The sequence below is a fragment of the Helianthus annuus genome, chromosome 12 (assembly GCF_002127325.2).
Source record: "Helianthus annuus cultivar XRQ/B chromosome 12, HanXRQr2.0-SUNRISE, whole genome shotgun sequence".
Taxonomy (NCBI): Eukaryota; Viridiplantae; Streptophyta; class Magnoliopsida; order Asterales; family Asteraceae; genus Helianthus; species Helianthus annuus.
Genome location: NC_035444.2, coordinates 720,573 through 792,661, shown reverse-complemented (window position 1 = coordinate 792,661; position 72,089 = coordinate 720,573). Strand labels below are relative to the sequence as shown.

The following is a 72,089-nucleotide window of genomic DNA, read 5'->3' as shown; positions in this document are numbered from 1 at the left end:
AGAAGATAGAGTCCGATTTTGTGTCATTGGTGATGACAAATCTGGACTGCCAGGCCTACTTAACGAGCTTCAACACAATGTCTCGATTGCTTCCATATCTAGTCACCCCGGAACCAAGGAGGATTGCTCGTTTTATCGGGGGGTTAGAACCCGCGATAAAGGCTAGTGTGAAGGCCTCTCGGCCAACGACCTTCAGGTCTGTGACAGACCTCTCTTTGTCCCTCACGATGGACGCGGTCCGACTGAGGTCGCAGAGGAACAAAGAGGCCGAAAAGAGGAAGCGTGAGGATGATACCTCGCGAAGGTCGGGAAAGAAGCACCGTGGGAACGGTGATGGCAAGAGAGGAACAGAGTCGAGAAAAGATGGGCAACAAACCGGAGAGAAGCCCAAGTGCAAAAACTGCCAAAAATTCCACTTCGGGAAATGCAGGTTTGGGCCGAACTCACAGCCCCAGTCAAAGACGCATACTTGTGGACTGTGCAAGTCCAAAGACCACAAGACTGTGGACTGTAAGAAGATTAAAGACGCGACCTGCTACAACTGTAGTGAGAAGGGGCACATCAAGAGCAACTGCCCCAAGATCGCCAAGAAGACTGAGGAAACCAAAAAGAATAACGCCAGAGTCTTCAAAATGGATGTGAAGGAAGCGTTGCAGGACGACGACGTAATCACAGGTACTTTTCTCGTGAATAATATCTTTGCAAGAGTACTTTTCGATTCAGGCGCTGACAAATCCTTCGTAGACCAAAAATTTTGCAAACTGTTGAATAGGCCTGTCAAAACCCTAAATGTGAAATATGAAGTAGAGCTAGCAGACGGCACAGTAGAAACCGTCTCCACTATATTAGAGGGATGTATGATATCCATTAAGAACCATTCTTTTCCTCTATCTCTACTTCCCTTTAATCTAGCTGGTTTTGACATCGTTCTGGGCATGGACTGGTTATCACACAACCAGGCCCAGATCGTCTGCAATAGAAAACAAATTGTGCTAAAGACCCCGACTGGTGAATCGCTCACCATTCGAGGGGATACGCAGTATGGATTGCCCGAGAACGTAACTATGCTCAAAGCTTCAAGGTGTTTAAAAAGAGGCTGTGTCATCTACATGGCACAGGTGATCATAGACGAGCCCAAACCGAAGATAGAGGACATTCCTGTCATTTCGGAGTATCCAGAATTTTTCCCCGAAGTTCTACCTGGGTTGCCACCAGATAGGCAGGTGGAATTCAGAATAGATATCATCCCTGGAGCAGCTCCCATCGCTAGAGCACCCTACAGGCTAGCACCGACTGAAATGAAGGAATTGAGGACCCAGCTGGATGAACTGTTAGCAAAAGGTTTCATCAAGCCTAGTTCGTCTCCCTGGGAGCACCTGTCCTGTTTGTGAAGAAAAAAGACGGATCGATGCGTCTGTGCATCGATTATCGTGAACTTAATAAAGTCACGATAAAGAATAGATACCCATTGCCAAGGATCGACGATTTGTTTGATCAATTGCAAGGGGCTAGCTATTTCTCGAAGATCGACTTAAGGTCGGGCTACCATCAGCTGAAGGTCAGAGATGAAGACGTGCATAAAACAGCATTTAGGACTCGCTACGGTCACTACGAGTTCCTAGTAATGCCTTTTGGGCTCACAAATGCACCGGCTACGTTCATGGATCTCATGAATCGCGTCTGTAAGCCGTACTTGGACAAATTTGTTATCGTATTCATCGACGACATTCTTATCTATTCAAAGAATAAAGCCGACCATGAGAAACACCTACGATGTATTCTCGAATTGCTGCATCGCGAGAAACTCTATGCCAAATTCTCTAAATGCGAATTCTGGCTACGAGAAGTCCAATTTCTTGGACATGTCGTAAGCGAGCGTGGTATCCAGGTGGATCCCGCTAAGGTAGAGGCGGTCATGAATTGGCAAGAGCCAAAGACGCCCACAGAGATCCGTAGTTTCCTGGGATTGGCAGGATACTACAGAAGATTCATTGAGAATTTCTCAAGGATTGCTGCGCCCTTAACTTCTCTAACCAAGAAGAAGGAAAAGTTTGTTTGGGGCCCTAAGCAGCAAGAATCCTTTGATATTTTGAAACAAAGGCTGAGCAACGCTCCTGTGTTGACGCTACCGGAAGGTACCGAAGAGTTCGTAGTTTACTGCGACGCGTCACACACTGGCATGGGGTGTGTGCTCATGCAGAAAGGCAAGGTGATTGCCTATGCTTCAAGACAGTTAAAGGTGCACAAAAAGAATTACACCACCCATGACTTGGAGTTGGGTGCCGTTGTATTCGCACTAAAACTGTGGAGGCATTATCTATACGGAATCAAGTTTGTGATCTATTCAGATCACAAAAGCCTTCAACATTTGTTCAATCAGAAGGAGCTAAACATGAGGCAACGCCGTTGGATGGAGACCTTGAATGATTATGATTGTGAGATCAGGTACCATCCCGGCAAAGCGAATGTAGTCGCTGATGCCCTGAGCCGGAAAGAAAGGATGAAACCCATCCGCATCAATGCCAAGAGCATTGAAGTCAAGAATAACTTGATTGAAAGGATATTGGCTGCACAGCGAGAGGCTGTGTTAGAAGCTAATTATCCTAAGGAAAGGTTAGGAGTAACTGAGGAGCAGTTAACTCTTCACAAGGATGGACTTTTGAGATTGAATGGGCGAATATGGGTTCCTATTTATGGAGGACTACGAGATGTTATCCTCCAGGAAGCCCATAGTTCCAAATATTCTGTCCATCCCGGAGCAGATAAAATGTATCAGGATTTAAAGGCAAACTATTGGTGGATAGGCTTGAAAAAGTCTGTAGCCGCTTATGTAGCCAAATGCTTGACTTGTGCGCAAGTCAAGGCTGAGCATCAAAAGCCATCTGGCTTGCTACAACAGCCTGAACTTCCTGAATGGAAATGGGAGTGTGTAACGATGGATTTTATCACCAAGTTACCAAAAACGAGCAAGGGAAACGACACAATATGGGTTATAGTCGATCGACTGACTAAGTCAGCTCATTTCCTACCCATCAAGGAGACTTATAGATCCGATACATTGGCCCAGTTATATGTTGATAAGATTGTAGCCCTACATGGCATACCTGTGTCTATTATCTCTGATCGAGATACTAGATACACGTCTCATTTCTGGAAGAGTTTCCAACAATCTTTGGGCACACGTTTGAACTTTAGTACGGCTTACCATCCTCAGACAGACGGCCAGAGTGAGCGTACTATTCAAACCTTAGAAGACATGCTGCGAGCATGTGCTATCGATTTAGGTGGTAGTTGGGATAAGAACCTACCCCTAATCGAATTCTCCTACAACAATAGCTACCATACCAGCATAAAGGCTGCGCCTTTCGAGGCATTATACGGTAGGAAGTGTAGATCGCCTGTTTGTTGGGCGGAAGTGGGAGAGGTCCAATTATCAGGACCAGAGATAGTTTTCGAGACAACGGACAAGATTGTCCAGATCCGGGAACGTCTTAAAGCTGCCCGTGATAGGCAGAAAAGTTACGCTGATCCGAAGCGTAAAGATTTTCACTTCGAGGTAGGTGAAAAAGTGTTACTAAAAGTATCACCCTGGAAGGGGGTGATGCGTTTCGGTAAGAAGGGTAAACTGAGCCCGCGATACATAGGACCTTTACGGACCGCAAGGGTCCTGCCTTACGGACCGTAAAGGGGTGAATGATTAAGCTTGTCTCCGCCACAGGCTTACGGACCGCAAGGCCCAAGCCATACGGTCCGTAAGCGATGCCCAGCGACAGAAAGTTGGCTGTTGGCTGTTTAAAGCGGTAAAACATTTAAGAATGGGTTTCCCAGAGGTATGGGCGTCCCCTACTCGACCCATAGCACCTTAGGACACCTGCCATTGATCCATACTCATTTATAGGATGTGTTGTAATGATCTAAAGGCCCATCTTGCACTATAAAAGGCCATTCCTAGTTCACAACTAAAACACACCTCAAAACTCAACTTCTGATCATTCTTGGAGCTCTCAAGCTTTACTCTATCATTCTAAGTCGTGCACTAACCCTCTGTATGTTGTCTAATCTTTTGTGGTTTAGTTTTTGCTTAGTATATAGCTAAAAATCAAAGCGTCGTAATTACGGTTTGACTTCGAGATTAGTCTACAATGGCTCAGTCATATCTCGAATCAAAAGTAGTTATGTGTTGGTATTTATGTGGGTAATAAACCTCTAAAAGGGTTCCCCCTGATCACCACTCTAACTAGTTCAAATATCGAGTCAAACGTATGCTTAAAAAGTCAACAGAAAGCCGTTTTGCGATTTTGTACATAATCTGTAATGTATATGCTATGAAACCTGTTTTGATGGTCATAAAACATGATAATAAGTATATAAACTCGTTTAAGCAGGTTTGATTCGGCCATTTGCCATATTGAACCGGTTCGGAGCCGAATGTCGCAAAAGTTTGACTTTTGCTTTGACTTTAGTTCTGACCCGTTTTAGTGCAATGTAGATATGCCTTAGGACTCTCTTAGGACCAGGTCACGTGATGGTATCACCCTCGGTGACCGGTTCGTTGTTTGTCCGAGTCTTTTACGCATTTCCGTTAATTACTTAAAAGTTGACCGTAACGCCCCTTTTAAAATAAAACGAGTATTTCGGACACGTGAAGGGACCATAACCTTGCTTACTAAATTCTAAGCATGTCCCTAAAGTTTCACGCCAATCCGAGGTCTAGAATGGGAGTTATGCTAAATAGCGCATTTATAAGAAACTTTTGTAATAAACGGCGCAATTAGCATAACGCCTACCTAAACCAAGATTTCGTCACCAAAACTTTTACCCACTGTAGTAAAATAATATTTTGGGATTTTTAAAGATTTTTAATTAATTTTAACCTGCTCATAACCTGCGGTTATGGCTACGGTTCGGTAAATACCGAATATGCCCTTTTTGGCCAAAACTTGAGTTCTACAAGGTCTTTTGACCCGATTCCAGTTGCTACTGATTTTAAATAATAAATAAGATATTTTAGACTTATTAAACTGATCGGGAAACTCAGGTTTCCTATAGAACTCAGAAAGCCCTTTAAAAGTCTTTAAAATGACCGGAAAACCCCTACGGGGCGTATAATGAACTAAAACTCGTTACGGGCATTATGGAAGGTATCCTACTAATACCACAATCTCTTTAAAGTATATTGACTTAGGAAAACAGTGTAGGACTCCCACGGTTACCCGTTGCGCCTATTGCGCGCACGGTTCGGCTTATGTAACTAGTTTACATAAATTAGCCGATACGGGTCAAAACATATCATTTTGACCCCAAGATTCAGAGTGTGAATATTAAACCCGTATAAAACAAGTCTCCGAGCTTGTTGGGGTCAGAATCACATTCCATTCTCGGTTTTCGCCTTTCACGCGATTAAACCGTATCTATCCCTCGAAACTAACCGGTCTAGGCTACGGCTAATATAAAGACCCGTTAGGATTCTAATAGGTTATTTTAAAACCTTCGTTCCAGAATAGGAGCCCCAGTAAAAGATATCTGTGATTTAACTGATTAAGGACAATACTTGCAAAGGTAAATACTTTTAACTTATTTTCCCTTATACGGGCTTGGGTTACGGTATATAAAATACCGCTTGATTGAGCATCAAATCTTCCATCGCTTAGGTGGTTAGTTGAATAATTTGATCGGCTCATTTAAACAGTCTTGTTACTTAAAAGCCTTTGGGGGGTTAATGACCATGTCCCGGATATCCTAGGCATCATTTTACGAAATGGCCACGACCTCGACACCCGGGTGTAGGCGTACACCCGGTATTATGTCTATATTATAAAAGACGTAGCCGTTGGTTTACCCACCATGGTTTTACGTAAAGTGGTGTGTTTATTGATCTTTAACCCGGACTAGATCCGGGCTACTGAACGCATAGAAGGAACATGTAATTCGTTCACAAGATTATAATTTTAAATAATTCTCCGAAGTTATAAAAGAATTTGTGCCTCGTGCATTCAAATCAATTTTAATAAACATTTTTCAAAAGTGTCGGTTGAATGTATTTACCAGTGTAAACTGACGTATTTTCCCAAAAAGATTAAGTGCAGGTACTACACGTAATCGGCTGGCAATAACTCCTTAGCATCTTAAGAAGTCTCGCAAGCTTGATGTCTTATCTGTTGAACAATATTTTTATTTATTTTGATCCCTCCTGTGGATACCATTCAACTACTTGTGATACATTTGATATTACAGTAAATGGTTGAATTATATTTATCTTTATGCTTCCGCTGTGCATTTATATATTGTGGTTTGACTGTATTGTTGCCAACTACGTCACGTAATCCCCCACCGGGCCCACCGGTGATACACGTGGAAATCGGGGTGTGACAAACAGCAAGAGAGGCAGCAGCCTCAATAGAATCAGGGAAACGGTAAGGGTGTTTTCAGTGTGGAGACGAGGGTCATTTCAGGCGGGATTACCCTCAACTGAATCAAAATGCTGGCAATAACAATAACAACACTGGGAATAACAACAACGGGAACAATGGTGGGAATGGTGCGCGTGGAAGAGTGTTTACCATTGGTGCTGGAGAAGCTAGGAATGATGGCAACGTTGTGACTGGTACGTTTTCCGTGAACAATCTATTTGCTTCTGTTTTATTCGACTCTGGTGCCGATTGGAGTTATGTGTCTTTGGGGTTCAGTCGTCAATTAGGGTTGACTCCTACACCTCTTGTAAACAAACACGTAGTAGAATTAGCTGATGGCAAATCGATTGAAGCTTCACATGTTCTTTTTGGGTGTAAACTCGATCTTATGGGTCAAGTGTTTGACATTGTCCTACTCCCCGTTACTCTTGGAAGCTTCGATGTGGTTGTTGGTATGGACTGGTTGTCTAAGCACCAGGCGGAAATTCTTTGTAAGGAGAAAGTCGTAAGTATCCCTCTCCCCAGTGGAGAATCTTTGTCGGTCCAAGGTCATTGTAGTGGTGCAATGGTCGGCATCATCTCAGCCATGAAAGCCCAGAAGTGTCTGTGAAAGGGCTACCCTGCTATTCTAGCACTTGTTACTGATACTCAACCCGAAGAAAGGAAAATCGAAGACCTGCCAGTTGTTTGTGAGTTTTCCGATGTATTCCCTGAAGAACTTCCTGGTTTACCTCCACACCGTTAGGTGGAATTTCAGATTGACCTTACACCAGAAGCAGCCCCAATTGCTCGTGTTCCTTATCGTCTTGCACCAGGAGAGTTACAAGAGCTGTCTAACCAATTCCAGGAACTATTGGATAGAGGTTTCATCCGACCCAGTTCTTTGCCTTGGGGAGCCCCAGTTTTGTTTGTAAAGAAGAAAGACGGATCCTTTCATATGTGTATTGATTATCGTGAACTCAACAAGGTAACCGTTAAGAATCGTTATCCTTTACCCTGCATCGAAGACCTGTTTGACCAGTTGCAAGGGTCAAGTTTTTACTCGAAAATTGACTTAAGGTCGGGCTATCATCAGATGAGAGCCTGAGAGGAGGATGTCCCTAAAACAACTTTTCAAACGCGGTATGGCCATTATGAGTTTCTGGTTATGCCATTCAGGTTAACAAACGCACCAACGGTTTTCATGGACCTTATGAATCGTCTGTGTAAACCGTATCTCGACGATTTTGTCATTGTGTTTATTGATGACATCTTGATCTACTCTAAGAGCAAGGAGGACCACGAGCGACACTTGCGTCTTATCTTGGAGCTCCTGAGGAAGGAGCAACTGTATACGAAATTCTCTAAGTATGATTTCTGGATTCGAGAAGTACACTTCCTTGGCCACATTGTTAACGAAACGGGGATACACGTGGATCCCGCTAAGATTGATGCTATCAGAAATTGGGCGGCACCGAAGAATCCTTTGGAGGTGCGACAATTCCTTAGTCTTGCTGGGTACTATCGCAGATTTATTAAAGACTTCTCGAAGATCGCTCAACTTCTCACCGCATTAACACAGAAAGGCGTCGTATATTCTTGGGGAACAAAGCAGGAGGATGCTTTCCAACTCTTGAAACAAAAACTCTGCAGTGCACCAATCTTGTCTTTGCCCGAAGGTACCGAGGATTTTGTGGTGTACTGTGATGCTTCTATTCAGGCTATCGGTTGTGTGCTAATGCAACGCGAGAAGGTGATAGCGTACGCTTCTCGACAGTTGAAGGTTCATGAGAATAATTACACGACTCACGACTTAGAGTTGGGGGCCGTGGTCTTTGCGTTAAAAATCTGGAGGCATTACTTGTACGGTACTAAATGCACTATTTATACTGACCACAAGAGCCTTCAGCATATCTTTGATCAAAAGGAATTGAATATGCGACAGCGTCGCTAGGTAGAACTCTTAAACGACTATGATTGTGCAATCAAGTATCACCCAGGTAAAGTTAACGTGGTAGCTGATGACCTTAGTCGAAAGGAAACGAAACCCAAGCGTGTCCGCGCTCTACAGCTCACTATCCACTCTAATCTACCTGATCAGATCCGTTCTGCTCAGACTGAAGCGTTGAAGGAAGAAAATCTGGAAGTTGAATATTTGCGGGGCATGGAGAAACGACTCGTTGAGAAATCTGACGGCATTTATTATTTCATGGAACGGATATGGGTTCCTTTGTATGGTAATCTTAGGGAGCTCGTGATGGACGAAGCACACAAGTCTCGCTACTCTGTTCACCCGGGTTCGGATAAGATGTATCAGGACTTCAAAGTCTTATATTGGTGGCCGAAGATGAAAGCTCACATCGCAATGTTTGTGAGTAAATGTTTGACTTGTGCGAAAGTCAAGGTGGAGTATCAGAAACCCCTTGGCCTGCTTCAGCAACCAGAGATACCCATGTGGACTGAACTAAACACTTGGCAATTAACGTTTTCGTAAAGCTATGAACTCACCAGCGTTGTCTGTAGGGGTGCAAACGAGCCGAGCCGAGCCCGAGCTCGATCAGGCTCGAGCTCGAGCTCGTTTAACATATGAAAGCTCGAGCTCGAGCTCGGCTCGATTCGAGCTTTATTTCTGAAGCTCGAGCTCGGCTCGAAGTTAATTTTTCAAGCTCGAGCTCGGCTCGGGCTCGACTCGATTAGTATTTTTTAATTAATTTATATTAATTATAATTATTATTATACATATAATTTAGTTATTTTTTATATTTATATAAATGGTAATTATTATTATATAAATATATGTTTAATATATTAATAAAAAATATATAAATAGAAAGCTCGATTAGGCTCGCGAGCCGGCTCGAGCTCGATAAGCAAAGCTCGGGCTCGGGCTCGTTTACTAAACGAGCTTGTTTTTAGGCTCGGGCTCGAGCTCGAGCTCGTTTAAGCTCGGCTCGTTCGAGCTTTTTTTTGAGCCGAGCTCGAGTAGCTCGCGAGTAGCTCGGCTCGTTTGCACCCCTAGTTGTCTGATACACTTGTTGCATGCTCGCAGGTCGTTAGATGTAATGAACGAGGAACTTGCTATCTGGGATTGCTGGAGAGGTCATGGGTCGTACTGCTTGAATACGCATGATGGGCTTACTGTTTTTACATACATTTGGTTTTGAAACATTTGAACAATGATTTACTATTTGCTTCCGTTGAACATGTTAAACTTGGATTATGTTTATGAATGTTTTGTCAATATGAACGGAAACTTTGTTTTATAACTTGATATTAGTTCAATGTGATTGGTGGCTAGATCCTGTTACGTCACACGCCTAGCGGGGTTTCCGCATGTGGTATTTTTGGGGGTGTGACATATATATTTACTCTGCTTTTAATTCATGTCTCGTACACATTAATTAATTTTCAACAACTTACACTTTAATATCATCTGATACTTTTTTTTGGATGGACTACTAGGATAAGGTGTTTATATCAATTAAAAGTATTCATTAAATTTTATTTTTAATATATAGGTAAATGATGTTACTATTTATTAACTTATATTTTTAATGCGTTTGTACGTGGTATAAGCTCAAAGGTGATGTTAGGTATGAACTCGCTACCAACTGCTATCAGAAAATACCGGTACCAAAAATCCTCAAAAGTGGGTACCGGTACCAAATATACCCGCTACGATACGGTACCTATATTTGAGGGTAAAAACCGGTAAATACAGGTACCGAACCAGTACCGAAAATGTCAAAAGTCAGTACTGAATCGGTACTGAAAATGTACCCAGTTTGGTAAATTCAGTACTGGTATCCAGTACCATTTGCTCATCCCTAGGTGATGTTATTATTCATTAAGTTCTATTTTTAATATACATGCAATTCTATTTTTAATGCGTTGGTACGTGGCATAAGCTTAAAGGTGATGTTAGGGATGAGCTCGATATCAACTGCTACCAAAAATACCGGTACCGAAAATCCCAAAAAGTGGGTACCGGTACCGAATATACCCGGTATGATACGGTACCTATATTTGAGGGTAAAAACCGATGAATACAGGCACCGAAAATGTCAAAAGTCATTACCAAATCGCTACCGAAAATATATCCGGTTTGGTAAATTCAGTACTGGTATCCAGTACCATTTGCTCATCCCACTTGGTGATGTTACTATTCATTAAGTTCTATTTTTAATATTTAGGTAGGATAAGGTGTTTATTTCAATTAAAACTATTCGTTAAATTCTATTTTTAATATATAGGTAAGTGATGTTACTATTCACTAACTTATATTTTTAATGCGTTGGTACGTGGCATAAGCTTAAAGGTGATGCTAGGGATGAACTCGTTACCAACTGCTACTGAAAATACCGGTACCAAAAATCCTCAAAAGTGAGTACCGGTATCGAATATATCCAGTACGATACGGTACCTATATTTGAGGGTAAAAACCGGTAAATACAGGTACCGAAGCGGTACCAAAAACGTCAAAAGTCAGTACCGAATCGGTACTGAAAATGTACCCGGATTGGTAAATTCAGTACCGGTACCCAGTACCATTTGCTCATCCCTAGGTGATGTTGCTATTCATTAAGTTCTATTTTTAATATATAGGTAATAATATATAGGTAATTCTATTTTTAATGTGTTGGTACGTGGCATAAGCTCAAAGATGATGTTAGCGATGAGCTTGGTACCAACTGCTACCGAAAATATCGGTACCGAAAATCTCGAAAAGTGGGTACCGGTATCGAATATACCCGTTACGATACGGTACCTATATTTGAGGGTAAAAACCGGTAAATACAGGTACCGAACCGGTGCCTAAAATGTCAGAAGTCAGTACCAAATCGCTACCGAAAATGTACCCGGTTTAGTAAATTCAGTATTGGTACCCAGTATATTTGCTCATCTCTTGCTCACGTTACTATTCATTAAGTTCTATTTTTAATATATAGGTAAAGGTAATTAGTTTATTATAATATTTGTAATTACTAATTTTCTAAATTAATTAAAGTGAATAAGTATTAAGATCTCTTTATGACAACGTATAGTGTGGATTATCTCTTTATTTGACCATTTAACAAAGTAGTTAGTCATTATAAAATTCAAAAAAAAAGAAGCATTGGTGTGCCTGTATTTATCACCTTTTATTTATGAAAACTAAGTTTAAGTGGAGTTGGTCGATAATTTATCAAAGAAAGGTGGCATTTTGTACGCAATGTAAATGTAAATGTTGAGAGTTGAGAGGTGATGACGTCAGCCATCAATTCCGGATCAAAACATAACCCTCTAGCGATCACCATTTTGGTGGGTGGTAGAGCCTTTGGGCCTTTGAAAAGACATCAAGGTTCAACTGATATAAGATAAAATTGGTGTAATTTAGGGTAGTGATTATCTAATCTTTGCCGTTAAAAAAAAAAAAAAACATAACCCTCTAAACTTTGGATACAAGAAAAAAATACTAAACACAAATAAACAAATTTTATACTAATCGAAGAAGACCAGGGTTTTTGGCCGCGACCCGCGTTTTACGACGGTATGGTATCGCAGACATTTGATCGACATTTGTTTGGTTCATTACAATACCAGTATAATACATGATTACATGCACTCCATAACACAAAAATATTTTAATTATCTATATGTAATACTTTATACACAAAACAACAACATTTTATCTGGCAAAAGAACTTAGTTATAATTAACGAGGGTGTTTAATTATCTTAAGGAGGAGGGGGCGCCCCTGTTGTGTACCCTTACATCCATCAATCTTGTATTGTCACCTCATTTTTACTCACAACTACTCTAAACCCACAAAAAAGTGACAACGGTGTACCCTAACTACCCTTTACTCTACCCACCAATCACACACACCTCTAAAGAGTGGACTCCACCTCTTTCATCTTCCTTTCAGCGGGTTTCACTACCCTCAACCCCTTACCCCCATCGGGTGGCAACAATGTGCCCGCTTAGGTAAGTACCCACTCTACCCTTACACGCCCACGTACACCCATCAACATTGGCCTAAGGAAGAACAATCGCAAACATCTATGTAAGGTACGAGTGGAGCGTAACAATCCCAGTATGAACGCATACCACCATGCTACTTATTTTTATGTTTACGAGAAGGTCTAGAACTTAAAACCAGTGGGAAAAAAGTTAGCATAATAACATGAGATGTGAAAAAGATATGAGGTAGCAAATATAATCTTTTTAAGTTTTGATGGCCTAATGATATTACAGGACAAATGAATTTCGAAGAAGAATAAGGTTGAGAATAGGGAGGACATGTAGATATGAGATCGAGAAGGATATGTGAACATCTGTAAATAGTGAAATACTACGTAAGCTATAAACTTATAATATAACATACTTGAAGATAACAAATCAGACGAGCCAATCAGGGTAATGGAATGGACGAGGGAATGCAATGGATCATTACCATTCTATGTCTTGTTTGGTTACCATGTGTGAATGAAATGAATTATTATCGTGTATTGTTCGGTAGGCAAGAAAAACGGAGTAATAAAATATGTGGTGAGTGGTGGTGGTGGTCGGTGGTAGTAATTGTGGGTGGTTATAGGTGGCGGTGGTGGGTGTCGGCGGTGGCGGTGGTGGGTGTCGGCGGCGAGCGGCGATGACGACGAGTGGTGGTGGCGACAAGGTGGCCGTGGCGAGTGGCGGTGCGGCGGTGACGACGAGTGGTGGTGGCAGCAAGGTGGCCGTTGGTGGTGGGTGGCGGCGGCAACGACGGTTGGTGGTGGTGGCGTCGACGATGGTGGTGGGCGGCGAGTGGCGTTGGCGGTTGGTCGCGGTTGTGGATGATAACAGTGGCGAGTGGGTGGCGGCAGCGACGGTGGCTGTCGGGGTGAGGTGGTGGCGGGTGGCGGCGATGGCGTCGGTGGTGGGTTTTGGTGAAAGTGGTGGGTTGTGGTGTTGTTGATGAATGGTGCAAGAGGAGATGTAATAGAAAAAAACATGGGGGTGGAAGGAATGATTTTGAGGAAATGAAATGTCTTTTGGAATGACTGATTCCATTCCATTGACCAACCAAACACCTTTTACTTCATTCTCTCGTAATCATCCATTCCATTCCACCTCTCATTTCTCCACAACAAACACTACCTCAATGTATTAATTAAACCGGGTCATAATGGTTACCCCTACCCATAACAAATTAACAATTAATGCGTGAAGTGAGAACTAGTGCAAACTCCATAACAATTAACATGTTTTATGTCTATCTTATTTCCTTCGGTTTCTTCTCAAAACAAAGTTATCTTTTTATGGTCAATTAGCAAATATATATATATGGGTAAAGATTAAATAGGAAGTTAATTTTTGCTAGGAAGGATAGGAAGCAATCTCAGCCGTTCAAAGAGTCATGCATAGTAATGTTATGACCCGAGATCTATGGACGTAGTTTTTAAAAGGCTTAGTTTTGCTATTAAAAAAGGGGTAGCGGCGCAGCTTGTAGCCCGTTTACCAACTATCTCGATGTAAATTTTTAAATTTTTGGACGCGTGGGCTTTTTCGTCATTTTACATTATCATATCTTCGTTCTAATTTATAGATTCTGTTACTTCTTTTCTTAGTTCATCGCTCTCATAACAGAATTGAAGATTCCATATCCCTAAATCGCCATCGATCACAAATTCAACTCTTTTCAAACATTAATCTTCTTTCGTTTGTCAATTCGATAACTTCAATGTCTTCGTCCGATTCTGCTGGTATGTTTAGCTTCAATTTTGAGTTATTTTTTGTAATTTTTGTCCAAATTTCATTGTTTTACGTTTTATAATTCGTGTTTCTGTAATTAATATTTGATATTTCATAAGTTTAATTGTTATTGTTGTATAATTTAACATAATTTGTTTGTTTTGTTTCTTCATCATTTTATTGCGTTTTAGTTAATAGTTGCGTTTTATGATATTAATTAAATTATATGCATACAAACTTGTAGTTTAAGATTTATGTAATATAAAGCTAAATATTAGCTATAACTGTTATTGTTGTACAATTTTTGTTTGTTCATCATTTGATGCGTTTTACTGAATGTATTGCGTTTTATGCTTTTACTCATAATACTTCTTATACAAACCCTAAAGGTCTGTATTTCTAAATTATTATGTACATACTTTGAGATTTAACTGTAAACACATTATTATTTAGGTTGTAATGCGTTTTATGATTTTTTGTAAAGTGTTTCAGATCACATGATGCGTTTTACTGAACATATTTTTAGGCTTATCAGTAAAAACATTATTCTGTAAGAGGTATTGCGTTTTATATTCTTTTTAATTGTTTCAGATAACATTTCCAAGTGGGAGGAACGTGTATGCATAAACAGTGGAAGAAAGTTTTACAAACCAAAAGTCAGTGGATCTCTTACACCTGCTGTTGGAATGCTTTTTAAGTCATTTGATGAGGCATTTGCATTTTATCAGAGATATGCACTTGCTGCAGGTTCTTCTGCAAGAAAAAATACCTCTTGGAAAAATGTTGGTGGTTTAGTAAAAATAAGATATATTGTCTGTTCAAAAGAAGGATTTCATGTTTCCAAAGCAATAGATTCTGGTTCAGTTGAGAATAGTAAAAAGATTGTTAGACGTAATAGAGGTTCAAAAAGAGTTGGATGCAATGCTCATGTGAAACTAATATTAGAGGACAATAATATGTTTAAACTCTACTTCTTTGAACAAGAACATAATCATATCTTTGTTGAAGATGAAGATATTCATTTCTTGCCGGCTGCCAGAAGTATCGATTATGTGAAAGAAAGTTTTATATCTGGATTGTCTGCAATCAATATTGGACCTGTTAAAGCATTCAATATTATGAAAACAATTTATGGTGGTTTTGGTGAAGTTGGAGCTAGTAAAGTTGATTGTAAGAATTATAGAAGGGATTTGAATCTTTACATCGGAGAGTATGATGCAGAAATGGTAGTTAGGCGCCTTATTAGGAAGAAAGAATGTTGTCCTGGTTTCACATGTGATTATGTTATTGGTGAAGATAGAAGATTAAGAGGGCTTTTCTGGGCTGATGAGGAATCAAAAAAAAAAATTATACAGTGTTTGGTGACATATTTGGTTTTGATGCTACTTATAAATCAAACAAGTAAGTTTTTTTGATTTATTGCGTTATATAAATTCTATTGCGTTATATATCCTCTTCTAAATTTTCTAATGCTTTTTTTAATTTTTTTTATTCAGGTATGATTTGGTTTTTGTACCATTTACTGGTATTGATAATCATTTTAGGAATGTCACATTTGGTGGTGCATTACTTGGTTCGGAGACTGCAGATTCGTATAGATGGCTTTTAAGATGCTTTGTTAATGCTTTTGGAAGTGAGCCTAAAGTTGTTGTTACTGATCAAGATGCTGCAATGAAGAGAGCTATTAAGGATGTACTTCCAAGAAGTAGGCATAGGTTATGTATGTGGCATATATGGGAGAAATTGAAGACAAAGGTTTTAACTGCGTTTTATGATATAACAAACTGCAATTTTATAAACTGCGTTTTATGTATTATACAATAAAATCCAACATTTTTAACAATAGAATTACAATTGCGTTTTACAATCAATGCTTTTTAAGTTATTGCGTTTTATGTTTAATGATTTTATAACTTTTTATTCAGGTTGGTCCTGTTTTGTCAGCAAACACTGATTTAATACAAGAATGACTCGTGTTGTTTGGAATGATACTATTATTCCAGAAGATTTTGAAACTGAGTGGCATTCAATAATGTCTACTTTTGGATTGGAAAATCATGAGTGGTTAAAAGACATGTACGATCTTCGATTTGATTGGATTCCTGCTTATTACCATGGAGAGGATTTGGCTGGGCTTATGCGTACTACCTCAAGATGTGAAAGCGAGAATTACTTCTTTGGTCAGATTTGCAATCCAAGATGTACACTTGTTGAATTTTTCACTCATTTTGAGACAGCAATGGATATTCAAAGGCATGAGCATAGGAGGAATGATCATGATACAAGGTATATTGAGTGTAAACCGTGGAGTGACTTTGTATTGGAGAAACAAGCATCAGAAATATACACCCAAACAATTTTTAAGGATATTCAAATTGAAATTGATGCTGCTATTACAAAGTGTATGTCAAAGTCTGTTGATACTGTGGGTGATTTTCAATATTTTGAAATAAAGGATTTCAGACAGCCATGCACATCTTTTTTCAAGGTAATTTTTTAAATTTATATTGTTTAAATATCTATTGCGTTTTATATTTCATCTTTAATTGCGTTTTAACATGATCTTATGGTTATATCTGTATTATATTTATTATTCATTGCGTTTTATATTACATTTCATTAATTTTATATATCTTTTTAATCTTATTTACAGGTGCAATACAGCAAAGAAGAAGATGGTTTAAGTATAAATTGTTCTTGCAAACGGTTTGAACAATTTGGTATATTGTGCCGCCATATATTTTATGTATTACGGTATGAGGATATTAGTGAGTTTCCTAGAAGATATGCTCATAGAAGATGGACGAGAGATGTCGTTTCAATGGGATCAAATCATTCCAATATTCGATTTGATGAAATTGGTAGGAATAGTGAGATTGATAAAGTTTATAGAGAGATTGTTCTTGCAAATGAGTACGTGGTTAATAGGCTGGTTGGCGATTTAGATGAATTGTGTCGTTACAGGGATCATATTAAAAGTTATATTGATAAAGCGGATGAGGTTATGGTTGCTGCGCCGCCTCCTACTCGCAAAGAAAGATTTGCTGATATTGGAGGGAACATAGAGAAATCTGATTCTATGATTCGTGTCCCTATCAAAACAAGGACCAAAGGATGCGGTGTACAAAAAAGGATCAAGTCTAATCGTGAGATTGCAATTCAGAAATCATCAAAGATCCAGAAATCGTGCCGTGTTTGTGGTGGAAAAGGACATAACAGTCGAACGTGTAAAGATAAGGTTTCTTCTAATGCTATAGGTTCTAGCAATGGAGTGTAATTATGTATACAAATTCTTTCGAAATCAGATATCAATAAGTAAAAAAAATTTGTCATTGCGTTTTATGATGTTTTGGTTAATTACGTTTTATTATAACAACAATATATTTAATCTTTACCATATACTTGGTATTTCCAAATCACTTATCAGCTTTTTTTGGTTATTCCGTTTTATACATAGAACAATACAATATACTTTAAATGGTATTTGTTGATTTATGCAATGTTTTAATATCACACAGATCATACACAAAATTAAACAAGAAATGCAAGTGGATATAATAAACATTGCGTTATATAGATGATGATAGTTTTTAGACCCACAAACATGATGTTTTCAAAACACATAATTAAAGAAAAATTACTAGCATTATCAGCTTCATGGATCAAAGTTTGTTTCTTCATCGGATGAGAACCCTAAGCTTCCATTAGGGATTTCCTCATCACTTTCAGATTCAACCCAAAGTTCAACCTGTGAGACTACTGCGTTTTGGAGCTTCTCTGCAAATTTGCTACCAGAGTTGTTGATGATTGGTATTTCAGATAACTGCTTCAAAAACCCTAGATCCTCATTGGTAGATATGTCCTTTGGGTCATACATCTCCACTTCACCATCGTCCCAAGTCACTGAAACTTTGAAAGTTTCCTCAATGAACTCCCAAGATGTAACCTGGGCATCTTCAGGTGCAGTTTGATTCGGATCACCATATCTCTTGTGTAGAATTCTGAACAGTGCGGCTGATTGATTTGTGTAACAAGAAGGTGGTATACCTATTTCGTTCATTTTTTTCAAAACATCTTCGTTGCAGTTATGAAGAACAGAAGCAACGGAATGATATTTTATTTTTTTTCATCAAGGAATTGAAGAACAAAATTGCCTCTTTTAACCCACCAAACTGATAGTTGTGCATTAGCCATTTTTAGGGTTTGTGTGTGTTGGGTATTTGGTATATTTTTGGTGTATGATGAGAGCAATGTGAAAATAGTTTAGGGTTTATGTTCTTATATATTGCTAGAGGAATTTGAATCAACTGTGTTTTTAATAATAAAAATGATTATTTTTTATTTTTTTCTTTGAATTGAATGTTCAATCATACACAGTATTGGCTATCAGGAATCCAAAAGGCTTTTTAAGGCATTTTAAGGCTTTTGGTCTAATCAACTGTATAAATTTCTATCATACACAGTATTGTTAAGGCTTTTCTTTGTATATTATTTTATTTTTTTATAGCATTTCGTTTAAGAAGATTATAATATATTATTTTTTTATTGTCCTTATTGTAATTATGTTTTTTGTGTTATAAAAAATTAAAAAAAAAGCATTGCGTTATAAATTATATTGCGTTATATGTTTGGTAATGAATAATTAGAAAAAACATTGCGTTTTATAATCAAAACATATTAAAATTAAAATTGACAATGTTGAGTTATAGCATACTTTAAAAATGATTCGTTTTATAAATTGTATATATATTTTATAAATTTTTTTCAAATTATTGTTTAAATAATTTTAAAGGATACATATTGCGTTATAAAATAACAAACAAATAAGTGCATTCATCAAAATATTGTGTTATATGAAAACATTGCGTTTTATAATAAGTAGCATTTCTAAATCAAACTAACTAGCAAGATCAAAATCAAAACATTGCGTTTTGAAAATAAGTAGCATTTCAAAATCAAAGTAAACCAGCATTAGAAAGCCTGTCTTTAATCCTATCTAAACTAGTGTCATAGGATTGTTTTTTAAGTTTCGCACTGAGGTCTCGAAACTTCTTTGAGTCCTCAATAACATAATTTCTTTGTTCGTTGATTTCATGCAATAATATCTTCGCGATGAACTTCCTTCTTAAATCTTCAAGTTGTGCGGTCTGCTTGTTGACTTGTTTTTTGTTTTTACCCCTTGCAGGTTCTTCATACTCCACGTTAAACCCACAATCCCATTTTTCGACTGGTTCTCCATGATAACATTCCATATGACGCATGGTGAATATACTGTAACAACCCGCACCTTCGTGCGTTGTTACTACTCGACACACTCGTTACGCCTAGCACCGGAGATTCGGATCATAATGTAATCATATCAATTATATCGCTAAATCGAAGTATAATCGAATAACTACGCATATTCTATCGCTATTACAAACCTATTTTGCATAACACTCACGATGATGTCGAGTAAAGGCCTAATCTACCCTTCTCGATAAGCGTGAGGTGTCAAAACGTAAGTAATCAACGGTAACAAGGACTATCGGGTGAGTGCTATGACTCCAGCCGTCATGACGATGATAGCAATACGAGTAAGTAGTGCCCCGGTAATCATTGTGGCACATCACATCGAAGAACGCACTCGAAGGCACGCGTAACTCGATCAACGCACTGAATATTGGATACATAAATACGTATATACGGCCCTTTTGTGATTAATTATAATAAATAAATTAATAATTATATAAATATATAAAAATATGGCTTAAACCGTCGAAATCGCACCAAAAACGGGATCAAAAGGCTTCCGAACGGATCAATTCGATCAGGCTAGTCCAATTGGTCAGGCCGGCCCAATCAGATAGGCCAGTCCGATCGGATGGACCAGCCGATCGGATGGACCAGCCGATCGGATGGGCCAGTCCGATCGAATGGGCCAGCCGATCGACTGGGCCAGCCGATCGACTAGGCCAGCCGATCGACTGGGCCAGCCGATCGACTGGGCCAGCCGATCGACTGGGCCACCCGATCGACTGGGCCAGCCGATCGACTGGGCCAGCCGATCCAACTGCTGTTTTGCCTTCCTTTCCCCTTCCTTGCCTATAAATACCCCTCCATTCCCTCCCAAACACTTGTGTTGCTGCTCCTAACCGACCAAGACGTTCCAGCCCTCAAATCTCTCGATTTCTTCCGATTCTTGTAAGTTTTCAACCCGAATCTTGTACTTTCTTGATCCAAATGCAATCCTTCATCTTTCTACCTTTCAAATCTCAATTTTTAACCGTGAAATCAACGGATTTGGGGTGTTCTAAGGTGATGTCACCATAAAGTTCTTCAAGGGTGATGTCATCCCATGAAGAACAACTCAGATTCGGATGATTTACATACGATTCTTCATGAATCTCAACCAAATCAATGTTTTTCTAATCAAAGGGCCACGGATTTGGGATGTTCGGATAGATTTCATCACAAAGTTCTTATGAACTTCAAGTGTTGACTTCATATCATCAAGAACAACTCAGATCCAGGGCATTTCCTAAGTAAAATCAAGGTTTTTACATCAGATCTAGTGATAAAATGATCGATTTCGAGTTAAACACGGAAAAACCGACAAAAACGACCAGTTCCGACGAACGGGGTGATTCCCGGCCGATGAAACAGGTTGGAATTGACGGGATTTCAGTTGCTTAACACCTCGTCGTAACGACTCGACCCAAAACGCCGAAAAACGCTCGAAAAATCATCGAAAACAGCCGAACAGGATGGCCAATCGAGTGGCCCAATCGATCGAACAGACCAGTCGATCGAGTGGCCCAATCGATCGAACAGACCAGTCGATCGAGTGGCCCAATCGATCGAACAGACCAGTCGATCGAGTGGCCCATTCGATCGAACAGGCCAATCGATCGAGTGGCCCATTCGATCGAACGGCCCATTCGATCGATCAAGCCGTCCGATCGATCAGGCCCATCCGTCCGATCGATCAGGCCCATCCGTCCGACCGACCAGGCCCACTCGATTGAGTGGCCTGTTCGACTGGGCCAGCCCAATTTCACTATTTTGTCCGATTTTTAACCCAATTTTGCCCGATTTCACGCAAATCGATACCGTTTAACGCATAGTAATCTATCACTCACGTAAATTGTCTGAAATCAGGACATTCTCCGGCACCGATTCCGCAAACCTAACCGAAAACGCGCTGTGAGTATACTTGACCCCTTTTATCGAATTTTGGGTGTAACATACGTTCCATAAAAACCAAACTTATCAAACGAATGATTTAATTGGACTATTTATCACTTGCGAATAACTGTTTGCATAGATATACGTGATGCTAGTACATGTATGCTAGGACTTATACTCGTGACGTCCCACCAAGACTAGTATAGTACTATTTCGCCCGACGGGGTCTAGTTATGCCATCAAGAGTCGAGCATCGAGGACTTAGCTGGTAGTATCAGTTTTGTGAGTATATATGTCGTGTATTACGTTTATGCATGTGGAAATTCGCAGCACTTTTATTCTATCACACTATCACATATCAAACCTGTATACTCGCCAATACTTTTGTATTGACAAAGTTTTAACGTATGTTGCAGGTTTAGCCGAAGTTTACATCAAATCAAGCTAGGAAGTCTAGAAACTCATCTAAATTATAGGTTGTCGGATTTGAATTGTTCGAGAGAACAAGAAATCTGTGATAACTTATGTGATTGTATTGTTTGTTAGTATGGGATGACAAATGTAATAAATATTATCGCAATATAGTTGTTATGGATTCTCTTGAGCAATCTGATTCGCCTAGTGCCGCGCCCCGATGATTCCGCCATCGGTTGGGGTGTGACATATACCACAGTCAATTCCATTATATTGTGTCCTCCATTTCATCTGCATTCTAACAGGGGTTATTTTCTTTATATCATCTGCTTTTTCATGTCCAACAGATTTAAGGTAAGCCGCCAAAGGATTCCTCTACAGAAAAAAAAAAACAAAACAAAAAGATTAGGTGGTTTATATATGTATTTTAAAAGTATAAGTAATAATACTTACTGTATTTTCAGGCACATCCCCATATTTAGCTTCATTTGTTTCTTCTTTGGCACTGTTGTCAATGATGAATATTTGATTCTCTTCAAGATTGAAGGAGATCACAAAGAAATGTTGTATATGGAGAATCGGGACAAGGATAATTTTAAAATCCTTTATGCTTTTTAGCTTTGCACCTTGAAGAATTTTTTCTATGTTCATTGTGAATGCATCTATCATCTTATCTTTATTTGTTTCTTCCTTATCATTCAATGGAAAAGTCTGCGTAAAATTAAACAAATTAACATATTATTGCGTTTTATGAAGTTAATAAATATACAGCTGCGTTTTATGAAGGTAATAAAACATTAAGCTGCGTTCTATAAAACTTCATTCTTTCATTCAATCAAACATTAAGCATTGCGTTTTATTAAAGAAATAAATTATAAAACTTCATTCAATCAAACTTCAAAATACTTCATTATACGAAAACAGAAGAATTGAGTTTTATATATCATACCAGCATTCGAATAGTACAGAAAAATCTTGGAGTTTTGTTGTCTTTTGATCTTCTTTTTTCTTCTTCATTCAAAATATAAGACCAACAATTGATTACTTCTCCGGTGATTTCCAATCCTGGCCTCATTGTTTCAACAGCATATCTATATAGAAATACATGTTCTTTGATTTCGAAGAGAGTATCCCTGCAAAAAAAAAATAATAATAATAAATTATAATTTTTTTTTATTTTTGTTTTAGTCTATATAAATGAATTTTTACATCATTTCTCCTTCTGCATGGAAAGCGTATCCCGATATGTTGTTTTCGTGTGCCGTTCTTGCTTCCTTCATTGCTACTTGTCTTAGATAGTACGGTGAACAAAATACTTCTGGTATATTTTTCTCTCGATCAGGTCGTACCATCTTTGTTATTATTTCTTTTGTTTTGCTTATATCTGTTGTTGTTTGCTCTTGATGAACTGATTTTGCAGGTGTTTTATACGGATCTTCTTGTGGGTTGAGGAATGAAGTGTTTTGAATTAGATCACTGATTTGCTTTTCAGTATTATCCTGTTCTTCAATTCTCTCAAACATTGTTTGTATTCCAGTAATTTGAACTTCTTTTTCGATTGATCTATTTTCAGATTCCGCTTGAATTTCGGTTTGTACCTCATTATCCTGAATTTTCTTTTGATTTGATTTTTTTTCTTCTTCATCTGTCCTTTTGATCATCTCCAACATTAATGATGGAGTTTCTTCGCTAAATGATGATTGTTCCATTGAAGGTTTTTCCATGTGTGTTTGCAGAATAGATGCAGGGTCATTGTTACTGTTTTTTTCTGGAATGGAGGACTGGACTACAGCTGTGTTACACTCATTGCGTTTTGCATCATCATCATCATTGCGTTTTATAATCAATGGAGTTGAAATGATTTGATTTTCAGTTTCATCATTTTGGCTCAAATTTAGGAATCTTGATGGTGTTTCCATTGTATTTGAATCAATATCAACTTTCTTGTGCTTTTTTGCTTGATGGTTTAATTTTTCAATCAATGACACCCATTCGTTTACTTTGTTATGAAGAGCCTCACTGTTTGGATATTCTTCGACAATCTCATCTACACGTGATTGATTTTTTCAAAAATTTCTTCAAATCCTTTTATATGATCATCCAAAACATTCACAAGATATTCTTCATTTGATTTTTTATCTTCAATGTTCTTCACATTTTCATCGCCAGTTTTTGTTGAATGAATGTCAGAAAGACCTTCACTTTGATTTTGTGATGGCATGAAATTATGCAGTCGGCTTTGACTGTCTACCCATATTTTATCTTTATTTCCTATTGATGGTTTAATGAAGAATTGCCCCCATGAACCTCCACTTTCTGTTGGTGTTTTCTCAGCTTCGTTGGTTTTATTTGGGCTGTTTTGAACAATTTCTTGATTTTCTTGATCAATCCAGTCTGTTGCAGCTTTAAGTAAGGTGATTGGTTGTTCTTCAGCATCGTCTTCATCATTTTCTTCAGATTCATTTTCAAAAATTTCTTCGTTTTCATTCTCGGATTCAGTTGGATAAACATAAAATTCATCCTTTTCATCTTTCTTTTTTTGCTTAGTCTTTTTGACTTTTTTCTTTTTTTTCCATCACAAGACATCTCCCCTCATTTTGCGCAGCAATTTCCAATTCATCTTCAAATTCTTGTAATGTTGTAGAGTCAATTTTATCAAGAGAGAACACTTCAGTGTTTTCAGCATCGTCAAATCCTTGTTTTTTGTAAGCATATAGTATCTGTATGAATCATTGCGTTTTAGAAATATAATCAATTCAAATTTTGATGAGTTTTAAAGTATAAATCATTGTAAATAACTTACAAAACTAATGTTTTGTAACTTTAAATATATTGCGTTTTACAAAAATATTGCGTTTTACAATAGAAAAGAAGTTTTTACAAATAAAGAATATAAAGAAACAAAAATGAAAGATCATTGGGTTTTATAACATAAATTGCGTTTTATAAAGTAAAATTTTAAACAAACAATGAATATAAACAAGCAGCCTAAACAAGCATTCAGCAAATATGCAGCAATAGTGAAAGATCAGATTTCATACCGCTAACAATGCAATAGGTCCATTGAAGAGCTTCTCATTTCCAGGCCATTGTCTTCTTGTACGCTTTAAAACCGACAGAATATATTCACACCAATTAAAATCCTGGGGTTTTTTGTCACTTTTCATTGATGGCAAGAATCTTTGATTAACATTACTACTTTGCATTGCCTCTGCCATGATTGTAAAAAATATAACCAAGAAATTTAGTTTGAACAATCTTCCAAGCTCATTTCTTGATTGTAAATAACCAATCAAGTTGTGCGCATACATTCTCTTCAATATATCTTTGCTGAATTGACCGCGCCAGAATTTAATTATAAGATCAGTGTCTTTTGGTCTCAATTTTTCCTTAATCTCTGTTTTTCCATTTGGTATTTGAAGTACCTTTTGGATAAATTCAGCTGTGATTTTAATCTTTTCATCTCCGGTATTTATCTCATCATTTTCAGCATCAAAGTTTTTTACCAGCCAATATCCAAATTTGCGTGGAACTGAATGCAGATTGAATTTTAGTATGCTCTCAAACCCTATTTCTCTAACAGTATCCCTTTGCTCTTTTGACAAACTTTCAATATAATCTTTTAGATTATTGACTGCACATCTTATGTTGATTTTTTTTCCGTCGTAATCATAATATGGTTGTTGTTCTGGTTGTTCTTTTGTTTTATCTTTCCTCTGTGATCTCTTTGGTTTTGATTCTGCCTTTTCCTTCTTTTGATTTTTTGTCGGGTTAACTCTTGGTTATGGATCAACAAAATCATCATCTGACACATTGAATTGTGTTAAAAACATATATTTTTTCTTGAATTTTTGTTAAATGCGTTTTATGTTACCTGAATTTACTTGTTGTTCGGAAGTATGCAGAACAATAGCTCGACTAGATTTTTTATCATTGGAATCAGAAACTGTCTCTTCTGATGATTCTATCACCATTTTCTTTCTTCTCCTTTTTTGTTTTTCCTCTTGTTTTTTAACTTCAAATAGAATAATGAAAACAATGTCAATTAACAAATTTATGATAAAACGCATTAACTAACACTATAAAGATAAAAAGCAGTGATTCCCATGTTTTAGATAAAACGCAATACTTTAAATCATATTATTTAACACAGCAAATTAACATTACATAATCTCATTTTGTTTTTTATGATAAATTAATATAAAACGCATTAGTTAACAATGTCAATTAACAAATTTATGATAAATCGAATTAGCTAACACTATAAAGATAAAAAGCAGTGATTCCCATGTTTTAGATAAAACGCAATACTTTAAATCATATTATTTAACAGGCAATAGTTAACAACATATGTATCTCAACAAATTCAAAGATAAAATGCAATGTTCTAAAATTCGATTACAATTCTCATAATAATAATCTCTTTGTTTCTACAACTTTATTAAGGTAAAACGCATTAATTCACAATATATAAATCACATAAGAAGCATTAGCATCTTAGATCATAGTGTTAGCATAAAACGCAATGTAGTTTCTACTAACAAAAATGTTAAGATAGGGGAAGATATAACTCATTAACTATTTTTCGGAACGGATATCATATACTAGGTCTACTGTACTTCATAAAACGTAACTTGAATTCAGTTAAAGAGCAAAAATAGATAAAATTACCATTTTCTGAAATATCTTTTCGTTTTCTAGTTCTTTGTTGTTTCATTGGTGATTTTCGGCTAATATTTTCTTGTTCATCTATGTTCTCTTCTGCTGATGATGTTTTTTGCTTCTTTGATGATTTAGGGTTTTCAGCGACGGATTTCTTTTGAGTAACTCGAATGTAAACCTTCAAATTATCTCTCGACGACGCCATGAAGTTCAAATGGAGTATGATTTTCTCAAATTTCTTTGTGTGTTTGATCGTTCAATGGAAGTGTAAAACGTAATGCACTTTTTTTCGAAGGATTTCTGTGTATATTCAACGGCGGTTATTTTGGATTTTGACGATAATACCCCTGAAACCCCGGAGAGCGTGTTTAAATGACAGTTTTTAATTTGATTTTGATCTAGACCGTAGATTGTGCAATTGGACGGTTATGATTGCTTCCTATCATTCCTAGCGAAATAAACTTCCTATTTGATCTCCACCCATATATATATATATATATATATATATTTTTACATAATAATCTTGTAGTGACGACTAAATTTAAAACAACACATGTAATGTGTGTTACTTCACATAAATTCCACATGTCAACGTTCAATTTCAACTTTAAACATAATTTAATAAATTAGCACCAAAAGAGAATACTAATGGCAATCATCGTTGCTACTATAGGGGCAATCATAGTTTCCTTTATCGATGCAATCTATTTTGACGTTTATGTGATATATGATCCGGCCTATTTAAATGGGGTGCTACTTTCTACACCCCCTATTTACTTTTTTCACCCCCCTCCTCTCACATACTTACAGGTGGGGCCTGCGTGGGACCGACAGTTTTCCTCTCACAAGGGGGGGTGTAATCAGGAAGGAGGGGGGGGGGTGTGTATAGAATGGGCCTTTAAATGACAACGGTTTTGAAGAGAATAAAATTTAAGCTCATATGACCTCACCAATACAAACACATTATTTATAGAAGCGCTACAATAAACTTTATGTGAAACTCAGACAACGAAACTTTCAATATGTTGTAAAATAACACGAGAGGAAAAAAACCTATCAACGACGACAATTTAAGGTAGTCATTGCTCAAGCTTATTAACATAAAAACAAATCTTAATTAGGTTAATATCATATTTTGTTTAATATTTTAGCTTTAGTTAATAATTTTATCACTTTATCTTATTTAGAGTTTGTTTAATTACTAATAATTTTTCTCAATTATAAACTTTCTCTAAAATATAAAAGAATAGTGAACACTTTATGATATACATGAGTAAATTGCTATTTTAGTCCCCGAGGTTTGTTAAAATTTGTCATTTTAGTCTAAATAGTTTTTTTTCCTCCTCTGGGTCCCTGACTTTTCCATTTTGTTGTCATTTTGATCACATACCCTAACTCCGTCCAAAAACTCCATTTTTAACCAGGGTATTTTGGGGATTAACTTTATAAATCTTGTCACTTGCCATTTTGATCCATTAACCCTGGAATCACTATCATCTCTTCAACGTACTTGACCAAAAAACTAAAAAAAGGTTTCTCCGATATATACAAAATCAATCGGTTATATATTCAAATTCAAATTTGTATTTATATTGGCAACCTTGTACATCAAAAAGATGAGAAAGAGATAATGAGATGGAAATCCGGCAGTGGCTTTTGGCCACCACCTACGGTGGCGAAAACCACCTACAGCGGCGACGACGTTGGTTTTCTTTTCAGCAGCAACAACTGTGATGCTCAGTCACAGTCACATAGTGGCGGCGGCGACTCTCTCGATTTTCCAGCAAAGCCCGAGTGACCCCTGATCTTGTTGTCAGTTGCGTGTGATGGCACCAATCAGATCTATTGGTGGTTTCTCGCTTCCGACAAACCACCACAACCGCAGTCCAATAGAACAATCTGTGTGCAGATCTCACACCTATCGACTAAAACAACCGGCATAACCCCACCCCCGACTAGTTGTCATACCTTTCTCTCTCCATTGACATCTAGATCTATAGGTCGTTCCAGGCCTGAACTATTGAGATCCATCTGGTTGATGGTGGTTGTGGTTTAGAAAGATAGAAGCAGAGGTGTTATAGGTTGTGTGGTGGGAGATGGTTGTGGTGGTGTGTGGTGGCGGACTAGCGGCGTTGATGATGGTGGTGCACTGGAGGCGTTTTGGTGGTGGTGTGTGGGAAATGTAGATAGAGAGAGATGAGAAGAATGAGATAACTGTTTACACAGTGGGTTATTGGACTAAAATGGTAATTTATAAACCTTTTTATGTTAATTCCCAAAATACCATCGGTTTTTAGATGGAGTTAGGGTATGTGATCAAAATGACAACAAAAGAGAAAAGTCAGGGACCCAGAGAAGAAAAAAATTTCTATTTAGACTAAAATGACAAATTTAAACAAACCTAGGGACTAAAATGTCAATTTACTGAATATACATTGATACCAAGAAAAAAAAAAGAATCATTTATGGCCGTTACAACTCAAATTGATGACCGTTACAATTAAAATCAACAGATCCAGAAGCAAAGGAAACCGGAAATCCGATCATGACAAGCGTGTGGCGGTGGATGCTGGTGGCGATGCAGAGCCTACATATCTAATCAGAACCTCTTGAGGAAGAAGATGATACTTGATTCCAAGCTCTTCGAATATGTTCTTCAGCTCCATCACCAGGTTTGATCTTCTATCGCTTTTCTCATCGTAGTTCTGAAAGTTTATCGTATGCGTTACGTACAGGCTCATTTTCATCTTGTTCACATCTTCGATCTCCCTAACCCTAACACTGTGCTTTGGCCGCCATAACTGCGGTTTGCTATCTATGTACCTGTGAAATTAGATGAAATCCAGAGTTAATATCCGAATTAAACATAGTTACATAACCACTAGGGGTGCAAACCAGCCGAGCCGAGCCCGAGCTCGAGCTCGATTAACTTATGAGAGCTAAGCTCGAGCTCGACTCGTTGGTAATTTCTCAAGCTCGAGCTAGGATCGGGCTCGGCTTGTTGGCTCGACAAGCCTGACGAGCTTCACATGTGAGGCTCGAGCTTGGGCTTGATAAATAAACGAGCTTTATTTTAGGCTCAAGCTCGGCTCGGGCTCGGGCTCGATAAAGCTCGGCTCGTTTCTTGCTTTTTCTTGAGCCGATCTCAAGTAGCTCGCGAGCCACTCGGTTTGTTTGCACCCCTAATAACCACAAGTCCACAACCTAACCTACTTAATTGATAATTACTGTTGATTTTGTTAGTGTTTTGATTTTGTGAATTTGAAGAGCAATTATTTAGTATGAGTAGTATTCGGTGAATACAAACCAGGGATCAGGTCTCCGGTTGATAAGTTAAAATTTGAAATCCTGCCCTCGTTGTCAATCCCGAAAACATCTACCTTCATTGCTTGTTTCCTACACAGAAAGACACTCTAGACTTAATTGAAACTAGTCCTGAGTTACTACCATAGTTTTAAGTCTGTCGAAGTAGACGATGAATGGAATTTAATCGATTGATATAGTAAGAGAGGTACAGGAGTGTGATTGACGTACGCTTTGATTTTAGCTTTTAGTGCTAAGATGTTCTCCACTGAAGTAGAAACATCCAGATCAAACTCGACAGAATCGCTCATTTCAGGGCTTCTGTTGAAATTGCTGATCGCTTTTGTTGCCAAGATTGAATTTGGGTAGTAGATCTTCTCGTTGTCGTATCTTAGGAATACGGTTGTCAATATGTTTACTTCTTCTACAACGACCTATAGGTTTATGTTCATTGGAATAAGTAAAGCAGAACAAGTTTGCATTAAAGTTAAGAGCAAGATTTGGAAAGGCAATTAGGTATTTAGGTCCAGTAAGATACCTGAACACCATCAACGACACAACGATCACCAACGTCAAACGGATGCATCACAAACACGAATATGATGGCTTCAAATGCTGTCTTAGCAGAGGTCCCAAACATGAAAACACCGAGTAATAACTGAGATGAGATGAAAAGAAGTACTTCTGTTGTGGCAATCCCCATGAGTAGTAACCAAACGATTATGAGGACGAATAATGTAAGCCCAGAAACAAGCTTGTTTAGCTCTTCGATGGCTGTTTTTGTGTCATTTAGAGAAAGTGCCAGAAATTTACGCTCCTTGTACACGTTAACCTGAAACCGAGATAGAAATTTCAAGGGAATAGAACATTTTCTTGATCTAAAACATCAAGGATTGATATTTTAAATGAATAGAAAAAAGATTGACAGTTATTTGCTAATTACCACCCAGTTACTAAATATCTTTTTCTTAATCTTTCCGGTTTCCACTGCGCCTTCAAACAATGGAAGCACTCTCTTCACATCCTCTACGTTCATAAAACGCAAAAGATCACTCTCTTCGATGTACCTAGTTTGTATGACAATTTTAAATCACAAGACACATATTTTAAAAGTAAGGGCACATAGCAACATGCTTTTAAAAATGGTCCAATTCGGTAACTATATTTTTTATGTCCCGACCTTGTTATTAAAGTAATGGCAACGGTTTAGTTTGATGATTTTCATTAAGGTTCTACCCCGTATTTGTTACAATATTAGGACATAAAAAGTATAATTACCATGTATGTAGACCATTTTGAAAAGCATTTTGCTATTTTAAGGAAATTGCCCAAAGAATAACGAACTGAAAGATCAAGAAACACGATTAAGACTAATCTTACTTGTGCCCGTGTTTAGCAACATTTCTGAATATAACATAACCCGCCTCTTGAGCTTCCGATTCACAATTTATTGTTCCTTCTTTTTGTTCGTTCCCCTTAGCAGTATCTTCACTTTCATCAAGTGCACTAGAGAGTGTAGAAAAACCCGATTTACTTATAATTTTCATTAATCCTTTCATTGTCCATGCAGACACCTTTCCGCGCTTCATTTTTTGTAGCTTTTGCACATCAACAACCTTTTCTTTCTTTTGTCCCCCGCTTTCATTTTTAGAATTTTTGAAACTCAACTGCCTGCTCGGTGGCATGCTTTCAGAATCCCCCATTAACGGAGGCCCCGACAGTGTCTGAAGAACATACTGATGGAAAATATTTTCTTGGATTCTATCGAAGAATATCTTAACATGAAACTTAGAAGCTAAGAGTTTTACAAATAGAGTTTTAAGGACCCATGCAGCCGCACCAACAAGTGTAGAGGCAATCCCCCGTGTGATATAGTTTAAAAACTTAGTTGTGTTTCTTGATCTACGGACCCCGTGGTTGATCAGTAGTCCCCACGTTAGTAAAATTAAACCTAACCAGATAAAAACCCGAACGCTTTTTTGCAGGCTATAAACAAAATACAAAACTTTCTTCTTAAGCAAGAATTCCTTTTCGATCAAGAAAACTACTGTGTATGTAAACCATTCTGAAAACAAACGACCACAGAATATTGCTAACACCAAAACACACCATTTCCATAGTTCTAAACTCCATATATATTTCTTAAACTTATCCACAGTCGTGCTCAGAATTAAAACCACCGTTACGCAAATAAATAAACTGAACTCGATTAAAAACCAAACCTTGACTTTCTTTGATCGTTTTCTTGTCCTATTCGCTTCGAGAATTCTTGTATAATATACATCCTCATCATCCTCATCTTCGTCTCCTGGTGACGCCAACAATGGTGTTTTAGGTGTTATTGGAGGGGTGACTTTGGGTGTGTTTATCTTCTCTACAGGAGCCACTGGTTCAATGATTCTTGATTTCGGCTTCGGGTATGGAGATTGAGCCAATGATATTTTGGCAGTGTCTTCGGCTTTCATGACTGCAACTGGATTAGTATTTGATATCTCTATAGTCGAAGGGCCCGAGCCCTTAAACGATGGCTCTTTTTTCCTTGATCTGAGACCCGCATCTTGATTTGATTGAACCGGCGGAATAATAGTAACAAGTGGTGGTGGGTCAAGATACCTTTTAAAGGATCCAGATTCTTGCTTCTCAATTCCCTCATCCTTCATCTCTCCATTTGGGTCACTAGAATTTGATTTTTCTTCAGCACCACCTGAAATCTCTACTATAACATCATCACCATCCAGCTCCTTCTCCATGAACCGGGTAGGCGGGTATCAGAACTCAGAAGCAGATATTCTTTTTTGTTGAGTTCTTTTTCTTTATCAGCTATGATCAAACACAATACTAAAACAACGGAGATAAAGACAAAGTCAAAGTAAATGACACAAGTTGGTGCATAGGACTAATGGGATTAGGTGCAGCCATGAAGAGTTTCAAGTGAATAACTAAAACATGTTGTATATAACTATATGAATAATGATATTTGGTTATCAAAAAGAATATCATGTCTTGAGATTTAGCAAAGAAAATAAGAAACAACCGTGCAAGTTGCAGTCTTTGAGACGCCTGCCATGAGAAAAGTAGGGTCAACTTGGGATATTTTAATTAACAAATTGTCAAGAGATAACAAATCAGTAGTTTTCTTTTGTGGAAGTCAAACTTTTGTGAGCTGGATTTGACTAGTAGGGAACTAATGGCACACCACTAAATAACCGGTTTACAGTCGGGTGTCTAAATGTGTTCTAACTTCTAACAAAAACAGGTTGATGTGTTTAATATTGTGTCGTGTTTGGGTTGGGTTGGGTTGTAGATAAACTCTTCTACCTTTTTGAAACCAGAAATAGACTAAGTGTAGTGGTTTTTGTTTAAAGGATTTATTAAAGTGTCAGGCAAAAAGACTTTAAACTAAACTAGGATTTTAACCCGCTGCACGTTGCGGCGGCGTCGAAAGTTAAAATAACTCGTATTTATAGTGTATATTTGACCCGACTCTTTACTTAAAAAAATCCTTAAAAAAATTACGTCGCCATCGAATGAAAACGTGTATATTTGACCCGACTTGCTTTCAAATACAATTTACGAACGTACACAAAATAAGTAGAACATAGATAAAAAAGTACAATAATTTGTCCACGTTGCGGTGTAAAGTCGTAAAAGTCATTTAAACCAAAGGAGGTGTCAAGTTATTAAGTAGAAAAGTTAAGAAGGTCAAAGTTGTCAATTACTGAAAGTTAGAAGTGAATGCGCAACTTACTTAAAGATAAGGGTTAATAGTGTTTCATGTAAAAAAATTAAGGGTGTAAAGTGGAAAAAAGTGTTATTGATTGAAAATTCAAGGGCCTCATTCCTTCCACGACTGCCATTGCGGTGCCATAAAGGCCCTTGGGGAGGGCCACCCCTTGATTTGGTCGTAATTGTTTCATGAGAATCTTGGAGCTGGTGAGGAAGATTTGCCCCCCCCCCTCCCCCCAATCATCATCTGTTACACTTAGTTCTAAAAAAATGAAAATTACAAATTATAAACTCGTTTACAACTCATTTGACTCGTCAATTTGTATAGAAAAACACTCGCGCGGGTCACGTCTAATATAGACACGAGTCCTTGATCTGACGGCCCCACCCTCACCCCAGTATGAGATGATGAGTTGGCGCAGTCAAGTTTAGCATATCGGATTATGACAAGTGGGCCCCTTGCCAAAAAAACTAATTTAATTAAACAATTTGTTGAAAAAAAAAAAACCTCTCAATAACAACTCTTTTTAAAGAACAATTAAATTCCAAAAATCATCTTCCACTTCACCTTTATTAAAACTTTCATTAAATTCACACCTATCTCAAACCTTTAAATTTTCACTCTCAACCAATCTTCATTTCTCACCAACCTCAAATTTTCACTCTCAGCCAATCTTTCATTTCACGATTGCATTTAGCGTATGCAACAAACCCTTTAAACCCCTCGATAGCTCGGAGGACAAGGAAGGTCTCGTGAGAGTTACATAGGGAACACACACACACAAAAAGTACATTTATCTACCACACAAAACAAAAGGATGAAAATAAAAAAATACATAAAATAAAATAAATAACACAAGCGGATATGGATTGAAGGGTCTTAGGAAAGACTCTTACAACCCATTGTAGTTGTTAAGCGGGTCTTGACCTGAGGAAGATGATCCTTCCTGTGGTGGTGCGGGTTGGTAGAGAGGAATAAAGCTAGGGGCTTATGCTTGTGGGTTCGTTGCTGCATCTTGCACCTCTTGTGGTTGGTCACAGATGGTGGAGTAACACGTATAGGATGCGTACTCCATATAAGGTCGATATTCCACAAAGTCACGGTGGTGGCGGATATTTGTTTTAAGAATATAAAGATTATTAGTTGTTTCTCCCGCTCATGAGCCAAGATAGCTTCATACCTTAGAGTTGCCAACATTTCACTTCTTGTACTTTGGTTATACCGATGTTGGTAATACGACCTAGTGTACAAACACATTATTCCTTGCCCTCACAACCTCTTAATTAATTAATGTTTTGATCGGAGTGTCACGCTCCGATCAAAGATAATATTTATAAACTCTAATTACCCTTAACAAATAGCTAGTGGTAGCAAGGGGTCGAACCACGAAGAGTATGTGATTTGCGATTTGATTTGAATGAATTTAAACAAATGTCACAACTTATGAAGCTTGCTAAAGTATTTTTGTATTTATGTTTGATAAAAAGATGTTGAATAAAATTACTAAAATGATTGTATTGATTAACTACTAATGATTAGAAAATATTTATAGTCCCAAATTACCCTTAACAAATAGTTAGTGGTAGTAAGGGGTCGAACCACGAAGAGTCTGTGGTTTGCGATTGGATTTGAATGAATTGAAATATGTGTCACAACTTATGAAGCTTGCTATGATATATTTTTGTATTTTTGTTTTGTTGAAAGATGTGAATTTAAACTAGAAGAATTGGTTTAATTGATTAACAACTAATGATTAACACATTGCAAGAAATGAAATTGATTGTTTGAACAATATAAAGAAAACAAGGTTCACACCCGGTTCGGTGATTGAAGTCCTAGGGTTTCTACAAGTTTTAGATTCGATTCAATTGCAAATATGATTAACAAATTTAGTGTTACGAGGCTTAGGTGCCAAGAGCTATCAACGTCGTGAGTAACGGACCACAATGCACTTCGTTACCAAGAACATGTAAACTCTAACCTAGATAAGGCATAATTGCACATAAACATTTCACAAAGTCAAATTTAATCTTCACTCCACAATTCAGAATACAATACCACTGCAAGACAATTATCATAAGTTTCAAAATCAAATCACAACTTGTCAAAAATCGAATCACAAATACAATGTTTAAACCCTAAGAATTTAGCCGCTCATGGTGGAAAAGGCACGATCAACGGATGCTTGAGACTTGAATTGGGTCATCTTGAAGCTTGAAGATGGATGAATGGAGGAATGGTTAGGGTTGTGGATGATTGGTGATGATGGATTGAAAGATGAATAGAATTAGGGTTATCGAATGGAAGTCCTGATGATTCGGATGTTGATTCGGGTGATTTTGATGATGCTAGGTGAAATTGGTGATGAAAAAAGTGATGAGAATAGGCTCCAAAGTGAAGATTCAAAACTCTCCAAAGTGTAACTCCCGTAATTGATGACCAAGATGTCTTGTGGATCGTTCAAAACCCAAAAAGTCAAAAATATCGCGATTGCAACATAGGGGAGACGTCGCCGACGGCCTGATGACCCGTCGGCGACGGTGCATACTGGTTTAAAAATGGCCGACGGCCTAAGTTGCTGCCTACGGGCATTTCTGGCGACGGAGCTTTACACATACCGTAGGCGACGACCCATATGGGCATCGGCGATGGTGCTCGGAAACTTGACTTTCTGTTTTTCCCATTTCTTGAGTCCGGTTGATCCGTTTTGCGTCCCAGTGGCTCGTTTTTCACTCCGGTGACCCGTAAAGCTCCCGAAAAGCTCATTAAACTCTACTAGACCTGAAAAACAAGTATCTAATCAAAAGTAGGCCATTCGAAATTAAAACTTGTGTAAAAACATCAAATTAAACAATTACGAGCACCGGTTTTCGACCACGTATCACATCCCCACACTTGTCTTTTGCTTGCCCTCAAGCAATTTTGTTTTTCACTTTCACGTGGGTCGAACAAAGAATACACTCCCCATTCCCGAGACGAAGGTTAAAGTCCAATGTCATGCTAAAGTTCAAACTCTTTACAATTTTCAACATATTTAACGGTCAAGTGAATAATCACATATAACAATGGTTATCCAAGATTAACCCGCCCGCGAAACTAACAATTCATACACATCCCTCACAATGTTCTCTCCACTCGGCTTGTAAATTGGCTAATGTTTATAACATATTAGCACTTCAAAGAATATTCACTCAAACCGATTAGAACACATACCGCATAAGCTTGCAACTCAATCATTCTCCACCATCGATCACGAATACTAAGCACAAGTCATAAGGTCTTTGTAAGGGTTTTAACGGGGCTAGGCTAAGGGTAGGAAATAGGATATTTTAAAGTGGCCAAGATGATGAAAATTTGTTTTTTATTACAAATGACTACTCTAAACAAAACTAACTATAAACACCAATTTGAGGCAACAACTTTCGCCTTTTATTCAACAACTACTAACACTACTTTTTGTGTTCTCAATGCTTTTTCAATTCTTTTTCATAACATTTTCTGATTTTTTTTATATGCAAACAATCAAAAAAACAACTATACAAATACGACTCCTATAATCGAATTTTCATCACACGGGTTTAAAAGAAAAAAATGTTTAAGGTTATGGGCTATAGGGTGGTCAAACGAAAGGTTTAGGCTCAAAGTGGGCGACTAGGGGATTTATTTGGGTAAGGATGGACAAATGGTTTTAAAAGAAAAGGTTTACCTAATGCCTTAATCATTCTCGTGCTTGTATTCGGTCTATGGTCTCAAACGTATCAAAAGTTGCAAGTTCTACAATATATGACTAATGGTTCACTCAAACAAAGAAACATAGGTATGTAATCTATGATATAAAAGTGGCTCAAAATCTCACATATCTAAAAGGGTATGGTATGTGACATGCATAAAATACTAGTTTCTTAGGCGGATTATTCCCAAATAACCACCCGCTAAATACCCGTAATGCTATTAATTTGAACTTGACCATGACAAAAGACCAAATGGGTTGTGACATCCCTCGTTGACTTTAGTTACTTGTGCTTTTAAGATCGCTTTTGAAACAAGATATTTTTGAAATTTTTTTGAAATTTTGTGACATCCTCAATGTGTAGTGTTTAAATGAACGGGTCAAAAATCTAAAACTTTTACTACTCTCCCATCCCCACACTTGAGGTGAACATTGTCCTCAATGTGTAGGAACTAGAGTTTTTAAAGCACACAAGGGACGTGACACGACTAACTTCCCCAAAATTTCACCCCGAAAAAATAATATACAATTTACAATCCACTTATTTGCTAACTAAAAATCAAAAGTAAAAAGAAACGTATGCACCTGATTTTTGAGCTCATTCCTCGTGTTCTCTTCTTCTCTTCATGAGAGCGGTTGTCCCACGAACCCAATGTACCTACAAATCTTAACCCTTGTGTAGAAGCATGCTTCTCACAACCATCAAAATTTGTTAGTTACCTAGTTCTACCACTTTTATGAAAATATTACCAAGCCATACGTTATTTCACTTTGATTTATGTGGAAAATAATTTACAACAATAACAAACCTAACTCACTTTCGTAGGAATCACGGTTACATTTAGCCTATGCAACAAGCCCTTTTAAACCCCCAATAGCTTGGGAGGACGAGTAGGTCTCGTGAGGGTTATATAGGAAACACACCCACAACGTTCATTTAACTAGGCAAAAATAAATAAATAACGAAATAGAAATAAAGAAAACAAAATAATATACAACAACAACAACACAAAAGATACCTTGCCTCTACCGCTGATATCTCTCGTTAGGGTTAACTGGCGGGTTTGGCTAGTATTGATAACTAGTGAGGGCTTCAAACATCTTGTAACACCTCGAAATTTTGTGTCCAATGATGTGTTAACACGTGTCATTTGTTTACACGTGGCATCTATAATAAATAAAGGACTAATTTTGACAAACCTTGAAATTATATATAAATTCGAGGGTTATAAATGTCAACAAGGGTAAATATACTGTACAGTATCCCTAAATAATGCTTAAACCTTCAAACGAATAAATTATAGATCGTACAAAAACAAAACGCGGAAGAAAGTGAGAGATTACAAACTACAGGGGTTAACTGTGTCAACATGTTTAATAATACCTCTGAGTGACCCTTTAACGTTCCAAAGACTTTGTAACAGTATTATACACTCACTAAAATAATATATATGAATTTCGCGAAGTTTCGATATGAAACGAGAAAGTTACGATCGAATTCGTTGAAGAAGGGTTAAAAGCGTCAACAGTGAAAGTTAAGGCTTTCCAATATAATAAATAAATAAACCGGGGACTTAATAATGCGGGTAATTAACACGAGGCCCCTATCGGTAAATAACCGAGGGCCAAACCGCAAAGTTACCCCTTCAAAACCGAAAGGTCAGGCGAATCATTACGAAAGATTTCGTTATTAATGGCCAGATTCTGTAATAATTACAAAAAGATTTAAAAATCCTGATTTCTTAACCTTAGGCGACCCGCGTGAAGGTTAAGGATTAGTTGAGGCGGGCCGCGAGCCTCCTCACTAATTCGCCTGATTTCTTCACCTTTAGGCGACCCGCGTTAAAAAGCATGGAAACTCCCATGCGGGCCGCGTAAAGTGCCCAGATGCAGTATTGTAGTAACTACTTGGCTTTTGGACCATTTGAACGATCAAAACTTAATCAAAGAGGCATGGGCACCCTACAATTGACCCATATCACTCAGGGGACATCTACCCATCATCATGATCAGTAGTAGCATGTTGTGTAATGATTTTAGGCCTTGTTCTTGGCTATAAATAGCACCATTGTGCTCATAACATTCACAACATCAAAACTCACTCCTCTGATCATTCCAAGAGCTCTAAAGCTTTCCCCTGTGTTCTTAAGTCTTCTCTTAAGCTTCTGTAAGTAATTCAACCTTTGTGGTTCCACATTTGCTTAGTTTTTAGCTAAAAACCAAACCGTCGTAACTACGGTTTGACTTTACGATAAATCAGTAATGGTTCAGTCTTATGACGAATCAAAAGTGGTTATGAGTTGGTATTTATGTGGGTATTAAACCTCTAAAATGGTTCCCCCTGATCACCACTCTAACTATGTCAAATGTCGAGTCAAACGTGCGGTTAAAAAGTCAACAGAAAGCTATTTTGGCGATTTATGCATAATCTGTAATATATATGTTATGGAACCTGTTTTGATAATCATAAGACATGATAATAAGTATATAAACATGTTTGCGCTCGTTTGAATCGATCATTTACTATATAGAACCGGTTCGGAGCCGAATGTCGCAAAAGTTTGACTTTTGCTTTGACTTCAGTTCTGACCCGTTTTAGTGAGGTATAAATATACCTTAGGACTCTCTTAGGACCAGGTCACATGTTGGTATACGCCTCTGTGGTCGGTTCATGAGTTATCCGAGTCTTTTGCGCAATTCCGTCATTCGCCTAAAAGTTGACCGTAACGGCCTAATTAAAATTAAAACGAGTATTTCGGACACGTGAACGGACCAAAACCTTGCTTATTAAATTATAAGCATGTCCCTAAAGTTTCACGTCAATCCGAGGTCTAGAATGAGAGTTATGCTAAAAGGCGCACTTTTAAGAAAGTTTTGTAATTAACGGCGCAATTAGCATAACGCCCATCTAACCCAAGTTTTCGTCACCAAAACTTCTACCCACTGTGGTAAAATAATATTTTGGGAATTTTAAAGATTTTTAATAATTTTTACCTTGCTCATAACCTGCGGTTATGGCTACGGTTCGGTAAATACCGAATATGCCCTTTTTGGCCAAAACGGGAGTTCTACAAGGTCTTTTGACCCGATTCCAGTTGCTACTGGTTTTAAATAATAAATAAAGTATTTTAAGCTTTATAAGCTGTTCGGGAAACTCAGATTTCCTGTAGAACTCGAAAATCCCTTTTAAAGTCTTTAAAATGACCGAAAAGCCCCTACGGGGCATAATATTAACTTAAACTCGTTACGGGCATTACGGAAGGTATCCTACTGATACCAAAATACTTTTAAGGCATATTGACTTAGGAAATAAGCGTACGACTCTTATGGTTAACCGTTTCGCCTATTTGCGCACACGGTACGGCTCATGGAACTAGTTTTCGTGCAATAGCCGATATGGATCAAATTATATTATTTGAACCCCAAAACCCAGAGTATGAACTATAAACCCATATAAAACAAGTCACTGAACTTGTTGGGTCCAAATCATACTCCACTCTCGGTTTTCGCCTTTTCGTGCGAATTAACCATATCTATATATCGGAATCAACCGGTTTAAGCTACGGCTAATACAAGGACCGTTAGGATTCTAAGAGGTTAATTAAAACCTTCGTTCCAGATTAGGAGCCCCAGTAAAAGCTATCGGTGACTTGATCTAAATTAAGGATTAATACTTGCAAAGGTAAATACTTTTGACTTATTTCCCCTATATGGGCTTGGGTTACGGTATATTAATACCGCTTGATTGAGCATTATATAATTCCATCGCTTAGGTGGTTAATTGATTAAATATGATTGGCTCATTTAAACAGTTTTGTGGCTTATAAGCCTTTGGGGGGTTTAATGACCGTTGTCCCGGATATCCTTGGCATCATTTTACGAAATGGCCACGACCATCGACATCCCGGTGTAGGCGTACACCCGGTATAAAGTGTCGACATTAAAATTAAAAGACGTAGCCGTTGGTTTTCATACTACGGTTTTACGCAAACGTGGTGTGTCTATAAATCTTTAACCCGGCACGACCCGGGCTACTGAACGCATAAAAGAACATGTAAAACGTTCACAAGATTTCATTATGAATTTTCCCAAGTTATAAAAGAGTTTGTGCCTTGTGCATTCAAATCAATTTTAATAAACATTTTCAAATGTGTCAGTTGAATGTATTTACCAGTGTAAACTGACGTATTTTCCCCAAAAAGATTAAGTGCAGGTACCTAAACGTAATTGGCTGGTATTAGCTCCCTAGCGTCGGGATAAGCCTCGCAAGCTTGATTGCAGTATCTAATGGAACAATACTTTATCTGTATTTACGATCCACTGTGGATATATTCAACCCTGTAATACATTTTGATATTACAATCAGAGGTTGAAATTTATATATTTATCTTATGCTTCCGCTGTGCATTATATAATTGTGTGGTTTGACTATATTGTTGCCAACATCGTCACGGTAATCCCCCACCGGGCCCACCGGTGAGACACGTGGAAATCGGGGTGTGACAGGTTGGTATCAGAGCCAACATTGAGTGAATTAAACACTACCCTATCGTGTTTAATCTCAGTGACACAATTGCACATACTTGAGTCTAGACAAGAACTTAGGACAAATTCGGATTACTACTCCATTTTTGTCTTTATTATTCGATTTGATTTTTAATAAGTTTTGGAGCAGGAAAATGCCACCTGTTATATTCCGAGGAAGAGGAAGGGGACGAAGAGGCCGAGGAGAAATCGTGACACATCACGATCAAGAAGCTGGACCATCTGGTACAAGACATCCTTCGATGACAAGGAGCGAAGAGCCACAACGACGAAGAGATCTTTACGAACCAGCGAGGCATTCCACTTCGCACAGCTCAACGCCATCCTACCGGCACTCCTTTGGACCAGATTCAGAAAATAATCCCAACAACCCACAACCTTCCTTCATACCTCTACAACGTTCGGTATCGCACCGAAACTATGACGACCCTAGTCCATACTACGTAGCTCAGTTTAATCCGGCTGACTACATACAGGAACCTTCAGGTTTTGTTCCGCTAGGGCCACAAGACCATTTTTCTGAAGATCCCATGGAGGAAGATGAGGACCCAACTGAACCAGCTCGTGGTACGCCCACGCATCCGATAGAAGTATCTGATGGATCTTCATATCATGGACCGCAGTATCAAGGCCCAGATAGCTTTATGGCCTTGTTTGACCGACATGAGTGGTACAACACACCATCTCATCAGACATCGCAACCGAGACATCCACAGGATCCCTCTGAGGATTCACGCTTCGAGGCAGTTACGCCACCACCTCCGCCACCGGCACAACCAGTAATACCTGATCCGCCGAGGCGTAGGAGGACCAATGCTCGTATGTCTACACGAGGAGGAGGGGGTAACCACTTCAGCACTCCTCGACATTCTAGTAGTAGCCACTATCCGCCGCTACATGAAGAAGGACCTTCAAGTCCTATACAGGAAGCGAACTCCGCACCTACTGCACGAAATTCGCCACCATTTGGGTATGACCAACCCATACCAGCTTACACAGGTCCAACGGCTTACAACCCGTTTGAACCGTCACAAGCACAATACAACTACGGCTATGAGCGCGACCCATATGTGGTGTCGGCTAGATATAATGCGCGCTACCCGGACGGAGCACATGGAAACATGGGACCACCGGATTACTCAGCTCATGGGTATCCAATACCTCCCAGACCTCCAGTTCCGCATCAAGCGCCACAACCACGATTTTCTCCTCCTGAACAGGAAGAAATACTCCATCGATTAGATCGTGTGGAGAGAGAGTTCGAGGAAGAAAAGAAAAGCCACCGAGGATTTCTCAAGGGCTTGGCGAATCTACTAAAGGGCAAAAAGAAGAAACGTGACCACTAGCCCTTAATAGTAGTACGAATGTAATTTCTATTTTGAAATAAGTCCCTGTGTGGACAACTTATCGTATTTCAGTCCCTACGTGGACTTACCTTTAGTCCTTGCATGGACACCTATCTTGTACTAGTCCCTGCGTAGACTTGTCACTTATTTTAAACCTCTCTGGAGGTATGTATTATTTGAAAGACCCGTTTAGGGCAATATGTAATTGTATATGAAATTTCGGAATGTATGTTATGAGTTTTGTTTTAATATATATAAAAATAAATCAAAACTATTCCTTTTATATTGATCTGCCTAATAAAGAATCTTAAGGGGGTGAAACCTAGCTTGGGGTCTTTTAAGATCAGTCAAGATGGTACGACCTAGCTGAAAAGATTCTGATTCCCTGTTAACCTCTGTACGCATGTTAACATTCATGGCAGATGTGATTCGTTATAATCACGCACGTCATTCTTAATCCTTTGAGGATTTCAAAACCCAACTAAATGATATATAGATCGTGGGTTAAATCACCAATGAAGGTGATCAATATTATAAAGACATCCATTTAGTGATGCAATGCCTACGGGCCAGTACTATAAAGACATCCATTTAGTGATGCAATGCCTACGGGCCAGTACTATAAAGACATCCATTTAGTGATGCAATGCCTACGGGCCAGTATTATAAAGACATCCATTTAGTGATGCAATGCCTACGGGCCAGTATTATAAAGACATCCATTAGTGATGCAGTGCCTACGGGCCAATATTATAAAAACATCCATTAGTGATGCAGTGCCTACGGGCCAGTATTATTAAAACATCCATTAGTGATGCAGTGCCTACGGGCCAGAATTATTAAAACATCCATTAGTGATGTAGTGCCTACGGGCCAATATTATCAAAACATCCATTAGAGGTGTAGTGCCTATGGGCCATAATAATTGTCTTATAAGACAAAAGGCAGTAGTAGTCTATGACTCTCTGTCAGAAAGAGATAAAAGAACTACGGTTCAACCCTCTATGCCTTTGATTCTCTGGAATCTCGGCTAATATTATAAAACATCATCGTGATTAGGCTTTATGCCGCCAATACTATTTATATAGTTAAAATAGGATATATTCAAATCCTAATATTTAATGAGTTAATAAGTTAACCGAATATGGTCTCTGTACCATGGTTGACAAATTGTCATAAAAGACAATCACATAATAATCTCCTAAAGTAAAATTTTGTTATCTTCTGTAACAGATTCAAGTTACAATGGCGGATCCCAATGGAGAGAACAGCCACACGAATGAAGATGACTATGACAATGCGTCAGTACATTTGACAGGCGCACAGCTAAAGGCTCTGATCAACAATGCTGTCCAGGCAGCTATTGATCGTCAACATACTGAGTCTCAAGGCAGATCTGTGTCAAAACCACCCTCTAAACCAAAGACACACTCCAAACCACCCTCTGAACCCAAGAAAGATGACGACAAGCACTCGTCTACTGAGCACAGCGTTCATCGCGATAGAGAATATACTGATGCGTCAAGTGCTAAGGGTTGCACCTACAAATACTTTGTATCATGTAAGCCCCGTGAATTTACAGGGGAGAAGGGTGCGGTTGACTGTATCACTTGGCTAGACGAGATGGACACGATAGTGGACATCAGCGGGTGCGCTGAGAGGGACGTGGTTAAGTTTGTGTCCCAGTCATTCAAGGGCGAGGCCCTGGCGTGGTGGAGAGCTCTGGTGCAGGCTTCAGGTAAGTCTGCCTTGTACAAAATGTCATGGGGAGAGTTTATTACCCTCATAAAAGAAAACTACTGCCCTCAGCATGAGGTTGAGAAGATTGAAGCAGATTTTGTCTCACTAGTGATGACAAATCTGGATTGTCAAGCTTATCTGACAAGCTTTAACACTATGTCACGCCTGGTGCCATATCTTGTGACACCAGAGCCTAGAAGGATTGCCCGTTTCATTGGGGGCTTAGAGCCGGCGATCAAGGCCAGTGTGAAGGCCTCTAGGCCAACGACCTTCAGGTCAGTTACTGACCTCTCCTTGTCTCTTACACTTGATGCTGTCCGTCTGAGGGCACAAAGGAGCAAGGAGGCTGAAAAGCGAAAACGTGAGGATGATACCTCACGAAAGTCTGGGAAAAAGCACCGTGGAAACGGTGAAGGAAAGAGAGGGTCGGAGGCAAAGAAGGAGGGGCAAGCTGATGGAAGACCTCACTGCAAGGTCTGCAAGAAACCTCACTCCGGGAAGTGTAGGTTTGCGTCTGGTTCACAGTCGCAACAAAGGACTCCACCCTGTGGGCTATGCAAGTCCAAGGATCACAAAACAGTGGAGTGCAAAAAGATAAAGGATGCAACCTGCTTTAATTGTAATGAAAAGGGGCACATAAAGAGTAATTGCCCGAAGTATGCCAAGAAGGCGGAAGAAACTAAGAAGACAAATGCGAGAGTTTTCCGCTTGGATGCAAAGGAAGCGGTCAAGGACGACAATGTGCTTACAGGTACTTTTCTCGTAAATAATATATTTGCAAGAGTACTATTCGATTCTGGCGCTGACAAGTCCTTTGTAGACCAGAAATTTTGCCAACTACTAAATATGCCAATCAAAACCCTTGACGTGAAATACGAAGTAGAGTTAGCAGACGGAACGATAGAAACCGTCTCTACTGTTCTAGAAGGATGTGAAATATCCATTAGGAACCATTCTTTTCCTTTATCTCTACTTCCTTTCAAACTTGCGGGTTTTGACATTGTGCTAGGCATGGACTGGTTATCCCGTAATCAGGCCCAAATCATCTGCGGCAAGAGGCAGATAGTTTTAAAAACTCCGAGTGGTGAATCTCTTACCATTCGAGGGGATACGCATTACGGATTGCCCGAAGACGTATCTATGCTGAAAGCTTCAAGGTGTTTGAACAGAGGCTGTGTAATTTACATGGCTCAAGTGATAATTGAAGAACCAAAGCCGAAGATCGAGGATCTTCCTGTCATTTCTGAATACCCCGAGGTTTTTCCTGAAGAACTACCTGGTTTGCCACCAGATAGACAAGTGGAGTTCAGAATTGACATCATTCCTGGAGCAGCTCCGATAGCAAGAGCACCTTACAGACTAGCGCCAACGGAAATGAAAGAACTGAGGACCCAGTTGGATGAACTGCTGGCGAAGGGTTTTATCAGACCTAGTTCATCTCCCTGGGGAGCTCCTGTCCTATTTGTAAAGAAGAAGGACGGATCGATGCGGTTATGCATCGACTATAGGGAACTAAATAAAGTTACCATAAAGAATAGATATCCTTTACCAAGGATCGATGATCTGTTCGATCAGCTGCAAGGAGCAAGCTACTTCTCCAAGATCGACTTAAGGTCGGGCTATCATCAACTAAGGGTCAGAGATGAAGATGTACACAAGACTGCATTTAGGACTCGCTATGGTCATTACGAGTTCCTAGTGATGCCTTTTGGGCTCACAAATGCACCGGCTGCGTTCATGGATCTCATGAATCGCGTTTGCAAGCCGTATCTAGATAAATTCGTCATAGTCTTCATCGACGATATCCTTATCTATTCCAAGAATCAAGCTGACCACGAGAAGCATCTCCGTTGCATTCTCGAATTACTACAACGTGAGAAACTCTACGCCAAATTCTCGAAGTGTGAATTCTGGCTAAGAGAAGTTCAGTTTTTAGGACACGTTGTGAGTGAGCGTGGTATCCAAGTGGATCCCGCTAAGGTGGAGGCAGTCATGAACTGGCAAGAGCCAAAGACGCCTACCGAAATTCGTAGCTTCCTGGGTTTAGCAGGATACTACCGAAGATTTATTGAAAATTTTTCGAGGATTGCTGCGCCCCTGACTTCCTTGACCAAGAAGAAAGAAAAGTACATCTGGGGCCCGAAGCAGCAAGAGTCCTTTGAAATACTGAAGCAGAAGCTAAGCAACGCACCTGTGTTGACCTTACCTGAGGGTACTGATGAATTCGTGGTTTACTGCGATGCATCACACACAGGCATGGGATGTGTTCTTATGCAGAAGGGCAAGGTGATTGCCTATGCTTCAAGGCAATTAAAGGTACATGAAAAGAATTACACCACCCACGACTTGGAGTTGGGTGCCGTTGTATTTGCACTTAAGTTGTGGAGGCACTACCTTTATGGCATTAAATTTGTGATTTATTCTGATCACAAAAGCCTCCAGCACCTGTTCAACCAGAAAGAGTTGAACATGAGGCAACGCCGCTGGATGGAAACCCTGAATGATTATGACTGTGAAATCAGGTACCATCCCGGCAAGGCGAATGTAGTCGCCGATGCCTTGAGCAGGAAAGAAAGGGTAAAACCTATTCGAATCAATGCCAAGAGCATTGAGGTCAAGAACAATTTAATTGAAAGGATTTTGGCTGCACAGCGAGAGGCTGTGTTGGAAGCTAATTATCCTAATGAAAAGCTGGGAGTAACTGAGGAGCAGTTGACTCTTAGCAAGGATGGAATTCTTAGGCTGAACGGACGTATATGGGTTCCGATTTATGGAGGACTACGAGATGTTGTTCTCCAGGAAGCCCATAGTTCCAAATACTCAGTCCATCCTGGTGCTGATAAGATGTACCAAGACTTAAAGGCAAATTATTGGTGGATAGGCTTGAAAAAGTCTGTAGCCGCCCATGTAGCAAAGTGCTTGACTTGTGCTCAAGTCAAAGCCGAGCACCAAAAGCCGTCTGGCTTGCTACAACAGCCTGAACTTCCCGAGTGGAAGTGGGAATGCGTAACTATGGACTTCATAACCAAGTTACCCAAAACCAGGAAAGGAAACGATACAATATGGGTCATAGTTGATAGGCTGACTAAATCAGCTCATTTTCTACCCATCAAGGAGACATATAGCTCCGATATGTTAGCCCAACTATATGTTGATAAGATTGTAGCCTTACACGGCATACCTGTGTCTATTATCTCCGACAGGGATACTAGATACACATCTCACTTCTGGAAAAGTTTCCAGCAATCTTTGGGCACGCGTTTAAACTTTAGTACGGCTTACCATCCACAGACGGACGGTCAAAGTGAGCGTACTATCCAAACGCTAGAAGACATGCTTCGTGCATGTGCGATCGATTTAGGTGGTAACTGGGATAAAAACCTACCCCTAATCGAATTCTCCTACAATAATAGCTACCACACCAGCATAAAGGCTGCGCCTTTTGAGGCATTATATGGTAGGAAATGCAGATCGCCTGTTTGTTGGGCGGAAGTAGGAGAGGTCCAATTATCGGGACCAGAGATTGTTTTCCAGACGACGGACAAGATTTTCCAGATCCGGGAACGTCTCAAGGCTGCCCGCGATAGGCAGAAGAGCTACGCTGATCCAAAGCGTAAGGATTTTCACTTCGAAGTGGGTGAAAAGGTATTGTTGAAAGTATCACCTTGGAAAGGGGTGATGCGTTTTGGCAAGAAGGGCAAGCTGAGTCCGAGATACATAGGACCTTTTGAGGTCATCGAACGAGTCGGATCAGTTGCCTATAAACTAAACTTGCCTGAAGAGCTCAATGGAATTCACAATGTGTTCCACATCTGCAATCTCAAAAAGTGCTTCGCCGACGAGTCGTTGGTAATTCCACACACAGATGTGCATATAGATGAGAGCTTAAAGTTCATAGAAAAACCTTTGTCGATTGAAGATCGACAGGTGAAGAAGCTTCGCAGAAAGCACGTACCGATTGTAAAAGTCAAATGGGATGCTCGTAGAGGTCCTGAATATACGTGGGAAGTCGAAGCTACGATGAAAGAAAAATACCCCTATTTATTTGAGTAAATCTCGGGTCGAGATTTATTTTAAGGGGGTGAGGATGTAACACCTCGAAATTTTGTGTCCAATGATGTGTTAACACGTGTCATTTGTTTACACGTGGCATCTATAATAAATAAAGGACTAATTTTGACAAACCTTGAAAGTATATATAAATTCGAGGGTTATAAATGTCAACAAGGGTAAATATACTGTACAGTATCCCTAAATAATGCTTAAACCTTCAAACGAATAAATTATAGATCGTACAAAAACAAAACGCGGAAGAAAGTGAGAGATTACAAACTACAGGGGTTAACTGTGTCAACATGTTTAATAATACCTCTGAGTGACCCTTTAACGTTCCAAAGACTTTGTAACAGTATTATACACTCACTAAAATAATATATATGAATTTCGCGAAGTTTCGATATGAAACGAGAAAGTTACGATCGAATTCGTTGAAGAAGGGTTAAAAGCGTCAACAGTGAAAGTTAAGGCTTTCCAATATAATAAATAAATAAACCGGGGACTTAATAATGCGGGTAATTAACACGAGGCCCCTATCGGTAAATAACCGAGGGCCAAACCGCAAAGTTACCCCTTCAAAACCGAAAGGTCAGGCGAATCATTACGAAAGATTTCGTTATTAATGGCCAGATTCTGTAATAATTACAAAAAGATTTAAAAATCCTGATTTCTTAACCTTAGGCGACCCGCGTGAAGGTTAAGGATTAGTTGAGGCGGGCCGCGAGCCTCCTCACTAATTCGCCTGATTTCTTCACCTTTAGGCGACCCGCGTTAAAAAGCATGGAAACTCCCATGCGGGCCGCGTAAAGTGCCCAGATGCAGTATTGTAGTAACTACTTGGCTTTTGGACCATTTGAACGATCAAAACTTAATCAAAGAGGCATGGGCACCCTACAATTGACCCATATCACTCAGGGGACATCTACCCATCATCATGATCAGTAGTAGCATGTTGTGTAATGATTTTAGGCCTTGTTCTTGGCTATAAATAGCACCATTGTGCTCATAACATTCACAACATCAAAACTCACTCCTCTGATCATTCCAAGAGCTCTAAAGCTTTCCCCTGTGTTCTTAAGTCTTCTCTTAAGCTTCTGTAAGTAATTCAACCTTTGTGGTTCCACATTTGCTTAGTTTTTAGCTAAAAACCAAACCGTCGTAACTACGGTTTGACTTTACGATAAATCAGTAATGGTTCAGTCTTATGACGAATCAAAAGTGGTTATGAGTTGGTATTTATGTGGGTATTAAACCTCTAAAATGGTTCCCCCTGATCACCACTCTAACTATGTCAAATGTCGAGTCAAACGTGCGGTTAAAAAGTCAACAGAAAGCTATTTTGGCGATTTATGCATAATCTGTAATATATATGTTATGGAACCTGTTTTGATAATCATAAGACATGATAATAAGTATATAAACATGTTTGCGCTCGTTTGAATCGATCATTTACTATATAGAACCGGTTCGGAGCCGAATGTCGCAAAAGTTTGACTTTTGCTTTGACTTCAGTTCTGACCCGTTTTAGTGAGGTATAAATATACCTTAGGACTCTCTTAGGACCAGGTCACATGTTGGTATACGCCTCTGTGGTCGGTTCATGAGTTATCCGAGTCTTTTGCGCAATTCCGTCATTCGCCTAAAAGTTGACCGTAACGGCCTAATTAAAATTAAAACGAGTATTTCGGACACGTGAACGGACCAAAACCTTGCTTATTAAATTATAAGCATGTCCCTAAAGTTTCACGTCAATCCGAGGTCTAGAATGAGAGTTATGCTAAAAGGCGCACTTTTAAGAAAGTTTTGTAATTAACGGCGCAATTAGCATAACGCCCATCTAACCCAAGTTTTCGTCACCAAAACTTCTACCCACTGTGGTAAAATAATATTTTGGGAATTTTAAAGATTTTTAATAATTTTTACCTTGCTCATAACCTGCGGTTATGGCTACGGTTCGGTAAATACCGAATATGCCCTTTTTGGCCAAAACGGGAGTTCTACAAGGTCTTTTGACCCGATTCCAGTTGCTACTGGTTTTAAATAATAAATAAAGTATTTTAAGCTTTATAAGCTGTTCGGGAAACTCAGATTTCCTGTAGAACTCGAAAATCCCTTTTAAAGTCTTTAAAATGACCGAAAAGCCCCTACGGGGCATAATATTAACTTAAACTCGTTACGGGCATTACGGAAGGTATCCTACTGATACCAAAATACTTTTAAGGCATATTGACTTAGGAAATAAGCGTACGACTCTTATGGTTAACCGTTTCGCCTATTTGCGCACACGGTACGGCTCATGGAACTAGTTTTCGTGCAATAGCCGATATGGATCAAATTATATTATTTGAACCCCAAAACCCAGAGTATGAACTATAAACCCATATAAAACAAGTCACTGAACTTGTTGGGTCCAAATCATACTCCACTCTCGGTTTTCGCCTTTTCGTGCGAATTAACCATATCTATATATCGGAATCAACCGGTTTAAGCTACGGCTAATACAAGGACCGTTAGGATTCTAAGAGGTTAATTAAAACCTTCGTTCCAGATTAGGAGCCCCAGTAAAAGCTATCGGTGACTTGATCTAAATTAAGGATTAATACTTGCAAAGGTAAATACTTTTGACTTATTTCCCCTATATGGGCTTGGGTTACGGTATATTAATACCGCTTGATTGAGCATTATATAATTCCATCGCTTAGGTGGTTAATTGATTAAATATGATTGGCTCATTTAAACAGTTTTGTGGCTTATAAGCCTTTGGGGGGTTTAATGACCGTTGTCCCGGATATCCTTGGCATCATTTTACGAAATGGCCACGACCATCGACATCCCGGTGTAGGCGTACACCCGGTATAAAGTGTCGACATTAAAATTAAAAGACGTAGCCGTTGGTTTTCATACTACGGTTTTACGCAAACGTGGTGTGTCTATAAATCTTTAACCCGGCACGACCCGGGCTACTGAACGCATAAAAGAACATGTAAAACGTTCACAAGATTTCATTATGAATTTTCCCAAGTTATAAAAGAGTTTGTGCCTTGTGCATTCAAATCAATTTTAATAAACATTTTCAAATGTGTCAGTTGAATGTATTTACCAGTGTAAACTGACGTATTTTCCCCAAAAAGATTAAGTGCAGGTACCTAAACGTAATTGGCTGGTATTAGCTCCCTAGCGTCGGGATAAGCCTCGCAAGCTTGATTGCAGTATCTAATGGAACAATACTTTATCTGTATTTACGATCCACTGTGGATATATTCAACCCTATAATACATTTTGATATTACAATCAGAGGTTGAAATTTATATATTTATCTTATGCTTCCGCTGTGCATTATATAATTGTGTGGTTTGACTATATTGTTGCCAACATCGTCACGGTAATCCCCCACCGGGCCCACCGGTGAGACACGTGGAAATCGGGGTGTGACACATCTCCCTATAGTTATCAAGTGGACTCTGCTCTCCTTGAGGTGGTGGTTGGTAAGGAATCGTGATGAAGCTGGAGCCTACTGCCTCGGGCCAGTGAGGGGTTGGATCGGATGGGCCTCATGGACGGGGAAGGTTGGGGTAATCGGTCCACACCGAATGTTCGGCATAAGGGAGACCGGCTTGATAGTCTCTTTGATGTCGCTCCTGATCGTGGAGCACCTTGGCATTATTAATAGCCATTTGGTTAGAGGCACAATAAGCTCTCCATCTGCGTTGCTCCAATTCTCTTTGTTCATTTTGATGCCTCGCCTCTTCTTCCTCCCATGCCCGTCTTTGGGCCCTATCTTCCTCTTGTAATTGTAACAATTGTTCCAATTGTGACCTTTGTAGCGCTTGTTGCAATTGTTGTTCCTGCGAAAGGATGCTTGGGAAGCCCACTGTTCTTGCGTGTACGCCCCGTGCGTCTCTTCCCATCCTTTCCTTCTTACCTCATATTCTCTTCCCTCACCTATACATGCCGAGACGTTATCATAAACCGCTTGTTACCCTCGGTTCCAATTCCGGTACGACGGCCCCTGTCTTTGATTCACAAAGTTTGCTACATCAGCAGAAATTTCCCGATGTATCCGCCTGTATCTCTGCCTTGGTCCCCGTGGACCAGAAGGCTCCGTCTCACCCTCCATATCAACCATCTCCTCATCTTCATCTTCATCTTACTCTTCATAACCCTTTCTCGGTTCAGTGTATCGGTAACTGTTCCCTTGTTCATCCTCGACTGTGTGAAGATGACCAAAAGCCTTAACCGTTATCTTCCAATGTCGCCTCATGGAGGTGAAGTTGAACTGATCGATGGGTTTAGACACCCACAGCGACTCCTGAGGCAATGCATTTTGCTGCAAAATCATTGCACTAATCAATCTCACATAAGGGATCATCTTCCGTTTGAATGATTCCCTTGTATCCCACGTATTGATCATCACGATTTGGCGCCATGATAGCCTTGGCGTCCCATACAACAACGAATGTAAAACCCGACAGTCGGGTGCCTTCACTGTCCCGCGGTCCCCAAACCGCACCAAAACATTATTGGCGTTTGAATGATTCCCTTGTATCCCACGTATTGATCATCACGATTTGGCGCCATGATAGCCTTGGCGTCCCATACAGCAACGAATGTAAAACCCGACAGTCGGGTGCCTTCACTGTCCCGCGGTCCCCAAACCGCACCAAAACATTCTCCAATGAAATGCCTTGTAATATTTTGCCTTCCAAAGACAAATCATTTCTGGACTCCCCTGCACCTCTAGAACCTGGCAATACCGATGCTAGCATTTGATCCGGATCAGCCGTGTTTGCCTTGTTATCCAGAAATTGGTCGTAGTCATAGTAATCATATACTTCAACCCCAAGCGAATCAAATCTCGCGATGGCATTCATGTGCTCAAATAACATAATCATTTGATTTTTGCCAATATTGCCGATCAACTGCCACGTAGGAGCCGGTCCATCAGAATGTTCAAACCGTAGAGTAGACAACCATTCACAAACTGCGCCCAAATACACCCGGGTGGTGATATCCTCGCACCAATCAAGTACTCGTTCCCACCCAATCTTTTCAAACCTTTGAACTATGCCGATTTTGCGGAATTCTTCGACATTCAACGTATGCTCACATACTATCCTCTCGGGTACGGGCTTTGAAACACCCGTGACCATCTTCATTTTCCACATCTTCGCCTCTAATTTCTTGTTTCGGTACCGGAAAAGAGCCTTCAGTTTTTCGTCCTTCCAAACCGAGGCCGACCGACTTAATTATAACTAAAGAATCCCCGCCGCATTGCGTTCTAAATTTTGCGAGTTAACACGATGCAACGTGCGTGTGTTACACCGTCTATATTTTTTTCCCGTTTGACAGGTCCAACATACCATGCGCGTCCTAAATTGACTTAATTATAACTAAAGAATCCCCGCCGCATTGCGGCGGGTCGTAATTCTAGTTTAATTTAAAAAAGTAAAATGTAATCATTCAAACATGCCCTAATAAAGGTTCTCACCTTCCCCGAGTAAAGGTTCTCACCTTCCCCGTACCCGCATCAATTCTCCATAGCTATTCACCTTTATATCACCCACCTGAAACCCTAAGCCCTCGCTCGTAGGCAAGCAATCGACTACTGCACAAGATTCTTCTGCCCAAAAACAGCCACCTACCCTATTCATCTATCAATCAAATCATCTCTCTATCTTCCTCTCCTATAACTCATATACAAACTGTTTTTTTTTGTGTAAATGAGAACGCGTAAGAGATTATACGGTGAAGAAAGATCTTGTTCATCAACAAATGTAAGTACAATCAGCTTGTTCATCAAATATAGTCTGTTTTGTGATTTTCTGCAAGTTCAAGGATTTTCTGCTTCTGCTTTTAATATCTGCAATGTGCTTCTCATATTGTTGGAACTTCAGAACTTTGTTGTTTTTCATTCTGTTTGAACTTCATAAACTTCGTGGCTATGCTGTTGGAACTTCAATTGTTTAGTATGTACGCGGGTCTTGAATGATGTAATGCATAGTCTTGTCTATATTAAAAAAAAAAAGAGTAGTGTATAGGTTCATCCTGTGTTTGTTTGATTGTTAGTTTTGCTGTTTTCTGAAAATGTTAGTTACAAATTGTTAATAAGCTTCAAAACTGTTTTATTTAGTAAGCTTGATTATAATTTATTATTTAGCTTTAATTTTGGATTTTGAAATGTGAAGCAACACAGGAACTTGAAAATGAACCTAGGGAAAAATGTTATCCTGCGGGATTCCAGCAGCTCCCACAAAAGATCAAGGGAGAATAATCCATTTATTCGTTCAAAGAATACTAGCTTATCAAGAGAAATGGAGCAGAATATTCAAAAAGCTCTATTTGACATGGTAGACAAACTGCCTTTTGACTCTTGCGGACCTTCCGTTCGCTCAAAGTTATTTTTCACAATCCTCCTGGGCAACAAGCTACTTTTTAGCCACTCACGACATGGAGGAAAGGTATTCGCAGATCAATGATGCTCGCAACAAGGAGGAGGACAGGAAGATCCAGAAGAAGAGGAGGAATGGTGTTTGATTGTTTGTGTTGTATATTTAGACAATTGTTTGTATTTTATGACACTCTTTATATTTAGACAATTGTTTGTATCCACAGCTCTGAACGTGGACCGGTACACCACCTGGGCAGGTCTCCCGTACCTCTGGTCCAACTGACCCGTACTGCTGCAGTGCAGCATCTGATCTGCAGCTGCAAATAAAAACGCAGCTGCGTTTTTTGCCGACCCGATCTGACCCGCAGCTACGAATAAAAACGCGGCTGCGTTTTTTGCCAGTTCTGACCCGCAGCTGCAAATAAAAACACAGCAGCGTTTTTTGCCGACCCGATCTGACCCGCAGCTGCGAATAAAAACGCGGCTGCGTTTTTTGCCCGTTCTGACCCGCAGCTGCAAATAAAAACGCTGCTGCGTTTTTTGCCGACCCGTTCTGACCCGCAGCTGCGAATAAAACGCTACTGCATTTTTTGCCCGTTCTGACCCGCACCTGCAAATAAAAACGCTGCTGCGTTTTTTGCCGACCCGTTCTGACCAGCTGCGTTTTTATTTGTGTAAAAAGTTAACATAACTAAAAATTTAGTTAGGTTCGTTAAGTGGATGTGCTAAAAGGTTGCTGATTGGGGCTGCTATGGGGATAATAGAGGTTAAGACTAATAGGAAGCTGAAGAGAAGATTATTCAGGTTCTGTTGGGTGAGGCTTTATATGCTTTCAGAAGGGGGTGGGGCAAAGGTCTGTGATTCAAAACGAGTCATTCCGGGTAGTGTTTGACTTTGACCCCAAACACTTTTTTAGAAATTCCAAAATTTGCTACATCGGCAGAAATTTCCCGATGTATCTGCATGTATCTCTGCCTTGGTCCCCGTGGACCAGAAGGCTCCGTCTCATCCTCCATATCAACCATCTCCTCATCTTCATCTTCCTCTTCATCACCATTTCTCGGTTCAGTGTATCGGTAATTGTTCCCTTGTTCATCCTCGACTGAGTGAAGATGACCAAAAGCCTTAACCATTATCTTCCAATGTCGCCTCATGGAGGTGAAGTTGAACTGATCGATGGGTTTAGACACCCGTAGCGACTCCTGAGGCAATGCATTTTGCTGCAAAATCATTGCGGTAATCAATCTCACATAAGGGATCATCTTCCGTTTGAATGATTCCCTTGTATCCCACGTATTGATCATCACGATTTGGCACCATGATAGCCTTGGCGTCCCATACAGCAACGAATGTAAAACCCGGCAGTCGGGTGCCATCACTGTCCCGCAGTCCCCAAACCGCACCATAACATTCTCTAATGAAATACCTCGTAATATTTTACCTTCCAAAGACAAATCATTTCTAGACTCCCTTGCACCTCCAGAACCTGGCAATACCGATGCTAGCATTTGATCCGGATCAGTTGTGTTTGCCTTGTTATCCAGAAATTGGTCGTAGTCATAGTAATCATATGCTTCAACCCCAAGCGAATCAAATCTCGCGATGGCATTCATGTGCTCAAATGACATAATCATTCGATTTTTGCCAATATTGCCGATCAACTGCCACGTAGGAGCCGGCCAATCAGAATGTTCAAACCGTAGAGTAGACAACCATTCCCAAACCGCGCCCAAATACACCCGGGTGGTGATATCCTCGCACCAGTCAAGTACACGTTCCCACCCAATCTTTTCAAACCTTTGAACTATGCCGATTTTGCGGAATTCTTCGACATTCAACGTACGCTCACATACTATCCTCTCGGGTACGCGCTTTGAAACACCTGTGACCATCTTCATTTTCCACATCTTCGCCTCTAATTTCTTGTTTCGGTACCGGGAAAGAGCCTTCAGTTTTTCGTCCTTCCAAATCGAGGCCGACTGACTATTCTGGGCAAGGTTCATCTTCGGGAGCTGGTTCAGGCTCGGGGTAATTTAAAAAACGTTGGGAACAGTTAAGTAATGTAGAAGAAGGTGATGGGCAACTCTATAGACAGGATTGGGATTGGGAGGAGGCCAAGAATAGTCGGTCGGCCTCGGTTTGGAAGGACGAAAAACTGAAGGCTCTTTTCCGGTACCGAAACAAGAAATTAGAGGCGAAGATGTGGAAAATGAAGATGGTCACGGGTGTTTCAAAGCCCGTACCCGAGAGGATAGTATGTGAGCGTACGTTGAATTTCGAAGAATTCCGCAAAATCGGCATAGTTCAAAGGTTTGAAAAGATTGGGTGGGAACGAGTACTTGATTGGTGCGAGGATATCACCACCCGGGTGTATTTGGGCGCGGTTTGTGAATGGTTGTCTACTCTACGGTTTGAACATTCTGATGGACCGGCTCCTACGTGGCAGTTGATCGGCAATATTGGCAAAAATCAAATGATTATGTTATTTGAGCACATGAATGCCATCGCGAGATTTGATTCGCCTGGGGTTGAAGTATATGATTACTATGACTACGACCAATTTCTGGATAACAAGGCAAACACGGCTGATCCGGATCAAATGCTAGCATCGGTATTGCCAGGTTCTAGAGGTGCAGGGGAATCCAGAAATGATTTGTCTTTGGAAGGCAAAATATTACAAGGCATTTCATTGGAGAATGTTTTGGTGCGGTTTGAGGACCGCGGGACAGTGAAGGCACCCGACTGTCGGGTTTTACATTCGTTGCTGTATGGGACGCCAAGGCTATCATGGCGCCAAATCGTGATGATCAATACGTGGGATACAAGGGAATCATTCAAACGGAAGATGATCCCTTATGTGAGATTGATTAGTGCAATGATTTTGCAGCAAAATGCATTGCCTCAGGAGTCGCTGTGGGTGTCTAAACCCATCGATCAGTTCAACTTCACCTCCATGAGGCGACAATGTAAGATAACGGTTAAGGCTTTTGGTCATCTTCACACAGTCGAGGATGAACAAGGGAACAGTTACCGATACACTGAACCGAGAAAGGGTTATGAAGAGTAAGATAAAGATGAAGATGAGGAGATGGTTGATATGGAGGATGAGACGGAGCCTTCTGGTCCACGGGGACCAAGGCAGAGATACATGCAGATACATCGGGAAATTTCTGCCGATGTAGCAAATTTTGGAATTTCTAAAAAAGTGTTTGGGGTCAAAGTCAAACACTACCCGGAATGACTCGTTTTGAATCACAGCCCTTTGCCCCACCCCCTTCTGAAAGCATATAAAGCCTCACCCAACAGAACCTGAATAATCTTCTCTTCAGCTTCCTATTAGTCTTAACCTCTATTATCCCCATAGCAGCCCCAATCAGCAACCTTTTAGCACATCCACTTAACGAACCTAACTAAATTTTTAGTTATGTTAACTTTTTACACAAATAAAAACGCAGCTGGTCAGAACGGGTCGGCAAAAAACGCAGCAGCGTTTTTATTTGCAGGTGCGGGTCAGAACGGGCAAAAAATGCAGTAGCGTTTTATTCGCAGCTGCGGGTCAGAACGGGTCGGCAAAAAACGCAGCAGCGTTTTTATTTGCAGCTGCGGGTCAGAACGGGCAAAAAACGCAGCCGCGTTTTTATTCGCAGCTGTGGGTCAGATCGGGTCGGCAAAAAACGCTGCTGCGTTTTTATTTGCAGCTGCGGGTCAGAACGGGCAAAAAACGCAGCCACGTTTTTATTCGCAGCTGCGGGTCAGATCGGGTCGGCAAAAAACGCAGCTGCGTTTTTATTTGCAGCTGCAGATCAGATGCTGCACTGCAGCAGTACGGGTCAGTTGGACCAGAGGTACGGGAGACCTGCCCAGGTGGTGTACCGGTCCACGTTCAGAGCTGTGGATACAAACAATTGTCTAAATATAAAGAGTGTCATAAAATACAAACAATTGTCTAAATATACAACACAAACAATCAAACACAATTCCTCCTCTTCTTCTGGATCTTCCTGTCCTCCTCCTTGTTGCGAGCATCATTGATCTGCGAACACCTTTCCTCCATGTCGTGAGTGGCTAAAAAGTAGCTTGCTGCCCAGGAGGATTGTGAAAAATAACTTTGAGCGAATGGAAGGTCCGCAAGAGTCAAAAGGCGTTTGTCTACCATGTCGAATAGAGCTTTTTGAATATTCTGCTCCATTTCTCTTGATAAGCTGGTATTCTTTGAACGAATAAATGGAATATTCTCCCTTGATCTTTTGTGGGAGCTGCTGGAATCCCGCAGGATAACATTTTTCCCTAGGTTCATTTTCAAGTTTCTGTGTTGCTTCACATTTCAAAATCCAAAATTAAAGCTAAATAATAAATTATAATCAAGCTTACTAAATAAAACAGTTTTGAAGCTTATTAACAATTTGTAACTAACATTTTCAGAAAACAGCAAAACTAACAATCAAACAAACACAGGATGAACCTATACACTACTCTTTTTTTTTAATATAGACAAGACTATGCATTACATCATTCAAGACCCGCGTACATACTAAACAATTGAAGTTCCAACAGCATAGCCACGAAGTTTATGAAGTTCAAACAGAATGAAAAACAACAAAGTTCTGAAGTTCCAACAATATGAGAAGCACATTGCAGATATTAAAAGCAGAAGCAGAAAATCCTTGAACTTGCAGAAAATCACAAAACATACTATATTTGATGAACAAGCTGATTGTACTTACATTTGTTGATGAACAAGATCTTTCTTCACCGTATAATCTCTTACGCGTTCTCATTTACACAAAAAAAAAAAAAAACAGTTTGTATATGAGTTATAGGAGAGGAAGATAGAGAGATGATTTGATTGATAGATGAATAGGGTAGGTGGCTGTTTTTAGGCAGAAGAATCTTGTGCAGTAGTCGATTGCTTGCCTACGAGCGAGGGCTTAGGGTTTCAGGTGGGTGATATAAAGGTGAATAGCTATGGAGAATTGATGCGGGTACGGGGAAGGTGAGAACCTTTACTCGGGGAAGGTGAGAACCTTTATTAGGGCATGTTTGAATGATTACATTTTACTTTTTTAAATTAAACTAGAATTACGACCCGCCGCAATGCGGCGGGGATTCTTTAGTTATAATTAAATCAATTTAGGACGCGCATGGTGTGTTGGACCCGTCAAACGGGAAAAAAATATAGACGATGTAACACACGCACGTTGCATCGTGTTAACTCGCAAAATTTAGAACGAAACGTAAAAACGTTAAACCAAAGACGCACGTTGCGATGTGTTAAGTCACAAAATTTAGAACAAAACATAAAGCGAAAAATTTACGGAAAATGAAAACTATAAAGTACCAAAGTTGAAAGCAAAAAAAGTTGTGAGGATAGATTGTAAAAGATAAAAAGTTATGTGTTTAAAGTAAAAAAACAAATAGTTTTGGGTTAACATAATTTATGAAATAATTTTAGGTGAAAAGTAAAAAAATCAATTTTTGTTTTAAAAACCCCTAAAGCCATGTTTACAACAACTATATGCATAATCATTTTTTCTTTGAAAAACCCCTAAAGCCAAGATTACAACACATAAGTAAAAAAAAAACAAAGTGGTTAAATTGCAAAAGATGGAAACTTTTGAATTAGAAGTGAAAAATCTAATTAATCAAAGAGGTTAAATTGTATAAGATGGAGACTTTTGAATTAGAAGTGGAAAATCAAATTAATCAAAGGGGTTAAATTACAAAGATTAAAACATTAAACTTAAATTGTCAAAGATTAAAACTTTAGGGTTAAAAAGGAAACAAAGATGAGAACTTTAAACTTAAATTGTCAAAGATTAATACTTTTGGGTTGAAAAGGAAAATTCCAATTCTTTTTTGAAAACCTCCCAAAGCTAAAGGTACAACACATGTATGCATAAAAAAGTTGTTAATTTATAGGTTTATAATATAATGGCCATTTTATATAACTAGAAAATTAAAAAAAAACATAATTTCATCCTAAAAAAATAAAAAACATCACAAAGTCATGGGTAATATCCAACCTCACCCGTACGCGAGTCTCGGCGATACCGGTCCTCTTGCTCGTTGTTTTGCCAGTACGGATGGTTCGGGTTCCATGGGTTTGGGTTGTTGGAAAACATTGTAGAGAGGGATTTAAAAAAAATTAGAGTATTGTATAAAAATTAAAAGTAACATCAAATATTACAAACGGATTGTAAGATGGATCCACGGGCGTATTGTTCAACAGACTTTAGACGTTTAGAACTTGCAAGATTCTTTATTAACGCCCTGAGCTCCCAGCCAATTACGTACAATACCTGTCACTTATTCTTTTTGGAAAATACGTCAGTTTACACTGGTAAATACAATTAACTGACTTTCGAAAACATTTATGAAAATTGATTTAAATGCACAAAGCACAAATATCCTTTTATAATTTGGGACAATTATACTACAAATTGTGGCACAAATATCATTTAACCGATTGCTTGTCAAGGTAAAATGGGTCGGACATATCAAAAAATTAATATTCTTGCACAGGATCACACATATCTATCAAGTAATCAACGAAAATCAAATTAGATAAATTAGATATTAGCTGATTCTTGTAGAGAGTGAAAACGAAGACGAACTGAACAACTGAAGACTAAGCGAGTAAGATGCGATTGACCCTTGTAGATGTCTCTTGTTCAGTGAAAGGGACACACAACACATACCTTGGCGTAATAATCCTTCCAGACTCGACGAGCGATCTTCGTTAGGTACACATCTCAACCCCTATTTGACAAAACCATTTCTAAAACATAATGGTTTTGTAAAACCAGTAATTGCTTTTATTACTATTAATTATTTTGAATGAATTATTAAAATAATATTCTAAAAGAAGAGTAACGTAATATACTTCAATTTTATTAATTAATCTGAATGAATTATGAATTAAATTAATTTGAATGAATTTTGAATTAAGAAAATAAAAGAGTATAGTAGTATGTCTCGGGCCATGGCTTTATAGCCTAGTGGCATCTTGGGGGTGGGATAAAGCTTTGATTTTATTAATTGGTACCTCACGTGTGTTCTTTGAGCTCGATCCTTGATGCTTAGGGTTCACCGTGGGATCACTTGGAAGTCCTCCTCCACTTCCACGAATTTGAGCCATCTCTTGAGCAAGTTGTCCCACTTGCTTCTCTAATGCCTTTTGAGATTTATCCCTCACTTCAAACTCTTTCCTCACTTCGGCTTTGAACTCTTGGTGTGAATTTGTGAGATTACTCACAACATTCATGATAGCATCAAATTTCAAATTAATCGAATCATCACCTTGGGAGTTTGATGCACAACCCTCATTTCCACTTTGGTTGTAACCCCGTTGATAGTTGCTTTCGCGGCTTTGATACCCTTGGTTACCCCCTTGATTGTAATTCCTTTGGTAACCCCCTTGGTTACCACCTTGATGATTGTTATACGATGAGCCACCTTGATTACCCGAATGGAAATTTGGATTCATTGATTTGAGGCGTTACCATACCGGAAGTTAGGGTGATTTTTCAAACCCGGATGGTAAGTGTTGGAGTTCATGTCATATTGCTTTTGATCCCCATACACTTGGTTTACCTCCTCGGTGTAATCACTCGGCCCGGTTGGACATTGCTCGATTCTATGGCCGATATCTCCACACTCTTCACAAACCGCGAATTGTACCGCGTTCACCTCCTTCTTTTTCATACGAGCCATCTCCCTTTCTAAGGTAGAAATTCGATCCTTAGAATCAAGATCAGGGAGTGATCAGGAAACGGGATGTTTTTTTGGCTCTATCGGCCGATTCCTTTTCTTTAGACCGCTTGCTCATCCGCTCAAGGAATTCCCAATCATCATCTTCATGATTGCTCAATAAGGTTCCGTTGCTCGTTGACTCGAGGCGATTCCATGTTGCATCATCCAATCCCCGTACAAAACACTTAACCAACTCCCACTTTTCTATTTGGTGATGTGGGCATTTCCAAATTAACTCTTTGTATCGAGTGAACGCTTCATGCAACGGTTCACTCGATAATTGCCGAAACGACCTTATTTCATCCCGTTCATCATCGGTCTTCGCCATTGAATAATACTCATCGAGAAAGACTTGTTGCATCTCACCACATGTTCGGATGCTATTCGCTGGAAGTGTGAGAAACCATTGCTTTGCCTTGTCTTTTAGCGAGAATTGGAACAATCGAAGTTTGACCTCCTCCAACGCAAAGTTGTGCCCCCGATAGTGTTGTCACACCCCCAAAATCCACTCGCGGAAATACCGCGGGGCGCGTAACATACCAGGATCTTAGCCACTAATCACATTGAACTCATGGGTATATTTAAATAAAACTTTCATTTATTAATAATAAGTGTTATAACGTTACAATATTTCACAGTTTACAGCGGAAGCATATTTCGTTCGTTTAATAGTTTATAAACCACATGTAAAAGTCCTTGGTCTTGTGTTGCGTTTCCATGTAACTCGACCCATGACCACTCCAGCCTCCCAGACAGCAAGTTCCAGTCAATATGCACCTAAAGACCTGCAAGGCATGTAACAACGAATCAACAACAAAGTTGAGCGAGTACACGGTTGAGTGTTCGTTTTAAGTTGTTTACGAAAACACAGTTTGTCTTTAGTTGGCTTATTGCCGTGGGGGTTACCCCATAGTTGAGAGTATGTTTAACCAGTTTCTTCTTTTCCAAATCATAACCCGTACCTTGATTTCCCAAACCATATCCGTAACCAGTGGGGGGGCTTCCCCGTGTGAACCACTAGACCGTTACCATATCGACCACTGACGAACAATAGTTGTGCCCTACGTCAATGTCTATCATCATTGACAGTTTGCCATGATCCATTAGTACACACCCGTTCGAACGACACGGTGTGAGTTTGTCAAACCTAATAGCGCTATTAACTAATGACCCGCTCGCCATCGGCCTCGGCGATTAAGTCGATATAAAGTGAGGGACTTCATGATAGAGTTTTGTCTAGTAAGTTGTAAGGTTGTTGTCCTACCCAAGGAGGACGAACGTACGTATTCTACCCAAGGAGAATACGCATGATTTATAGTGGCATCCTACCCAAGGAGGATGGCCGTACATATCCTACCCAAGGAGGATATGTAGATTTCCGTTTTAATTCTTTAACCCCTTCCTAAACCACCGGGAATCCCATGCCTTGTAGAGAGTGTGAACTCACCTTGGTTTGCTCGGTAAGATTATCTACTCGTTCACAATAATTCAGTCAAAGCCTATAGTATGCACGTATACTTATCAGTTCATGTTTGCATTGTTTACGCATAAGTTATGATCATAGAATGCATGCAAGATAGTGGTCACTGATTAACACATAGTAGTTATATAACTCATTCATATTCACAGTTTACAGGTATGTTTCATAACCATGTTAATCAGTTAAGTTTATTAACTAGAATCGAATCGTAACCAATATCATCAACAGCCAAGAATTTACACATGATCATACAATCTACATTCTGTTGACGGAATTTCTGACCTACGACGAAACTTTAAGGCAACGAAACTTCAGAGTGACGAAACCTCATCTGTTTCGTCGGTCATGGAGGTGTGACGAAACCTCACATGTTTCGCCAACATCTGAGTGCGACGAAACTCTACCGTGTTTCGTTGATGATAGTGTTTCGTCGGGGTGAGGCTTTCGTCAGCAATGTAACAGTTCATCCTGTACGCACATAGAAACCCTACTGCCGTCATTCTATTTACACAAAAACAATCAATAACACTCACCGCTTCATGATTCTAAAACCTCAATTAATGACGAACTCTAATACCCGACCATCATTATCACATACGTAATCTGAATCACCAACTTATTACATAAACAATTTGATAAACATATACTGTATCATCAATCAAGAATTGTCAATTATGAGCAAGGAATCATCAATGACTACAACCCACAGAAGTCTCAACCTATCAGTTCTAATTCAATTGATATGCTATAAATCATCACTACCCTAATTCACATAACATATGATCATGGATTATAATGCAAACCCTACATTCACAGAACTTCATATCATCAGAAAATCATCAATCAACCATCGAAATCAACCATCGAAACCAATCGCGATAACGGTTATGTACACAATAGTATGACAAGCAGATCGAGTCGGGTTTTCATAACTAACCGGATGTGAGGTAGATCAAATGAGGACTTCGAGAGGGTTGTAATCGCCGTCGGATGCAAAGGGAGAGGAAAGAATGTTAGGGTTTTCGCCAGTTGTGTTGTTACATGAAGTGGTGCGCATGAGGATATATATTACAGATCTAACATGGGCCACACCTGGGCCGAGAGCCCATGTCCACGAAACCTCAAAAGGGGCGATGAAACCTCATGTTTCATCGTGAAGGGCTTGACGGAACTCCTAGGTAACGAAACTCCTAGGTTTCGTCGGGTAAGTGTGGTGCAACTCCTAGATTTCGTAGTTATAAGGATGAGGATGCACAAGTTTGATTTACCGCTCAAATAGTTCATAGATTTATAAAGCTAGACACTTTAAACAAAATAATCATATATCAAATAATAACACAATAATTCAACTGTATAACCCAAAGTGTATATTTACAAAGTAAACAAGTTATGCAAACATGAGTTTGAAACAAACAACGTGTCAAGAAAGGACCTTGAAAGTTCGAGTTGTCACAAGTGTTACAAATGGAGGAAAACTCTGCCAAATGCGTGTACAGCTCATCATTAGACCTCCCATTGAAATGGGGAAGTATGTTGATGTAGTGGGGCTTGCAATCGAACATTCTCTTTTCACACACAATTGGAGAGTCGTTATCGGTGTGACCACCTGTCGGAATTGGTCATTCACTCCCCGTGGAGGTTGTTGACGACGTTGTGGACCGTTAACCTCTTGATCGACCGGTCTTCGATTATCCCTTCTATGACCTCCCCTATCACCTCTTCTATTGCCAACTTGACACCTTGGTCACCCCTTTGATTACCCCCTCCCACGAAACGAGGAATCCAGTTAGGGTTAGCATTATTGTTGTTGTTGTTGTAAAATTCGTCGTTCCGGTTCCTTTGATTGTTGTTTCGTGGTTGGCGGTTATTTTCGTAACCATCATTTCTCCTATCCCCATACCCGTAATCATCGTTCCCCACAAAATTGGCGTTTTGGTAGCCAAACTCATCATCTTCAAACCTTCTTGCATTGTAGTTGTTGCCTTGGTTCACATACCCCCAATCTTCGTCATCATTAGCCCGATCATCATAATAGCCCCCATCATCCGTATTTTCCGTATGAACACTCACATGTTCCGGCGATTGGTAACCAGGAACACTAAACTGCTCATCATTGGGGATGGCATTTGTAACAACTCTCATTAAAATTTATAATTAGAATGATAATTAGTCAATAAGGAAACCCTAATTGAGACACCCAAGTAATTCCGCACTAACCCTAAAATTTTCAGAACAATCAGAATCAGGATCAGGGCCCCTAAAACTCAGGGGGGATAAACCCTAGTTGATAATTATCAACTAAATTCGTTGTCACAGTAGAAACTGAATTTAAAAGTGAGTCAGCTAAGCTAGTCCCGAAACCAGCTAGCATAGGTATATAGACTGCACCCTTTACGGACCGTAAAGGGAAAAGCCATACGGTCCGTAAGGGAGTCCCAAAATTCACTATAAATAGCCGACCTTGGGACTTGAAATTTGAAGTTGAAACGACGCAAAATTGTTGTCTGAACGTCGAATTAGCACCAAATTATCACAATTAAACACACACTGCACTCGAATCGCTGCTGCAAAACAGGGTAATTACTCGATCGCTATTACGATTCATTTTCCGAGATCAATATATCCAAAGAATGTTTAAGTGCCGCCCACATTGGGTTATACTTTGTCGTTCGTCGTTAAATCGATGAATGTTTAAGTATTGCACTTTGTCGTTCATTGTGAGAATTTGATTTCGTGAGTTATCATGACTGCTGTATTGATCACTAACCCGGTTTTGTGTGCATTATTATTATTATTATTAGGTTAACCAGGCTAAATCATATTCTATCTGTGTTAAATCTGCAATGTGAGTCATTCTCTTTTTATCAATTGTTTTACAATACTCCAATCATTTTTCAGAGTTATAAATTACAGTGATTAAGTTTATGTAATCACCAAATTACAGCCAGTATGTGGGATATTGTGCACATTACTACAGTTTTAATCACATTAGGTGGGCGAACCTAAAATTAAGTGATATACGTCATTCATTGGGGCAGCCAATGGTGATATGACCACAGTCACAGATCCGGTCGAGTGACAAATACTGTGGGTAGTTGGTTGATAATAAACATATGTAAAAACTCTTAATACTGTGAATTATAAACAATTGTGTCGTTTTAGTAAAATGAATGATTCACTCAGTATTTCCCCGCTGACAAAACCTTTTTCAAACATGTTTCAGGTGATCTACTGTAATTCAGGAAAAGTGCCGGGGAACAATTCAAGCTTAAGATAGTGGCTCAGTATAAAATAAAGAAATATGTTTTGAAATAAAGATTTATCAAAAAAATCTTATTATTGTAAATTATCGGGGTTTTAGCCCGAATTGTGAAATAAAATAATAAGGAAAAGTTTTTAGCTTTATAACGATCCTGATGTTAAAGAATTCCGCTGCTAAAATCACATAAATAAATATCACGGGATTTCTGTCCCGCGGCTCCTGAAACGGGTCAAACCGGGTCGGGGGCCGTGACAGAAATAAGGTGGTATCAGAGCCACTGAGTTAAGCTAATTAAGTATTTAACAGATACTTAATTTTTCCTGATTACTATTATGTGATTATGTGTTTTATTAAATTGACTATTTGTTAGTTACAGTATGGGTAAGCAAAAGTTGCAAGATATCTATCTTAAATTAGATAGGTCAGTCTACGAAGAGGGAAGTTCATCCAAAACTAAGTTTTCAAAGCTCCCTACAATTCCTGAAGAAGGAATATTTGTGCGAAAAGCACAATATGAGAAACCACTTTCTCCTAGAAAAAGGAGTATGATTATTAAGAAAAGTAAAGAGCAAATCCGAGAAAAGAGGATTAAAAAGGAAACCCAGGAGTTAATCAATAAATCACCTTGGGAAGATAAGCTAGATGAGAAATGGGCAAATTTGTATATGCTAGCTACTGTAGCAGAACATGCAAATCTTTAAATACCCTAAGTCTAGTAATAACACTTCTCAGTAAATAAATAAATAAATCTGAGTGTGTTCTTTCCTGTTATTTTGTACAAATAGTGTGCAATAAAACTTCGATGTTTATTTGTTAAACTTTGTTCCAAAGTTTTAACTTAGCATTTCTGTGCATTTTTGCATATATGCCACACAGCATGAGCGAGATATCTGAAGCTTTTCAGAACCTCAATCTTTACCCGGTGAATATAGAAGTTTCCCAAGAGTTTACTGGATACTTTGCTGATGTGGACCAACCTGTAGAATTCCATGCTCCACCTTTGACAAAGCCAAAACGAAAGAAAAAGAAGAATTATGTATGGGGTATTCGTATTCATAGGAAAAAGCCAGTTCCGAAACTTCCTAAAATAAACAACCCTTTAGAAAAAGGAAAAGAAATTGTAATCAAGGAGAGTTCTAAACAGCAAGAGATGGAAACTGAAGTTAGGAAAGATTCTAGGCAAATGGAAATACAGTTTGAGGAATATTCTAAGGAAATAGAAATGGAAGTAGGACAAGATTCTAGACCAACTCAGGTAGAGATCGGGGAGAGTTCAAACCAAAACCAGGGAATAACTTTTCAAGATGAAATAGATTTTCTATTGGCAAACTGTGAAACTATTCAGCCTGTCAATACAAATGTTTTTACCTATCCTAGTGAAAATCCACTCCCTATGAATTTTGCACCAGCAATCCCAGAACCAATAGTCCATGCTCAACCTATAGAAATGGAAGAATGGTGGACGAATGATTGGCAATTTCAAAATATTGTCAACTACCCTTATTCCTTCCTTCCGCAATTCGATCCAGAACCCCTACCTAATCCACCAATGAGCACTGAGAATATGGCTGAACTTCGCTATTTCGGTGAAGAATTGATGGATGCAGGGAATAGAATCAGGGAGATAGGGGGACAGATTGCTTGGAAGTATGATGAAAGGGAAGGGTAATCCAAAAGGTTCAAAGCCTGTTAAATTTGGTTTTTTGTTAAACATCAACTCATGACAAGTTTTGTTAAAACGTTTAACGGTTAGAACTTTGTTTAGGACATAGCAAGCTGTATTCACAGCTTCTCCCCAGAAAAGAACTGGTAGCTTTGAATCTGAAAGCATCGTCCTAGCGGCTTCAATCAACGTCCTGTTTTTCCTCTCAGCGACTCCATTTTGTTGAGGAGTGTAAGGAGCGGAATATTGATGTTCAATTCCCTTTCGAAGACAGTAGAGATCAAGAATCCGATTCTTGAACTCCGTGCCATTATCACTCCTTATCCTCTTGATCTTTGCATCATGAACATTTTCCAATTTTGTAAAAAGATCAATAAGCATCTCTGCTGTCTCATCTTTTGTACCTAAAAAGAAAACCCATGAATAACGTGAGTAATCATCAGTGACAACAAGACATTAGTACTTTCCACCTATGCTCCTTACGTTCACTGGACCAAATAAATCCATGTGAAGTAATTCATAAGGGTCATTAATGGAATTTACTGTTTTAGACTTATGAGGTTTCTTGTGTTGTTTTCCCTTTTGACATGGAAGACATTTATCTTCCACTTGAAACCTCAGCAATGGAACCCCTTTCACTAGCTCATTTTTAATAATGTAATTCATTTTGCGGTAGTGAATGTGGGCCATGCGTCTGTGCCACAACATTGATTCAGCTTCAGATGCTTTTGACAGTAAACACGCCACCTCCGCAGTTGGATCCTTGGCACCCATGTCCATGACATAAGTGTCATTTTTCCTTGGTGCACGCATCACTATCCAATCGTCCGGAATGACCAAACCCGGTTTCAACACCAAAGCCACAGACTTGGTAAAATGGACCGAGTGACCCTTGTCGCAGACTTGTGACACGCTCATCAGATTGTGTTTAAGCTGCTCAACATGTTTAAGCTGCTCTGATACCAATTGTAAGTCCCTTTTATCCCGTATGGATCGTAACAAGACTGTTAATCTATCAAGGGTGCGGAATCCCCTTGATAAACCTTCGAATACAGAAACAAGAATATGTAGAAGAAAAGAACTTGAACACACAATCTTTCAAACTGATCTTCTGTGATTATCAAACCTTAGAAAACGTTTTACAATCACTAAGATCTCCAAGAACCTAACAGCCGATTTCTATTTGTTCTAAACTCTCTCAATTTGAATGCTCTCTACAATCTCCAAAAGTCTAACCCTAAACTTGTAGCAAAAGGTTGTTTATATACCACACCCTCCCATACACGAATTGGGCTTTGGCCCGTATTACATTTGTCACATAAACTTGGGCCTAATAGACTTAATACAAACTTGGACTTGATTAGGCTTCATAGAACTCGTTTTTCTTTAAGTCTTCATGATCCAATATTCTGTTTAATATCCAAAGACCAATCCAAAGTTGTTGTCACATAACATGCACCAACAGGTACACCGGAATATAATACGAATTTGTGTACTCTTATCTTAACACATAATTGTATTAAGACTGTCTAAGATAATGAACCAGCAGAAATCAAATAAATAAATACGTACATCAGGTGTGAAAATGATATTAGCTCAAGCTTCAAGTTAATGAAAACGCCACCACAAGGTGTCGTAACCAATTAAATGATTCAATGAAAGTGAAGACCAAACAAGTCTATTATGGTTCTGAATAGATAAAGTACTTGACAGGATGCATTTATTTAAAACTTTGATTTGTACTAGAGACAAATAATACCTTAACTTAGATATTACATATCAGCAATTAGGGGTGAGCAAATTAACCACCATAACCGATAACCGAACCATAACCGACATAACCGAACCACCAATAACCGATAACCAATATAACCGATGGTTATGGTTATGAAACTTTGTATAACCGCTCAATCGGTTATGGTTATGGTTATCAAGCTTTGGTTAACCGAACCGAACCGAAGTTGTGATGTTAACTTTACATAATAGATTTGTGTTTTACAAAACCATATAGAGGGTTTTTACTAAGATAAAAGTATATTAGTAACAAAATGATCTTGATATAGATGTCATTTATTTTGATAAAGAACTAAGGTGTTATGGCCATAATTGTTTTTGTTTGAGAATTACCTTATTAAAAAGAACTCTAAATCGGTAGTTTAACCAAAAAGTTTAGTCTTCGTTATCTTATAAAATAGGCTCAAACTAAGTTCAAATCGTGCACAACGATATTTATTTCAAACCTTGCTTGGTTACTTAACCGAAATTAACCAAAACCGAACCATAACCGACTTCATAACCGATTAACCATAACCGAAGTTTGGTTATGGTTATGGTTACCAAAACTCCATAACCGAACTAGCGGTTATGGTTATGGATAGTAGTAAAAACCGACCCAAACCGACCCATGCACACCCCTATCAGCAATTACGTCTGGAATCATTTATGCTTCCTGCATAGTAAGTACGAATGCTCGCGCGTTCTTCTTAGATCCGTCTTTTGTTTTTCCCTTGTTGTAAGGTGCTTTAGTCAGTTTCAGGCAATATGGTTTGATGTGTCTTGTTTCTCCGCAATTGAAACAGATAGTAGTTTTCATTCTACATTCTTCCTCTATATGCCCGGTCGTCTTGCAGAAGTTACAGTAGTGTGTTCTCCTAAAATAGCATTTTCCTGAATGTTTTTATTACAGTTTCTGCAGGTAGGTTGCTCCAATGACGGTTCAGTTCCTTTCTTCTTATAGGAATCATTAGGGCAA

At 39.2% G+C, this 72,089-nt stretch overlaps 2 protein-coding genes and 1 long non-coding RNA gene across 4 annotated transcripts; 2 read left to right on the top strand and 1 right to left on the bottom strand.

Moving 5' to 3' along the window:
- Window positions 1-16,068: 16,068 nt before the first annotated feature.
- On the top strand, window positions 16,069-17,379 carry LOC110896207 (protein FAR1-RELATED SEQUENCE 5-like). Its single transcript, XM_022143671.1, has 2 exons — window positions 16,069-16,590; window positions 16,756-17,379. Exons 1-2 carry the CDS (start codon window positions 16,069-16,071, stop codon window positions 17,377-17,379), a joined length of 1,146 nt encoding a protein of 381 aa, XP_021999363.1.
- Window positions 17,380-28,751: 11,372 nt separating this feature from the next.
- LOC110893690 (mechanosensitive ion channel protein 10) lies at window positions 28,752-32,647 on the bottom strand. Of its 2 annotated transcripts, XM_022140795.2 has the most exons (6): window positions 31,029-32,647; window positions 30,592-30,715; window positions 30,187-30,480; window positions 29,880-30,082; window positions 29,653-29,741; window positions 29,030-29,168 (listed from the first exon to the last, which is right to left on the bottom strand). In XM_022140795.2, exons 1-6 carry the CDS (start codon window positions 32,396-32,398, stop codon window positions 29,161-29,163), a joined length of 2,088 nt encoding a protein of 695 aa, XP_021996487.1. In that variant the 5' UTR covers window positions 32,399-32,647; the 3' UTR covers window positions 29,030-29,160. The 2 variants fall into 2 exon arrangements, with proteins under 2 accessions (XP_021996486.1, XP_021996487.1); XM_022140794.2 differs by lacking the exon at window positions 29,653-29,741 and having other exon boundaries at window positions 28,752-29,168; window positions 31,029-32,646.
- LOC118484746 lies at window positions 28,885-55,401 on the top strand. The gene is made up of 2 exons (XR_004874314.1): window positions 28,885-29,017; window positions 54,978-55,401. It is a non-coding gene; the product is annotated as an uncharacterized LOC118484746 (long non-coding RNA).
- Window positions 55,402-72,089: the final 16,688 nt, after the last annotated feature.

Coding starts and splice junctions, on each gene's coding strand:
- LOC110896207 (XM_022143671.1), top strand. CDS start 16,069: ATGACTCGTGTTGTTTGGAATGATACTATTATTCCAGAAGATTTTGAA. Junction 16,591..16,755: donor CATGCACATCTTTTTTCAAG/GTAATTTTTTAA, acceptor TCTTATTTACAG/GTGCAATACAGCAAAGAAGA.
- LOC110893690 (XM_022140794.2), bottom strand. CDS start 32,398: ATGGAGAAGGAGCTGGATGGTGATGATGTTATAGTAGAGATTTCAGGT. Junction 30,716..31,028: donor GTTGCTAAACACGGGCACAA/GTAAGATTAGTC, acceptor CATACAAACTAG/GTACATCGAAGAGAGTGATC. Junction 30,083..30,186: donor GTGTCGTTGATGGTGTTCAG/GTATCTTACTGG, acceptor ATAAACCTATAG/GTCGTTGTAGAAGAAGTAAA.